The following is a 72,089-nucleotide window of genomic DNA, read 5'->3' on the forward strand; positions in this document are numbered from 1 at the left end:
TTGCAACCTTCTACCACACATGCATTATACATTTTGTTTATGTGCACAAAGCACATCATGCGGTACACATGCTTGCATGGAATAGAGAAAGCATCGAGGTCTTGTGCACCAAACAAAGACCCACATCCATACATCCCAACTCACATTGGAGTGTCAAACTCTTTAGGGGCACTTGGGGGGGAGGTAGAAATGGAATCTACATCAGTCTTGTACTCTTGTAAACTTGCACATAATTTTACATGCTCACAAGAGTCTTCATACCTCTCTAATTCTTTGCTAGGTGTCCTAAAAGATTCAAAATAAAGGGTTGTAAATTATCTGCTATATAGTAAAGATACACTCGAGGTACTTCAATACTTCACCAATTGCTCAAAGTTCATGCTATATAACATGCATTGTATATAGCAAAGCTATAACATTTATCCATAGTTCATATATCTTACACAGTTAAAGCCGTGATAGATCATCAATAGTGCATAGCATGCACAAGATGGAAACACTATTAATCGTGCTATATACTATGTACTGTATAGCATAGCTATCATAGTTTAGCAATAAGGATATATAGCATGCACCATGTAGTCCTTCTATAGTAGTGTTGTATGGATCGTTAATAATTCATGCACATAAGCACTATCATTTTTCTATGACTATAATGCATGCATAGAGCTATAATAGTTTATCAACATCTCAAACTACACTAATCACTAGGACATGCAAGCATATAGAATCTATGCACATAGCAGAGTAGCTCATCAATAACACATATTGTCTACTATATAGCACATCAATAGAATTTATTGGATGTTACATAGAACATACAACCTCCACATACTCCATGCAATGGGCTCATCAATAGTGCGTGCTGCATGTAATGAAAGCCATCATACAATACATCACATAATTGAATGTAGCATGACAAAAATATTGTCTTCTATATAGCAAATACTATCTTCTAAACAATGTGCATACTATCTACACACACTCATGCAATGGCACAGACAATGCGCTCATCAATGGAAAATATTCCATGCAATGCAATACATCACATAAATGAATGTAGCATGATGTACATAATTGAATAGCTCATCAATGACATCTATCACAGCCCTATAACCAAAAAAAACATTATCTACATCTACATGTACCATCAATTAGAACCATGCATCATACCTAGATTTTAGTAAGAGATTCCTCCAACAATTGTGGATTTCCTTGGGCATGTCTGCTTAGCTTTGGAATCTGTAGAATAAAATGGAATCATTTAGATTTGTTCTTGAGAGAATAAATCTCCCCTTGAAGGGAATTGAACATGGTGTTGTTACTCTATCTACCATTACAATAATGCAACTCCTACATGGCTCCCTCAATAGCTACCTTCGCATTCCCAAATTTAGTTTGACCAAGGCCATTTTATTAGTCAACTCTATTGTTCATAAGATGAACCTTCTCCTCATGCCTCTTCTCAAATTGCATTAGTCTATCAAGAACATGCATTGGAGGTTCCATGGGAATGTAGCATGATGCACTTGGGAGTTGACCTATTGCAACACTGTACATCTATTTGCCTAGTTGTGCCCTTCTTTGCTGCTCTTCATTACATGCTCTGCAAATACTACCCAAGAAATCACATATTTCTTTCTAAAACTTTCCTCGATAGCCCCGTAGGTTTCTAAAGCAAAGGCTTTGACAAATTGCTAGCCAATCTCATACACATGCCTTCTTGGTACACATCTCAATGATAATATATCAATCTCATTGCAAACTCCTCCTTCATGGTGTATTACTTGTGCTTCTTGTGGATAGGGATTTGGGCAAGTGAACATATGTGACCAATATTCATCCCTTAAAATGTCGGTTTGCCATGTATACTCGAAGGATCCAGACCCTTGAGGGACAAGCCCCTTTCCTTGTGGAATTCATTTGCATAGTGGAAAAAGGTCTTTTGCTTTGGAGGGAGAACCTGGACGAGGGCTCTATTCTCAGAATGGTGACATCCTTTTCCTTTCTTGTAGAGGTTCTACCCATCTTATTTCTAAAAAAACAAAACCCATGAAGATGAGAATGGCAATTGGAATAGTGATTCAGTCTCTCCAATCCTCCCCCAAGCATCATACCCTTGAGGAGTCCTAATTGAACAAGCCACATGGTTGAAGCATCTTACCTTAGAAAGGAAGAGCTCACTATGCATATAATATCTTTGTACAATAGTTGGAATGGGTGAGGGTGATTGGGACTCAGGAGGAAGTTAAGGTGCCAAAAGCAAGGGAATGCAGACATCAATGGCTAAGGTTCCATCAGCATGCAAAGCACAATATACCTTATGGGTCCTTTTCAACTGTCAAATAAGTTTCAAAAAATGATGACTTGAAAAGGTCCCATCACTCGCTAAAATTCCCACTTCCCTCACCTTTATGTATCTATAAGGTAGGTATACAACAATGGTAGTATGTATCCATTGGTGAGAGGGTTGGCTGATGAATAATCATGTGCTCCTTAGGTTCAAGTTCGAGCACTTTCGTGTACACATAGTACATATGCTTGCATGCCAAAAAGAATTTTTTTGGTCTTCTCTCGCTTTTGAAAATCCGGACACGTGCATGTTGGACTCTCTTTTACATGAATCTCATAAATGTTTTCGGTGAGCACTCCAAAAACTACATGCTCTTGAGACTTTTTCACTTCATCCAAAAAGAAAGCTGTCATACTATTACATGCTTTCAATTTCTTCATGGCCATTCTCCTCAGGGCCCACTGAGTGCATGGCACATCACTCTCTAACACACTATTTCTTTGAGATGACAAAGGTGTGGTTGTTTCTTTTTGAGATCCAATATCATCATCACTGTCACTAATTTGCAGTGGAATGTCAGAAATGCCTGGTCCTTGGATATCAAACCTGATTTTTTTGGGCCGATCGCGATGGTTTTGTTGTCTAGATTCCATGACATATTCCTAGCGATGGGAGCTACTTGTTCTTGTTCTACCCCTCTTTTTGATTTGTACTGTTTCTTTGTCTCCATGAAAAATTGGTTGCACATACATTGGAGTCCCTGCAATAGCCTCGTGTAGTAAATGGGCCACGTTGGCCGGAGTTGGAGTGTGTTAAGATTCAACTCGAGAAAGCAAGGTCTCCATTATGGGACCCTTTCCTATATAACGCCCAGTAGTATATCCCAAACGCTTTGCACATTGTATATATGAATTTATAATATATGTTATGCAAGCATCATACAAAGAAATTTTTCTCTTTCCACCTTCACCCGCTCACCAACTCGCATGCAAACTTTTTGATAAATTAACATCGGGAATTTGTGCCCGCTCCCATGGACTTAAATCAGCCTATGAAACTTAAACAAACATGCGTTAATATTTATAAATTTCATGTATGCAAAATTTATAAATTTTACTAAAATATAAATTGTCATAAAGGTACTTACATTTGTACCAATTCCTCCCCAGTGAGAAATTTGCTGGTCCCACCATTTAAACCATCTGCTCACTCTAGTGATGCTCCGGTGTAGTTAGATACTGCCCCCACCATTTTTGAATTGATTGCGCCTTTTGAGATGCAAGCTCAATGGTCTTACAAGCTGTTCATTCCTCACACTTATCAATGTGTTGATTTGTTAGATTTTGAGGTATCCACTTTTTAGCATATTTGTGCAGACTCTGCTCCCAAAAATGAAATAGGCATGACCGTTCACGACCCTCCATAATATTTTTTGGCCCGCCATTGAAGACTATTCGAATAGCATTCCAATTTGCCCGAGCTTCATCAGACATAGAACCTACAAAATCAACTGCACCATGTTAGTAATTTTCCATTGTTGAATTAAGGTTCTCCCAAAAAATAACTTGAGTCTTTGCATCCTCCTCTTTAGTTTTACATATAGCAATTATCTGCAGTGATTGTATGCTGCAAGATATTCAACATAAATATTTTCACACATATCATCTCAAATTTAATGATGAAAAAAATATGAGATATTTTAAATACTTAAAGATTACCTTGGATCTTAAATTGAGCATGACATTGTTGCCCAACCTATGGGTAAAATCAAAATGCACCCACGCATTTCTTAAGTCACCCATTCGGGTTTGTTTCATCTGATTTACTAGATCAATCCCAGAACCTGGTCCTTTAGTGGACATTTTAATTAGGAAGCACTTGTCATCCTCTTCGCCCTGTCCAAGAAATCTACTCCCATGGAAAAAAAGAAACATGCTCTTTTTTTGAAGCAATAAAATATTATCATATCCATCCCCAATAACACCTTGACTCTTCCTCTCCTTTGAAACAATTGAAGAAAACCTACATGATGCATCCCAAGAAAGTTAAATCAATAATAAATATTGACAAATTCAAGGAACAAAATTTAGTTTCTCATATCCTTTGGTTTGAACAAGTGGCATCATTTCCTCCAAAAAATCATTGAATTGTCCATCGCATGTAACTTCAACTTCCTTACCAATCAAGGAGTTAAGCACAAGTTGTTGTGCCACCAACATTTGAATTTTTCTTGGACCACCCTTTTAAATTTTTAGTAGTGCAACTACCAGTTTCCGTACTCTTGAAATGGCAGCCCTAGAGGTCCATGCTTTAACATTATGACAATGTTTACCAACATGTATTGCCAATTACGACATTGTACTGTCTTGAGACAAAACATAACAGATTTTGCAGGGACAAGCAACAACACAAGTAATAACCTTCTGAACAAAATGACAAGTTATTGTTGTCTTCTCTTCCATTGCAAGGTAGTCCTTCTTGACCTGTCTATCCAAATATCCACAAAATCAATACCATTAAATTCTTGCTCATTAATATAATGAGGACATGTTGAATAATTGCATTGCATGCATCCATGACAATGGCTTAGACAAGTTGTGCATGCTATCGCCATGGTTGTAATAGATGGGTGAGTCGACAAGTGACCATCAAAGTGTTGCTCCATCCCTGACATTTGTTTTGTTTTATCTTGAGCTGCAGGCAACTCAAAGCACACATTTCCATCATAATGTTGTGGAAGTTTAGCAACTTGCAAAGGAGCTCCACATAATGCTAACAAATCCTTTAACTTTTTTGCCCCTGCATTCAAACTGGTAAATTATAATTTTTAAATATGTACAAACGATAATTTTGTGCTTGCAAGTGGAATTTGGCAAATTTGGTGGGCATTTTAATTTCTAGATGGTGATTCAAGGACTGCATTTAATGCATTCTAATAGTGCCTCCACCTGGTGTGTGTGTGTGTGTGTGTGTGTGTGTGTGTGTGTGTGTGAGTGTGTGCATGTGTGAACACAAGTGTATATGTTGATAGAAGTTTAATATATATATCTTATCCTATAAGTGTTAAGTTATTTGAAATATATAATTATCATGTGTTCAGTTTGTTTATTGTATATATTTTATAAATATAATACATGCGAAGCAAAATGAAAGTGGAATGAAGTGAAGTGAAAGTGAAGGAGCCCATTTTTCCGTAAAGAAGAAGCAGGAGTAGACAAGAGAAGGTACTCATGTGTGTGTGTGTGTGTGTGTGTGTGTGTTTTAGTTATTTACTTATATTACCCACAGACGAACATATACATGTTCAAAGACCAAGGTACCCAGATAAATACAAGGTTTATTATACAAAACAAACTTAGATATCCTGATTTTGGACAAATGAATAACATCAGGTTGGTACAAGCTGACCCCATCCAAAAGGAAGAAGCTCCTTCACAAACTTCAAACCAGTTGCCAATCTTCCAAACAGTAAAGCACCAAAAAAGTTGAACCAAAGAGAATAGCCCTCACTTGCACCCATAGAAATAAGACAACATTTTGTTAGCATTGGCTTTGTATGCAGGTGATGCATGGGCATCCTAGTTGTTATCCATGTCACAAAGGTACATCTTTTTTGTGGAAGTAACCTTATAATTGAAATATAAATTTCAAGAGACTTTGGTAGTCAATTACACCATTATAAACAAACTCTAACAGTTTGATATACTGGTACTGGTATTGGTACCAGTATCAAATTTTTAGTGCGAGTATTTGTACTGGTAGTACTGGTACTGCTATCCTGCTATCCTGGTAAATTGGCACGCTAGTTGTTATCCATTTTACATAAGGTACACCTTTTTGTGTAAGTAACCTTGTAATTGAAAGAAAAACTTCAAGAGACTTTGGTAGCCCAGTACACCATTTTAAACAAACTTTTTACAGTCTGATACACTGGTATTGATATTGGTACAATCTCAGATTTTCAGTGTCGGTACTGGTACTGCTATCTTGCAATCTCGGTCAACTGGTATACTAGTACTGGCAGTGGTCTCAGACTCTCAATGCTAGTACTGATACTGACAGTAATGGTATTGATACTGCTACACGTCTATATTGTTATAATGCTAGACTAGTTTATTGGCAAACTGATTTTTAGACATTGTTTATGTCGACAATACCAAAAAGGTGTATAAACTAGTAGTCTTATATACGAGATATGTAATTTTATAAGTCTTGCAAAGAGCCAGCATACTGGTACTCGTATCAGCCAATGCTATTACTAGTACTATTAGTACCAGTACTGTTAGTATTGAAATTGCAATACTTCTAAACTGGTATACCAAGTGGCATACTTAGTATTGGTACTAGTCTAAAATTGTCAATGCTAGTACTAGCACTGGTAGTACTGGTACTGATACTGCTTTATTACTTTTCTCGTATACATGTTTAATGGTTTACCGGTTCCCTGACATATTTTTATTTCATGAATATCTGAAAAATGTTAAAACCAAGAGTTCTACCCTCGGAGATAGGAAATAGGTAATTCTATAAGGATCGTGCTGAGAGCCAGTATACTAGTATAGATACAGGTTTGGTATATTGGTACTGGTACAAGTACTAGTCTTCTGACTTTTAGTGTTAGTAATGGTACTGAAAGTGCTATAATGGCATACTAATACTGGTACTAGTCAAAAGACTTCTAGTGCTAGTACTGGTAATGATATTTCTATTTTGCTATACCTCTATACCGGTTATATCCGCCGCCTGTTAACAAAACCAAAACTCCATGTCTTGAAAGGCATGGTGAGAAGGCAGCGTGCACGGTGCCTTCGCACCATGCCTTTCAAGGCATGGGGGAGCTCCAATGGAGCCCCAATGGAGCTCCATTGGAAGCTCCTATGGAGGAAATGCATACACACACACACAACAACAACACATTTCCCAAATGCAATCATGCATACACACACACACACACACACACACACAACAACAACACATTTCCCAAATGCAATTATGCATACACACACACACTTGCATTCACACACACAACCACACAGTAACATATGACGCAAATACAATAATGCATACTCACATGCAAACACAATTACAATCATGCATTTGTATACTACAAATAGAAAAATAAACTTGTTGGTCTTACATGGTCAAGTACTTTGAGAGCATCAATGAGCTCAAATGTCGAATCTTGGGATCGCTCCTAGTTGTACATCCCTTGCGTTGGTGCACGATAATGCTTCTTATCCCTTGCAATGATGTGAAATAATGCTTCTTATCCCGTCATAAGTAGTACAAGTCCATGACGGTGCATTGAGTAAAGCTGATGAGGAGAATTCATTTTGTGTAGAAATTTGTCAAATATAGTTTATGAACAAAGGCCATTAGGGGGACAAGTATGTGAGCATGGAAAGGAAAATTAATTGAGTGGGGATAATAAGAGTGACATAGAGAGAGAGTAAGAGTTCAGTCTCCAAAGAGAGTTGCATAGGCAAGTAACAAAGCCAAAAAGGAAGTTGCTCCACCTGGGTTCTGGGGCTGGTTGGGTAAAGGGCCAGCACGTGCATGGTAGTTGCTCCTGGGCCTGATTTGCAGACTTAGGGATGCTGGACAGAGTGCCAGGGACTTTCTTCTTCATGCAATTGTAGAAGGACTCAGTCATGGGGAGAGTTGGCATGTATTCTAGATTGGACAATGTATGTCTGAATGGAGAAGTGCATGTGCTGAGAGTCAAGCGGATTGTAGGATAGATTTGCATGTGCTGAGAGTGAGACCTCAAAGCGACCAAGTCAGGGAGGTTGTAATAGGCTACTTGGTCCCGCTCTTCATGAGCCCGCAGCATGCATGTCATCATTTTCTATGATACAATGAAAGAGCAACGTGCGCGCTGCTCCTCACCAAAACTAGGACCGTTATTCTCTATGCCCACCATGGTCTGCTCCACCAACCTGACCTAGAGATCCTTCTTTGCAAAAAAGTAGGCAGTGTAGGTGCCGATGGCTCCATTGCCCACCACTACAGCTGTGCATGCTTCCTTGTTCTCCATGCTCGCCCCCGTGTCTCCTCCTCCTGCCTCAACTGAAGATCCCTTCCACGCATACACGCATTCACAGGGAAATGATTTGCACTCCTCCACATCAACATTGCTGCTCACAAGCGGAATTTTTGGTGGTGTTAGCGTGATGAGGCTCCCAGCTCGAAAAGAAACATTCTGGTCACTACTACTGCATCAACGACTTTCTGCTCACAACGCTACTTTTGCAAAACACTTTAAGACCAGCAGGCACTGCTATTTGGTAATGTCTCCAAATGGAAGGCCTCGTGCTGTGGCATCTTTTGTGTTCCGCTATTTAGCTCAAAGGCCTGTGCTGAAATGGCAATTTCAAAATGCCATTGCTAAGATGTAGCTTATTTTAAAACCCATTATGCCCTTGTTTTCACATATGGACCATCGAACCTTATTCTCAAACCAAGTTCTATCAATGCAATTGTTGTCATGAAAGCCAAAATTTTCATGAAGATGACATTTATTGTTTGCGCATGAGAGCTGCAGCCATGGCTACCACTATTGTGTGTTTCTTCACCACTGCTACTTGAAAATCCATTGGGCTTGGAAGCCGAAGATGGGAAAATCTACCGGTAAAGGGGCATTGGCACCCTTGAGATCAAGGATGCTAGGGACAATCCCCATCACCTCCTTTCATTGTTATGCAACATCTAGTCACGAGCAATGCATGTGTTTGTCATTGGTTGCATTTTCTAATATGGATGTCAATTAGGCATGTGTTAGAGGGAATATGTAATTAATGCAGAGGGTGGTGATTGCATTGTTAGACAAGGTTGTTTGCCCATGTCCCCCACCCATGGTCTATTTGAGCAAGATGGTTGAGGGGAAGGTGCCTTTGCAAAACACATTTTCCTTCCTCTTTGCGTGAGAATCTATGCCTTCTTGCATGTGCATGCACTAGGTGGACATATGATCATGTGGTGGTGGTCATGTAGCACCAAGGAGCTCCAAAAGAGGGTCCAAGATGCTTGCAAAGAGCACCCTAAAGTAGCAGTGCGCACGTTGCTCCCTCGGTGTGCTCCCATATGATCATGTGGTGGTCATGTAGCACCAAGGAGCTCCAAAAGAGGGTCCAAGATGCTTGCAAAGAGCACCCTAAAGCAGCAGTGCGCACACGGCTCCCTCGGTGTGCTCCCCAGGAGGACCGAGGAGCTCCAAGGTGCTCGCAAGGAGCATCCTAAAGGAGAAGCGTGCACGTTGTTCCTTCGCGTGCTCCCTGGGAACACAAACGAGCACCAAAAGAGATCCAAGCTGCTTGCAAGGAGCACCCTGAATGAGCAATGTGCATGCTGCTTCCTTGTTGTGCTTAGCTCCAATCTCACACACACACACACACACACACACACACACACACACACACACACACACACACACACACACACACACACACACACACACACACACACACACACACACACACACACACACACACACACACACACACACACACACACACACACACACACACACACACACACACACACACACACACACACACACACACACACACACACACACACACAAACACATAATGAGATTATCTGTCGAGCCTATTTTTTTAATGAATGAAAATATATCCTTTCTCTTGTCCAAAAAAAGGGGGAGAAATGCCTTGTTGTTGTAGTCCCCAGCTATTGATTACTCCCTCTACTATTTAGATGTGCATTAAAATCAAAGCGTCCACTCTTCTAAGTAAACATTTTAAAAAAAATATGAATTATACAAAATAATTTTCCCACGAAAAGAGCAATGTGCACTGTCCTAAGTAGATGTGTTGAGAAAATCTTCAATTAGAATATATTTTCTACATGAAATTCAAAGCATGCACTCTTTTTAAGTAGATGTTTAAAAATAAAAGTGGAATTTACAAAATATTATGTTCCCTAAAAGAGTAGTATGCACTCTCATTACTAAATGCTTTTTTTAAAGTATAAATTAACAAAATGCTCAACCCATTAAAAGAGCAAAGTGCACTCTGCTAAGTAGGTATGCAAATAAGGGCTTTCCTTTTGTATATTTTTTTCCCCATAAGTAAAAAGTGTGTGCTTTGCCAAAACCAATAGTGAAGTAAACATGCTATAAAGAAATAAACACTCCTCTCAATGATGGCAATGTGTATCCAAATGTGTGAAAATATATCAACTTTGAAAAATATGTGGCATCTCAAAAGAACAACGTGCACTCTGCTTACTTGATGTACTTCAAATAATTTATACCAATGAAACTTAGAAATAGAATTCAATACATTGTACTCATTGCCTAGGGTTCAAATGTTTGAGAGTGGATATAGATGTTTATGAATGAGTGCATGAGTGTGCTTATGTATGTATATTTGTTTATTTGTAATGTATGTATCTGTTTGTGTGAATGTATATATGCATATGTGTGATGTACTTTTAGATTTTTGAAAGTATATATATGTGTAAATTAATGTATTAATATATCTATGCTCTAAATATTTGAATCTATATGCATTTCAATGTATGTATATAGGAATCTTTAAATGTATATGTGTATGTATGGATGTACATATTTTGTCATACGAAGCCATAAACTAAGATCAATCATCTCAAAAGCTATGCATAGTGAACAAGAGGTTCATTATCCACATGCATAAAATTGATTTCCTCCACTCAACAAGACAACTAGAGAGGCAAGAATGGCTTTAATTCTTAATAGAGCAAACATAGGACACGTCTTCAAGCTCAAGTGATCCCTTTACATCACATCTCCCCCCTTCTAGGCTTCAAGAAAGCCTCATTGACTTTCTAGCGTATTTGAACACTAGGACCTAAGATTTGGATCAAGTGGTGGTGTCAATCGAAGAAGGAAAATTGCAAGCTATATCAACCAAAGAAGAGTAAAAGAATATGAAAAAAGCCAAGCAGGTATCAAGGGAAGCAAAGATAAGGAAGAAAAAATATACAGGTAGGACCTTTGTGGTGGTCTATGATCCCATACACTCATCAAAAAGATCTTGTGCCGATGAAAAGAAGCTCTTTAAATGAGGATTCTAATCTCTCTAGTAAGAATCAAACTTCAACAAGTTGCAAAGGGCTCGATACCGAGTTCACCTAAGAGATGGGCAGCTAAGTAGGTGATAACATTAGGGGTCCTTGATGTGAGGACTGGTAGATTTGACTCTTGTATCAAGAGGAAGGAGTTGTAGAAGAGCTCCATCTACAAGTACTCCATTGATGTGTCATCCGTGAAAATTGTAAGAAATCCAAATGGTTCAATTCGGTCATGACATAATATCCTGCTTAAGCCAAAGAGAGTTGTAAGAGTAGCAACAAATGACGGTGGTTGATTCCTTCCCATCCGGCATCTCGCAGAGAAATTTTGTGGTGTTGGACTGACTACATATGGGATGCATGCCTAGAGTGGAAGGACACATTTGGAAAGCCTCCTAGATTTGGCCAGTTGTCAAAGCTATCAAAACAAGATCAAAGGAAAATCCTTTTTATTTACTTATAGATGACGACATAGTCGGAGTCATTATAGTCTCTCAAGCAGACAAGGAAAACAACAGCGCGTGTGTTGCTGTAGACTTAGCGTGTGATCCGTGTGCTCTGGTCGGGCTCACTCAAGCAAACCCTCCACAGCCCACAATGTCTCAATGGTGCAACCCTCTCAACCTCATGAGGACTATGTACTACCCCAACAACCCTCTCAACCCTCCAGGTGATGATACAGGACCCTCCATTGTGGCGGTTGTAGCAAACATGGATTGTCCTTCTGCCAGATAAGTAGCACGTTTTTAAGCGTGACAAACACATAAAGAGGAGATAATTGAATACCTCAGGGAGATGGTGCAGGGGCTCATACATGAACTTTGTGAGAAGACAAGGTGCTGGCCAGATCATGTAATTATGTTTGGAGATGGTGTAAGTGAAGGTCAGTTTGATGAATTTTTGCAGAATGAGGTTAAAGGTAGGGGATCCTAATTATAAGCCATTGATTACATGGGTAGTGGTCCAAAGACGGCATCACATGAGGCTATTTCCTACTGATGACATCTACAAGGACAAGAACAATAATACCAGATGGTTATGAAACACAGGTTTAGTGAATCTGGGATTTAGTAAATTGTCAAAACATTTCTCAGCTTATAGGGGAAGCCACACAATCGCTTAACTTGGTTCTGTTTCTTTGATTTATGTGTTTCATTGTTGCGATATTCTGTAGGTTGCGGAGCACGAGGGCCAGATGTCAGGCGGACAAAAATAGAGAAGCCATAGTGCCATGCGGGTTTGGGTATGGAAGCATACAGAAAAGGATTCCATACCAGCCAACGATATTTTTTTTTTGGGGAAAAACTATTTCGGGTTGCAAATTTATGAAATGTTTCTGCAGGGAGTGCTCCATGTGTGAGATTTAGGCACCTCCAGTATCTACTTATGTTTTTCACCTCCCACCTCTTGGCTCTATAGTCTAAATTCCAGCCTCTAGTCTCTAGAGTCTACTTATGTTTTGGATTCAGGTGCATGCTTAGAGTTTTAAACATGGTGGTGTACTATGTAGGCTTTGAAGTTTCATATGTAGGCTATCTGATGTGGAAAATTTTTGGGGAGTCTGGTTGACGTGTGGGAGAACATTGGCCTCTTTAAAAATTTACCTATCCTACTCTTGGATGAGTCTAGTAATGCTCTCCATGCAGAATTGGAGAGTGTGGTGCATACTTCCCTTGACCAAGCACTGACACATGATGCTCGTTGTTGCCCACTACCTGTCCACCATTCGTTATGCCCGCCCCATCACAATCTTCCACAATGGCCAAGTCACAAGGTCGGAAAGCATAAGGAACTTTTGTGGAGGATGGGGACTATGCTACACTCACTCAAGCTACTACCGCAAATAATGATGCCCGCATGGGACTGCAGCTATGGATATGTCCTACCCCCTCAACCATTGCCTGCACTAACTGGGGTGCTGGCTCACCCTCTCAACTGCCAAGTGAACATCGTGCATAATAAAACACAAACTCTTTGGTTTGTCGCTTTGTACATGTCAATAAAAAGAGGCGCTCACCCCTCATGATACCTATGTCTATTTGACACACCAAAATATTGAGAGGATTTCAAATTGGTCATTGCTCCCACCTAGCCATGACAATAGGAGTCGTTGCTTGCACTGTCAAAAGAAAACACAGTAGTCGGTGATATATTTGCCAAATCAGCACAAGTGGTTGACAAACTTCATGCCCGAGATGTTATCTCTTGAAGTTGGACTTAGTGCAGGGTATGTCTGAGGTGGTGAGGACTAAGGCCTAAGTTGTTTTCATCCGCTCCAAAGCAAGGGCCTCTCTCCAGACATGATCACATATTTTTGCATGTTGAGGGCATGTAACATTTTGCACATGGGCAAACAAAGTCATGATCAAATTGTTAGTCACACGCTCTTGGTATATACTATCATGCTTGTTGGACATGTATGCAAAGTGTGTTGTATTGATGAAAGCATGTATTGTGCTTGACAAGATTCTTGTCTATAATGTTGGCATGCAACAACATGCAAAACATTGAAATGGTCCAAAGAAAAGGGATGAGATTGTTAATTAGGGATGTGCATTGCAATGCTTTGGTCTGCATGCATCCCAAATGTGATGCATTTTTCAAAGGAGAATCTAAGATATGCTTAACACGGGCACATGTAAGTAGGTTTGAGCTGCTTTTAACGATTGTGGATCAAGGGCTTTTATCCAAATGTGTTCAACTTTTCTTTTTTTGTTTTGAAGAACATAGGGAATTTTGCATGCAAGACATTGACATATGCAAAAAAATATAATGATGAGATTTCTAGTCAAGCTCTATAATTTTGCAAAAGGTCTAAGTGTAAAGCTCCCTTTTTTAACACCCTCGTATTTTCACATGGCCTCTAATTAGGAAATTTTAGTATGATAGTAGTATGATACTCCTATGCCTTTCACTTGCTTCTACCCGCCTTTGGCTATTAATGCTCTTAAGATTATTAATGCCTTGGATTCTTCACGTGGATGGATACACTGCATTATTTAGGTAATTTGTTAGCTATAAAAGATGTCATGTTATTTGAATAGGGAATTTTTGAAGTTTGAATGCTCAAATGTTACCTTTGACTCATGGATTTCTTCTAGTAGTAGTATTTTTTGAAAGAATTACCTGCCTTGATGTTCACCATCATAAACCATGCACTGTGGTCATATTCAGACGCTAACTCCTATTTATTGGTCGATGTACATTAGGTTGTTATTGTATTTGTTATGCTCATTTGAGGAATGGACAAATTTTTTGAGGTCTTACTCACTGTGTGAAAAGCGAAACTATGGGTTGTTCACCAGTACGAAGATTATGAAAACAACTTCGTCCACTTTCACAAAATCCTATCTCCTTCATTGCAACAACAAAAGTCTTTCTAATAAAAGAAAGCTCTGAATTAAACCTCTCTCAAAAAAGGAATGAGGATAACTTGTAAATGCATGTGGTGTTGTCTTCTGGAATTTATATAGAGGGGAACAATTAGAGGAATAAAAAAAAAACTTGCTATAATGATTGGATGTAATCAAAACAAATTGATACATTTGTGGACCATCAAAGAGTGTTCCAAATATGAGTGCATAAAAATATGCTTGACCACTCATACATCCTCTCATTAACAACACCCTTTATGTCTTTGGCTGACCCCATGGACATGTACTTTTTTTTTATAAGACCACTTCAGTCTCCAATCACAAGCACTCGGATGAATATGAGAGTGCGGAGGTAAAGAGAGTTTGTAAGCTATATCTCCAACTCACTTGAGTATATTAAAAGGCCCACAATATTTCGAAAATAATTTAGATGTTGGTCCAATTTGCACTCACAGTATTGCTAGGCAATCGATAAAATCATATGCTAGTGCTATGAGTAGTCCCAAATCTCAAAAAGCATCTACTAGTGCCACGAGTGACCACCACTAATTGCTTTAGTGGAGTGTGCAAGAATATATGCTTGATTTATGTGCTATGAATATTATGTCCCTATCATTGCACAAATGACAATTCAACTATTGTGCAAATGATTTTCTCTCTCGGCTGCCGCTTCCACTTTGGCATTTTCTCTCTCTCTCTATCCCTCACACACCCTGTGTGTGTGTGTGTGTGTGTGTGTGTGTGTGTTTCTCTCATTGTCGGTACTCTCACACCCCTATCATATCTCTATTCCACAAGTATGTTTTTCTCTCTCCGTCTAATCCTTCTTCTCTCTCCTTCTCTCGGTACTTATTTCACCTACCTCATTGCCACCATATAGAGCATACATATGAGAGAGCTCCATGCTTATATAAACTCAAGAAAGCATCACCTTTAGCCAAAAAACACGAATTGATTAACTCGCGAATAAAATTAACCCTTTTATTATCTAGTGAAAGTGACAAATGGAAAAGGCTAAGGGTTATGCAAAATGATATCATCTTTATGGAAATTTCATTATTTAAATGCTCTTTATGAGCTAAGGCCATTTAAGTCTGGCCGGCCAATGTGTATGCATTTTGAGCATTGAAGAATCTATAACTGAAATACGTGCAAGAGGGAAATGCTGACTCTTGCACGGGGGGAGATCGCACCCAGTGCTCGTGTCTATTCTTCTCTTCCCTACTCCCTTCTCTCTGATTGTGCTGGTGTAGCACTCTAGTCTAGGAGGTGCATCCGTACGTGCTCTCTTGCTCTCTCTCTCGGTCTCTGTCTCTCTTGGTTTTGTGCATGCGATTCGTCAAGTATGCAAATTCATGATTTTATTGCTTGTAGCCTGTCGTTCTCGATACTTTGCAGGGCTCACGATGTTTCCATTTATAGCAGTGGTATTAGAGCCATGGCTATGCTCTTGGCTTTGAAATAATCATAGCTACAAAGAACTTCATAAACAAGCTATCACAGCTAAGTAATCTCATTATTATGCTGGTAACTTTTTATTTTTATTCTTTTTTTTTAATTTTGTATATTCATTTGGATACAAACTGTATTGATTAATTCATAGCTAAGCACAATAATTTAAACAACATAGCAAACAAATTTTAATTAGCTCTTCTGATGGGTGAAAGCTAGATATCACTAATCAAGGTGTGAATATAAGAATAGACTTCATTATTAACCACATGATTGGTTGCATGGATGTGATTACTATGTACATGAAAAATGATAGTAAAGATTTATACTTTGAGAATTTGTACGGAAAGAAATAAATAATTAAGGTTAACGAAGTGGACATTAATTAGGTTTGGACTGTGAAGAAAACACAATTATAGTCCTCAAGATCTTATCAGCGAGTCTTAAACCCAATGTGGATGTTTGGATGAATGATCTTAAGCAGTAATGAAGTCAAAGGGAAATTTTAAATGCTATGGGAAGAGTGTGAGAAGCAACCCCACTCAAAGCTTGAACCCTAAAGAGGTGGAACGCCAACCAACTAGAAGCATCACAGGCTGGACGCACCTGCAGACAATGACAACATGCTTGCCGTCAATATGCAACTTTGAAATAAATAAATAAATAATAATAATAACTCCTACAACCGCAACCCAAGCATGAGCATGACTTGGCAATTGGTGTCTGGCCTACACCACTCATGTGCGCATACAAACTGGAGATTAACTCCCAACCATGCAGTACTTCCACCCTAGATTTTCAATCGCCAACCTTAGACACACTACGATCCACATTGCCAAACGGTGGGGCTAAACACTGTCTGGCTCGGCCTGTTTCTCTCTCTTTCTCTCTCGGTTCTCACCCACCATGCAACCCCACAGCCTACCCTCCCTCTCATTCTGCAACTACCTCCTTAGTACCTACCAGCAAACAGCACCCACGCATGCAGATCAACTACAGCCGTTGATTGTGTGCCAACCATCTCTCTTTCTGTTGTAGAACAGGTGGCCACCGTATTGTTCCTACTCTCTCTCTCTTTCCCCCTCACGTCTACTGCATCTACCACCCACACACCAGTGGCACCCCTCCCGGTTGGTTACTTGCCGAGAAGGACATTAACGCAGCGCTTCACGCACTAGAGCCGCTCTTTGTCTCTCTCACCCAATACCACCGAGTATAACGATGGACATTGACGAAGCTCTGTAGTGACAACTGAATACTTTCTCAGATGATGCGCTGCAGCAACGCTGATGATGATTTCTTTAGTCCTTCACTTTACTTCATTTTTTTTTGTATCCAAACATTGTATTAGCTCCATAAGGATTGTATTCATCTGGTCCCATAGCCCTTTGGAAGACGAGTAATATAACATTTCATTTCAATTCTCTCTCTCTCTCTCTCTCTCTCTCTGTGCCCTCCCATTACGACTCCTTACAGTGGTGGATATTGAGGAAGCTCTTCAGTGACCACTACAATAATCTCTTTGATAGACTCTATAGCATTTATGGCAGGCTCTTATTCATCCTTTCCCATTCTCATTTTCATTATGATTTTTATCCCATGCTTTTCATGATGTTTTTTCCACTGAGCATGCAATTGTGTGTAACCTCCCGGCGTGTACACAAGATACATTTTGTACAGCTCAGTAGTAAAGTGTAGTTTTACTTGACTTTAGACAAGTTAAGTTTTAATTTTTAAACTTCTCATGTACATCGTGTCTTTGCAAACTCATTTCATATCTTAGTCCCATGCATAAGAGATTCCATGAGGATGTGCTACCATAGACAAAAGTTATTTCTCGTTTTCTCGAACCCTACTCTAAGTCAAGTATAAGAATATGTACCACTCTAGTCACATTAATGAGAATCACTTTTTAAGTAGTTTTTCAACTAACATACTCAGCTTACATTTATGTTGATCCTCTTCGATGTAACTAACATACTTAGCTTACATTTATGTTAGTTTTTCAACTAACATACTCAGCTTACATTTATGTTAGTTTTTCAACTAACATACTCAGCTTACATTTATGTTAGTTTTTCAACTAACATACTCAGCTTACATTTATGTTGATCCTCTTCGATGTAACTACCTTTGAAAGCATACTTTAAATGACCTTGGCATTGTTGTTCCGCACGTATTTGCATTTTATTTCCATGTTCATATTCATCATTGTTGGCATTTTAAATAATCAACAAGGTACATAAGAGTCATGCTCTGTATTAATCGTTAGCAACCTATTGTCATTTAACCTCTAGAATCTTTGTACGACTCCTTTATAAATTAATGTTTGTTCATCAATTGATGTTATTAATTGTTATGCACACATATACATAGTCGAAAACTGTATAAATTACAATTTTTTGGGGATTATTTTATTCAAGTTGTCCTCTTTAAATGGCTCATTGTTATATTTTGCACCTACTACTACTTGCACTACTCAACCCTGTTAACCTTATGTTTTTTTTTTCACAATTTTACGGCTGCATACCATCACCTGGAGTACTCCAGTTTTTACTTTATTGTAGTTAGCATATCATTATGGACACAAGTGTTTTCAGTATACCATTTACATGCATCCTCTCTTTGTTTTTATTTTGCAAAATTATTTTAACCCTTTTGCTTGGTACTTGTTGGGTTCAGTATACTTATCCTCTTGTACAATATGCCATTCATGGAAAACAATGCAGGTACGCATACTTCACTAAACTCGTTTCTCTATTGCATTGAACAATCACTATTTCTTCACCAAACTTTAACGTATTTAATTTATCAATGTAGTTTACATTCCAGGCACTCATTTCATTTTTCTATGCATCACTCTTCCTATGTCTAAGCGTGACAAGCCCTCAATGTATAATCAAACTCACTATTTAGTCTTAAATCTCTTGTACAATCATATTACTGTATAGGTTAAATGACACTGCTGCTCTTTTCAAGTATTTTTACACGTACACCAATTTTCATTCCGCAGCATGGCCTATTAAAGTGACACATTCAACCCCCATTAAGTATGTTTTGGTCTCGTAACTCTCTCTACTTTATACAAAAATTCTATTTGCAACACCCCCCTCATCCAAATTATGATTCTTTCAATTATAGCTCACTCCACATGTAGACACATAGGTATATACATTTTCAGATGCAGAATATCCTCTAGCTATGGAGCTACTCATATGACGCAAGGTACTCTGTGACAGTGCACAACAGTTTGTAAGTGTCTTGCTACTCCAACATACTTCAATTTGGTATAAAATGGTAGTAAAAATTTTCTTTTTACGCCTCACCTCATCCATTGTTGACAAGCACACAGATTCACCAATTTAGGTAGTGTGTAAACATTCATCCTATGCAGATCCACCAATTTAGGTAGCACACAACACACAACAGATTCAGATTTTTACATAATATCAGTGCAGATCGGCCGGTTTAAGCAGCACAAGTGAAGATCCGCCAATTTAGGCATGCCGATTTAGGAAGCATGACAAATTGGAGTCGATTCACCAATTTAGGCAACATCGATTACAAAATCATGCTGCAATAGCTGGCCACCACTACACCTAGTGTGATTTTGTACCCGGGTATGGAACTAAAAGTGATTTGGATGTGAGGTTTGATGTCAATAGTATTTGTGGGATTGGACTAACTTTATGAGGATTGATTATTCAACGGTGACTGTGACCAGTGATATCCGGATAGACCATGGTATGACACATATTGCCTATTCTTCTGGTATAAGACACTCGAATAGGTAGTAGGTGGATGACGGCATGCATAAGCAACGTTCTTTAGTTTCATAGATTTTTCATTTTACTATGTGCTATTTCTGACACAGAATACTAATCACTATTTTTGACAAGTATCATTTGTAGATTCATACTTTGCAACTGAGGACAATTTCTTTCTAACGGAGAGGTATGTAATGGAATTGATACTTTATTATCTAGTGTAGGTGACAAGTGGAAAAAGCTAAGGGTTATGCAAAAGGATAACATCTTTATGGACATCTTATTATTTAAATTCTCTTTATGAGCTAAGGCCATTTAAGTCTGGCCAGCCAATGTGTATTCATTTTGAGCATTGAAGAATCTACAAAAGAAATACGTGCAAGAGGGAAATGCTGACTCTTGCACAGGGGGAGATTGCACCGAGTGCTTGTGTCTATTCTTCTCTCCCTTGTTCTCTTTTCTCTCACCATGCCTGTGTAGCACTCCACTCTAAGAGGTGCATCCGCACGTGGTCTCTCGCTCTCTCGCTCTCTCTCCTCTCTCTCCTCTCTCTCTCTCTCTCTTTGTATCTCTTTGTTGTGTGTAATCTTGATTATGGCTATGCGATTTGTCAAGTATGCAAATTCATGGTTTTATTGCTTGTAGCTTGTCGTTGTTGATATTTTGCAGGGCTTGCAACATTTCCATTTGTAGCAGTTTCAAGATGAACTTCATAACTTGTCGTGCTATGTTAATTATTTTGGCAAACCATGTGGTTTCCTCACTAGTATACCAATCCTTCAGCACCAAGTTTAAAAAAATATGCGTATTACAACCATTGGAAAAAATGTGTGGAAAGTACTTTTTTATTAATTTGCTAGCATTTTTACAGTTGTTTGCATTGTCCATGACTGCTTGAATGACATGTTCAACACCCATTTTTTTATTTACATTAATCAAGACCTCAAAAATGTATTTTCCACTTTTGATTGCACCAGAACTATCATCCGTCTTTACGAACGTTTCTCCCCTTAGACAAACCAGCATTACATTGATCAGTGGCCTTCTTTGAACATTAGACCAACCATCACTCACAATTGTGCATCCTGAAAGCGAAATATTCCTAAGTATTATTTTGGGGACACACTCTTTGACTTCAATGTAACATTTGTCCAAGAGATCATTTCGTATTGTGTGATGCAAAGGGATTGAAAATCAAGGTCAAACTCACCGACTTTGTTCCCTGGCCTTCCAATGATTGTTTTCTACCATGATTAGAGCAGTGAGCACTTCCAATGAAAAAATCATTTTAGCGAGTGTGGTTTGTGTTTCTTCTAGAGACTGCAATTGATGGAATGATTTTTGATGCATTTGCCCTAGTCCACATTCATTGTGATGCTTAAAAGGAACACGGCTTGGCATTAACTCTTCCTATGCAGGCTATTCTGAAGGGTTAGTTGGTGTCACCAGAAGATCAAGAGAGTTAATATTTAGCTCTGTCTGCTCTTGACATGCATCCATAACAAAGCTATGTATCCACTATCTCTTGCCACCCTTTTTGGCGAGCTCTTCTCTCAAATGCTTTGCAATCGCAGGCGCCTAAGGATGTTCATATTTTTTACAATTATTTTTAATGCTACCCAAAAAATGGTCCCTAATACGTAATGCACCTCCTACTTTTGTAGTGAAGCAAAATTTACATTGCCACTCCATATATGGACGGCATATGTTTTGTGCATAATACCACACTTTGCGAGGGGATTTCTAATTCTTTTCCTTCTTCGTACCACTTGTGCCAACATTTTGCTCTATTGCTTTCAATTTAATACTAAAGGAATAAGAACTATAAGTTCAGTTAAAAAAAAATAATTCTTTTCAATATATATTAGAAAAAAAATCATTAAGAAAGTAATCAAATTTAACCAGTATGAGATTTGCAATGCACTCTAGTCAATCCACATATCGACCACATAGGTTGTGACAAAATATACACATTGCAATGCACTCTCTACATGGCATTATGAATACAACAATATTACAAATTTGTCAATGCAATAATAAATATGATGATTAGTTATACATCCTCTTCGATTTGCAAACAATAAGACACATCTATTTTCAAATGCTACAAAGAATAATCAATTTCTACACAAAAACAATGATAATTGTTTTCAAAACACACATGAAAGAAATAATACCTATGATTGGTCATGTAATGCACCAACGATCTTTCCTAATACATAAGGAACTCCCTATATAAACTAATGCACAAAACAAGGTAATGAAATCTTCAACACAATTACGCAATTGAGGACTAATTGTACCAATCAAAGATTGTAGCCCCGTTATGCATCCAATTCAATATATAAAAGCTATTTTCACCCAATTAAGAATTATATTTCTCATATTGTGCAACAACACTGTATATCAACTCAAATCTATGATGGGGTGAAAAATGCAAGACTTCAAGGATCTTTATATACCGAGTACACTAGTATACGGCATCCGACCCTTGATTATCGACTCGTCATTTACATATGCTCACCTTCTAAAACCAAATTTGGCCCTTTTATGGACCAATGGCTTTGTCACAATGAGCACAAATCTCCAAATTCTCAATTTTTTTGGCTTCATACCTTTATGTTCGGTGAAGGATTTAAATATTTTTAGAAGTGGTTATCGTACTAATAATCACGCTCGACCAAAAAAAAGGACCTATGACTATGTAACCTTAGGTCAATTCACAAGGAAATGATTGTACTCGACGCTTGGATACACTCCCAGGGATTTTCCTAGTCAAAATTCCAAAGTAAGAAGAGGTTTTACTTTATATAATTACGCCCATCGGGCTTTTTTATTTTCTCGGCGAGCCCGCCGGGCAAAAGACATTCTTGGGCGGGCTCGGAAGGGAAATAATGAAACCCGACGGACTGATCGGCTCTATTGGTTTTTGCAGGTCATCATCAAGATCACGTTAAAAATTAACGTGAACATGTCTTTTTCATGTGTAATTACTTGTGTTATTAACGTAGTCACACGATCGTGATCATGTCAATAAAATCCTTGAGTATATTACATAGTTTAGATCCTCCTTTTTTAGTTCTTTGTCAATGGAAGACATATGTTTTTGCTAGGAGAACAAGATGTACCTCAATCTCGACTAATATGGTCCATGGAGCTTTCAAATTTGTATGAGAACAATGCATTTTTATTGCCCAAGAAGAAGGATGGGCCTATGCGCATGTACGTAGACTATAATGCCTTGAATGTAGTGACTGTTAAGAACAAATATCCTCTCCCAAGGGTGGATGAGTTTTTTGATTAGCAAAGGGAGCTTGATATTCCCTAAGATAGATTTATGCTACAACTATCATTAAGTATGCACACATTTAGCAAATATCCCCAAGACTTCTTTTTGTACAAGATTTGGACATTGCAAGCTCTTGTATTCCTTTTGGTTTAACTAAATCTTCTTCCACTTTATTAACCATGATGTATGATACATTACAAACATATTTAGGAAAATTAATCATTGTTTTCTTGGATGACATTTTGGCCTATAGTGCTAGTGAAGAAGAGCACTTAAAAGCACCCAAAGGTGATGTTTGATGTTCTAAAAGAGCACTAGTTTTATGAAAATCTTAGCAAATGTGGTTTACTAAAACTCAAATCAACTACTTGGGGCATGTTATCTCTTATGTTGGTCTTCAAATGTATCCAACTAAGGTCGATAATATTTTACAATGTCCTTGGTAACCTAACCTAAAAGCACTAGCAAGCTAGTATCGTAAATTCATCAAGGATTATGTTAAGATAGGGGTTCCTATGATGGAACCGTTAAATAATAATTAAGGCAAGGCCTTCACTTGGGACAAAGAAAAACAAGGTATTTTTGATGAGTTCAAGGTAGCTTTGACTATGACACCCATTCTAACAATTGTTGATCCTTTGAAGGATGACTTATTGCTTTTGAAAGAAATCTACTAAATTTTGTTCAAATTTTTTTCCTCTTATGAGTGAGTTTTATGTCATTATTCATGCTTTGAAGAAATGGCAACATTATTTGTATGGTGCACAATTTGAGATTGTTTTTTTATTATGAAAGCATCAAATGGTTTGCATAGCAGAAAGATAGAAGGGGCACAAGGTCTGATGGCCTGAAATTCTTCAAGAGTATGATGATGGCAAGTGGGAAAGTATCTTTATGCATTTTATAGTAGGACTTCCGGCTACTGCACATGGACATGATTACTTTAGGTAGTGGGTGACCATCTTATCAAGATGTGTAGGTTTATTCCTACAAAGATTACAATAAAATTTGAAGAACTAGCAAGGTTATTTGTGGAAAACCTCAACAAGTTGCCTGTTTGGTTTACCCACCAATATTGTAAGTGATCGTGGCCATAATATCAACATCCATTTCTAGTATAATATATCCCAAAAGTTGGTTAGTAAGTTAAGTCTAAGTATGGTTGACATCCTAAAATTAATAGTCAAACCAAAAGGGTAAATCAAGTCATCAAGGATATGTTGCGTGCTTCTCTAAGAAGTAAGAAACAATTAAATTGGGAAGATTATCTACCAATCTTGGAGTTTGCTTACAATAGTTCCATGCATGTAGAGAAGTAAGAAACAATTAAATTGGGAAGATTATCTACCAATCTTGGAGTTTGCTTACAATAGTTCCATGCATGTTTCTACAGGGTTCAATCCCTTTATGTTAATGTATGTCTTTCAACACCGTTCACTAATTTTGTTGGGGTTAGCCAATGAAAAGATCCAACAATTCAAGAACATTTTATAGGAGCATATGTTTATTTCACATATTTGTCATTTAAATGTTAAAGGAGTCACATGTACGTTAATGAAAAACAAAGGTTGATTACTTGTATTGGAACATTTCAAAAATCTGAATACTGGGCCAATTTTGGATTTATCTCCTCATTAGTGTGGTCCAATTTAGGTCATAACATGCACTAGTGAAGTTGCATTTAAGTTTAACTTACCATTCACTTCAAGGGCGCATCCATTGTTCGTGGCTAGTTGTTTGAGGAAATGGCTTGGGGGTTGCACCTCAAAAAATGTTAGTGTCCACATGGGCTTATTAATAAGAAAAAGTGGTCATTTTATTGCCTCACAATATGTAAGTCCATGGATTTTTTAAATACCATTTGAATGCACATGATATAGATGGTTTCATATATGTGAACCCCTTGAGGGAAACGGCTAGGCAATGTCAACAATATTGTGGAAGCAGATGTTTTGGTGGATTTTATTAAACCGCCAAGTTTGCCGCATGAACTGGAACGCTTCTAGATACTCATGTCTTATGTACAAAGTATCATGAATGCCATCAAGTTTTGGCTAAGTGGAAGGAGAAACATGAGGAGGGTTCCAGTTGGGTAAACATACATATGTTTTAAACAAATGATTCCCCACTTTTGTTTTTGAGGACAAAAGTTATTCTCCAAGGGGGGAGTAGTGTGATGACAAATTGGCATGGGATATATAAGCCTACATAGGCTTGGGAAAGGGGTCTTGTACAACACATGGCTATATAAGAGTAGGTTGAGAGGATATTTTCGAGGCAATTCCACTTGTTCTGTTGTGAAGGATATTCACAAATCTGTATTTAGCAACAATATTATTCTATATGAATATCTAGTGATTCCTTTTGGACTCACTAATACACCTTCTACATTTAATTGAATATTAATCCTTAAGCATATGATTTACACATGAGTCTTCTTACATGGTATCAATATCTATTCCAAAATATTGATGAGCATGGGGATTATTGAAGGACAACTTTTCAATAACTGCATGATCATAAGCTCTACATAAGTGGAAAGAAAAGTGAATTGTTCTTGTCAGAGATACAATATTTGGGTCATGTCATTTCTAAAGATGGTATAATAACGGGTCCACAAAAACATAATGTGATAGAGGAGTTTCCTTCACCAAGGAATCCCCCCAATCTTTTAAGTTTCATTGGTACATGCTCTCATCATTGGAGATTCATAAAAAAATTATATGCACTAGTCATGGCCATTACATGATCTAAACAAGAAGAAGGTCAAATATCAATGGGCACAAAGAGAAAAATAGAATTTTGATACTTTTAATAAGAAAAATCTTATCTCCCAACCTGTGCAAGTACTTCTTAATCTTACCAAGCATTATGAAATCCAATGCGATGCATACGAAAATTTTTCATGTGCTATCCTTTTATAAGAGGTTCATGCTTCTAGTCTATGAGAGTTGCCGCCTTCATCAAGACAAGCATATCCTTGGGATATATGAGAAAGGACTTCTTGAAGTGTTGCATGCTCTTTCTTCATGGAAGCATTATTTTTTGAGTAACCCATTTATTATTTGCACAAACCATCAAAGTATCAAGTACTTTTTTGACTCAAACAAAGCTATGCAACAAATAACTGAGGCAAGAAAATTTTCTTTCACAATTTCATTATCATATTTCTCACATTTTTGGAAAGCACAATCAAGTAGCGGATGCACTTTTTTATAGACATAAGGTTAACATTGTATCTACAACATATCACAATGATTGTATCACTATGATATATCGATATACTATAGATCCAAATTATATTGATGTTATATCACTATTAACCAATGGTAAAACACAAGTTTTATTTATATTAAAAGATGGATTTCCTACTATGGCAATAGACAATGTGGCACGAAAGATCTACTTTTGAAAGTAACGCAAAAATCACATGCTCCTCCTTATGCAAGGTATCATGGAATTGTAGCCACCACTCATACTACAAGACATATTTTATTTCCAATCAATGGAAATAAAAATTTGCAAATATTTTGCACAATACATGATACACCAAAAAAGTGAAGTATGATAGAGGCAAGCAACTAGGTTTATTGCTACCACTACCAATACTTGAGGCCCAGTGGGAGACTATGGCCATGGACTTTATACTTGGTGTGCCCAAGTCTCTCCATGGAAACAATGGTAATTGAAAATAGTAGATAAGTCTAGCAGGCAATCATAATTTATACCTATTAACAAGGTTATCAAAGCTTATCTTATAGCTAATCTTTTTATCTTACATATCTTTAAGTATCATGGCTTTGCCAAAGCCAATTGTCTCTAACAGAAACCCATATATGACACATGAGGTTTATTTGAAAAATCAGACAACTTTAAACTTTTCCTTTGCTTATCACCCAAATAGATGGGAAAATTGAAATTTGACTTCCACTATTTTGGATTTTCTTAAGAATTACATCAATGAAGTAGACTAGGAGAAGTACCTACTACTTGTAGAATATGCATACAATTAGATAGTGCATACTTTTGCCAAAAAGTCTCCATTTGAGATTGTTGAAGAAAGATCTCGAGCTCCTCCCATCTTAAGAACACATAACAAGCTCTTTGTTTGTTGATGCGTACCTGCATTATTTGCAAAGTGCATTTCAAAAGGTTAAAGGTGCCATAAGTTGTTCTCAATATAAACGACATCTAGATACATATAATCATTGTTGTGCTCTCACCTTCAATAGTGAAAATTAGGTTTTTCCAAGTTTAACAATGGTAAATGTTGTGTTACAATGCAAATAGTGCAAAAGGCTACTAGTGACACTTCCATATCACGTTGGTGCCACATTTTTATGTCCCACCACAATGCAATGTGGAGGTGTGCCTGCGATCAATATGCCTCTATATCATGTTATGGCATGACACTTTTATATCGAGCCACAACGCGATGTGGAGGTGTGCCTACATTTTACATGCCTCTATATTGCATTGTGGCATGCCATTTCTATGTCGCACCACACATTTCTATGTCGCACCATAATGTGATATGGAGTGGTGCTAAAATCGATGTGCCTTTATCACACGTAGTTGCGCAACAATTTTTTTTTGCATCACAACCCGACATAGATGCATGTTGATTGTAGGCACACCCCTATATCACATTGTGGTGCGACAAAAAAAAAGTCGTGCCACAATGCGATGTAGAGGTATGGCTTCTAGTAACACCTCCATATCGTGTTTTGCTATGTCGGATCACACAGAGATATGGAGTTGTGACCTCTCGCACTATACCCATTCTGGCACGACGTTTACATTTGTTGCACCACAAACGCAAGATGGTACGTGCGGTTTGTCAAGGTCCCCCATATCACACTACATCATGACAAACACACAATTGACCTACCCCCTCTACCCAATGTCGCTGTGCATGACACTGGTATGTGTTGTTCATTCAGTGGTGCACGCTTCCCAATGACAATGAACAAGATAATCAATTGTGGGTGCCACCACAATTAATATAGCAGGACTAGTAATGATGATGATGTCTACCCCAATATATAACATGTTAAGTATGGAGCCTGATTTACCCTTGTAATTTTCTGTGGTAAAAGCGCACATTTGTAAGGCCCCTATTATGAGGAGAAGCCATCGTGCGTGAAGGAAAATCACTCACCGGAAACCAAAATTTTCACGGACAAGAATCAGAGGCAACTTTAAAGGCCTCGGGGGCGGAGGCCCCCAAGACTTTTTTTTTCGTTGGAATATTCTTTTTCTCCGGAATATGATGTCCGGACGGCAGCCGAAAAGTGGTCGGAAAAAAACTGGTCGGTTGGCCGGTGGCCAGTAGTCAATGGCCGATGGCCGGTGGTCGGAAGTCAATGGCCGGTGGCCGGTGGCCGAATTCAAAGCGGACTTGTCTTCTCAAGGGCGGCCACACATGGGCGGATTGGAGGGTCCGATTTGGACTTATTCGCACAAGGGCGGCTACACATGGCTGTCTCTCATAAGAGAGGGTAGCCCTTTTGGCCTATAAAAGGAGGCCATTTCTACACACATTTCATAGTGTGAAGTTGATGCAACAAGGTGCGTGTGAGGTGGTGAGAGTGAAGCAAAGCGGGAGCTCCATTAAGGGTATAATCCCTTTGTAAACTACTTCTTGTTTTGAAGTACTAAAGCCATTGAGTGGCTGCTTTCCCGTGGACGTAGCCCACATTGGGTGAACCACGTATATCGTGTGTACTCTCTCTCTCTCTCTCTACTCTATAATCTCGTGTATATAAATCTGTCTCTCTCCATTAAGTAATCTACTCAATTATCTATTTAGCTACGTCTTATTTCCTAACAACTGGTATCAGAGCAAGGTTTGCTCGTAGCTAAATTATCTCAAGGAAAGGATTCCTTGAATTGAGTGGGAGTTATGGCGGAGGAAGGGAAGCTCAAGATTGAGAAGTTCAACGACAAAAACTACCAACATTGGAAGATGCAGATTGAAGACTATCTCTACCAGAAGGACCTCTATTTGCCACTAGGCAGTCTTGCGAAGAAGCCCGCAACAATGGCAGATGAAGCATGGATTGTCCTTGATCGAAAGGCACTGGGAACAATCCGGTTAAGCTTGGCGTCAACGGTGGCCTTCAATGTTTCGAAGATGAAGACCACGGAGGACTTGATGAAGTCACTTGACGACTTCTACGAGAAACCATCGGCATCCAATAAGGTATTTCTTATGAAGCGCTTGTTCAATCTAAAGATGGCAGAGAATGGTTCAGTTGCAGAACACCTAAATGACTTTAACACAAACATAAGGCAACTTCGATAAGTGAAAAGCAATTTTGATGACGAAGTGCGAGCTCTCCTTATACTATCATCTCTACCGGATAGTTGGGATAGCCTTGTGATGGCTGTAAGTAATTCTATCTCTGGCACAAATACTCTAAAGTTTGATGATGTTGTGGGTGTTCTCCTAAGCGAGGAAATGCGAAGGAGAAGCACAGGAGAATCATCAAGTGTTGCACTATCAGTGGAAACAAGAGGAAGGCTTAAGGAGAGGTTCAAAAACCAAAAGGGTCGTGATCGCTCAAGGCGGAGCAAGTCACGCACAAAGTCAGTTCTTGAATGTTGGAACTGCGGCAAGAAGGGCCACGTCAAGAAGGATTGCTGGTCCAAGAAGAAGAAGGAGACAGAGTCTCAAGACAACAAGCCAACATCGGAGGCCAATGTGGCAGGTAAAGTAGAGCAAGATGCTCTAATTCTCTCATTAGACAATGTGTCTAATTCCTGGATAGTAGATTCCAGGGCTTCATTCCATGCGACACCACACAAGCAACATTTCCAAGACTACACCAAAGGTAATTTTGGGTATGTATACTTGGGAGATGATGAAGCTTGTGAAATTGTCGGCAAAGGTACAGTTTCTGTCAAAACTGCTAACGGAAATGAATGGAAGATTAAAGATGTTAGGCATGTTCCTTCTCTTCGCAAAAATTTGATCTCTACAGGACAATTGGACGATGAAGGTCACAACATTGCATTCGGAAACAAACGGTGGAAGATCTCAAAGGGATCTTTGGTGGTTGCCAAGGGTGAAAAAGTCGGTACACTTTACTTGTGTACTGTTAGCACGCAACCTTCAGCTTGTGTAGCAACTACACAAGTTGACAGTGCGGTGTGGCACTACCGACTTGGGCATATGAGTGCCAAAGGAATGCAAATCCTTCAAACAAAGAAGCTTCTACCAAGTTTGAAAGAAGTGGACTTAGAGTTCTGTGAAGATTGTGTTTATGGTAAACAAAAGAAGGTAAAATTTCAAAAATCAGGAAATGAAAGAAAAAATAAAAAACTTGAGTTGGTTCATTCTGATGTTTGGGGTCCTGCAAGTACACCATCACTTGGTGGAGCATTGTACTATGTAACATTCATAGACGATGCGACTAGAAAAACATGGGTTTATGTCATGAAGAATAAATCCGATGTATTTTCCATATTTCAAAGGTGGAAAGCCTTTGTGGAGAATGAAACAGGTACCAAGGATAAATGCCTCAGATCAGACAATGGAGGCGAATATTGCAGCCAAGATTTTGAAAGCTTTTGTGCTAGCAATGGCATTCGGAGGCAAAGGACAACCCCAAGGACACCTCAACAAAATGGGATTTCCAAAAGGATGAATAGGACAATCATGGAACGAGCACGAAGCATGCGGCTACATGCAGGCCTACCGCTTGAGCTTTGGGCGGAAGTTGTAAGTACGTCTGTGTACTTAATCAATCGGTCACCCTCAACGACATTGGATGGGGGAGTTCCAAAAGAGGCATGGACAGGTAAACCGGTGAATTATGCATTTCTCAAAGTGTTTGGGTGTGAGGCTTTCATGCACATAGATAGAAGCCTAAGATCAAAGTTAGATGCAAAGTCCAAAAAGTGTTTCTTCATTGGCTATGGAGAAGGAGACTTTGGGTATCGCCTATGGAATCCTGAAGATGGTAAAATCTTAAGGAGTAGGGATGTAATTTTTAATGAACAAAATATGTACAAAGATTACTTGGAAAGAAAACAAACAAAAGAAACAGGTGATGAATACATGGAGCTTGAGGACGGTGAAGACTCAAGGACTGCAAACGGTGACAATGTGCAACAACGTCAACCAAATGAGGAGCCTCAACCTATTCCCCGAAGATCTACAAGAGCAAGTCGACCTCCAAAAAGGTTTGTTCCTTCCTTCAACCATCTCTTGATCTCAGATTCTGGAGAGCCGGAATCATATGAAGAAGCTATGCAACATGAATCCAAAGAAGAATGGACGAAGAGCATGCAAGTGGAGATGGACTCACTACATCGCAACCAAACATGGGAGTTGGTTGAGTTGCCTAAAGGTAAGCGGGCACTTCAAAACAAATGGGTGTACAAGCTAAAGGAAGAAGAAGGTGGGAAGAAAAGGTACAACTCTAGGATTGTGGTAAAAGGTTTTTCTCAAAAGAAAGGTATTGACTTCAATGAAATATTTTCTCCTGTTGTAAAAATGAACTCAATTAGGCTTGTCTTAAGCCTTGTGGCTGCTCATGATCTAAATCTCGAGCAAATGGATGTAAATACAGCATTCCCTCACGGTGACTTAGAGGAGGAAATCTACATGCTTCAACCAAAGGGGTATGAAGTAAAAGGTAAGGAGAAAATGGTTTGCAGATTAAAGAAGAGCTTGTATGGTTTAAAGCAAGCATCAAGACAATGGTACTTGAAGTTTGATCGATGGATGTTGGATCATGGATTCACAAGATGCAACTCGGATCACTGCGTCTACACGAAGAATTTGGGAGATGGGAAATTCATCATCCTAATGTTGTATGTTGATGACATGTTGATTGCAAGTGCTAACATGCAGGACATCAAAGACCTAAAAGAGGAGATGTCCAAATCTTTTTCAATGAAAGATTTAGGTGCTGCAAAGAGGATACTTGGTATGAAAATATCAAGGGACAGAACGAAGAAGACAATAAAGCTATCTCAAGAAGATTACATCAAGAAGGTACTAGAAAGGTTTGCAATGCAAAATGCAAAACCAGTTTGTACACCTTTGGTTGGTCATTTTAAACTAACGAAGGATATGTGTCCAAAGACACAAGAGGAGATGGCCTATATGTCTAAAGTTCCATATGCTACAGCGGTAGGTTCTCTAATGTATGCTATGGTCTGGACAAGGCCAGACATTGCACATGCAGTGGGAGTTGTGAGTAGGTTCATGGACAACCTAGGTAAAGAGCATTGGCAAGCTGTGAAGTGGATACTTAAGTATCTAAAAGGGACAACAACAAATGCTTTGTATTTTGGAGGAACTGATATTTTTCTAGAAGGGTATGCTGATGCAAATATGGCAGGTGACAAAGATACTCGAAGGAGCACTACTGGCTATGTGTTCACGGTTGGAGGCACAACAGTAAGCTGGGCTTCAAAGCTGCAGAAAGTGGTTTCACTTTCTACCACGGAAGCAGAGTATGTAGCAATGACGGAGGCAAGCAAATAAATTCTGTGGCTTCACAAATTCTTAGAAGAGCTTGGATTCAAACAAGACAATTGTGTCTTGTACAGTGATAGCCAACGCGCTATCCATCTTGCGAAGAACTCAGCCTTTCATTCAAGGACAAAGCACATTGAGGTGAGATATCACTTTATACGCACTCTTTTGGAAGAGGGACAACTAAAGCTAGGAAAGGTGCATACAAGTGAAAATCCTGCAGACATGTTTACAAAGGTGGTCAACAAGGAGAAGTTGAGCTTTTGCTCATCTTCAATCGGCATTCAAGGATAAGAAGCCAGAATGAAAAGCAGTCACAGGTTTGGTTTGGAGATCAGTCTCCAAGTGGGAGATTGTTAAGTATGAAGCCTGATTTACCCTTGTAATTTTCTGTGGTAAAAGCGCACATTTGTAAGGCCCCCATTATGAGGAGAAGCCATCGTGCGTGAAGGAAAATCACTCACTAGAAACCAAAATTTTCAAGGACAAGAATCAGGGGCAACTTTAAAGGCCTCGGGGGCGGAGGCCCCCGAGACTTTTTTTTTCGCCGGAATATTCTTTTTCGTCGGAATATGATGTCCGGACGGTGGCCGAAAAGTGGTCGGAAAACAACCGGTCGGTTGGCCGGTGGCCGGTAGTCAATGGCCGATGGCCGGTGGTCGAAAGTCAATGGCCGGTGGCCGGTGGCCGAATTCAAAAGCGGACTTGTCTTCTCAAGGGCGGCCACACATGGGCGGATTGGAGGGTCCGATTTGGACTTATTCGCACAAGGGCGGCTACACATGGCTGTCTCTCATAAGAGAGGGCAGCCCTTTTGGCCTATAAAAGGAGGCCATTTCTACACACATTTCATAGTGTGAAGTTGATGCAACAAGGTGCGTGTGAGGTGGTGAGAGTGAAGCAAAGCGGGAGCTCCATTAAGGGTATAATCCCTTTGTAAACTACTTCTTGTTTTGAAGTACTAAAGCCATTGAGTGGCTGCTTTCCCGTGGACGTAGCCCACATTGGGTGAACCATGTATATCGTGTGTACTCTCTCTCTCTACTCTATAATCTCGTGTATATAAATCTGTCTCTCTCCATTAAGTAATCTACTCAATTATCTATTTAGCTACGTCTTATTTCCTAACATAACATTGCTATCTCTGTGGAGCCCAATATACTTTTACCTCTCTCCTCACCTCAAGAGCCTACATTTGTAATTTTGTTGTTTGATTACTCGTCTTCTCCTTTTTTTGCAACCTTTCATTCTCCAGGATAAATAGAGTTTTCATGGATCGCATGAAGCAAACAACTCGGAAGGTATACCTGCAAGGCAGCTAGCCTTCAACCTCATGAGTTGCAGGGAAAACCATGCCCAATTTGCGAGCAACTATGGGGAGTCATTGATACGAGAAGAATCGAAGCGTACTACTTGAGCTTCACAAACTCCAAAGGAATATATCCCTAGTTATCCCCAAGATACCTTTTTGGAAAGTTGTGAATGAGATTCGTGAGAGAGTGGATGTGAATTTATGATGGGACAAAAGCGCGATGGGTAGCCTTCACGAGGAAACCAAAGACTTTCAGAGTGACTCCGACGCCTCGGGATATCAATACCCTTAGGCTGTTACGCTTCAAGTATGAGAAGACACTTTCACCAATCTCTCTTTCTAATAAGAGAATGGATAGCATTTTGATAATCCTACCGATCAACAAAGTCAAGGTGAAGGGTGTGAGAAACACCCAACACACATATAACACACGTTTGAATGTGAAACGGGTCCAAGAGCATGTGGAGGAAGATGAAGAGGTCTTGGCCAAGTCAAATGACTTTGCAATGTTAGTGGCTATTGACAAGACAACAACAAAACCTTGCATTTTTTGCATCTCAGGTTCGATAGAGGAATCCCAATCCTCGAGCGAGTATTTCTGAGCGGACAAGAAACCGAGCGAGCATAAGCAATGAAAAAGATTAGATCAAGATCTCAATAGTTACTCTATTGAGTATAGTGTAGCAAAGTAGCCATGTTGCATCTCAAATAGTGTCAAACAAAAGAGCCATACTCTTCCTTTAATGTGTTCACACACATTAAAATAGTCTCAAACAAAAGAGCCATACTCTTCCTTTAATGTGTTCACACACACATTGATACACAGTCATATCTTGCTTCTGTACCATCTTGCTGAGCACATTCCAAAACTCTATTTGTGCAAACTTATTCTCCATGGTAAATTCACATGTTGCAATTGTCATAAGTTCGTGCACAAAAAGATCAAAAGATGGTAACTCAAATGCCACATGTCCATCATAATGTGTAGGTAGCTCTTGAACTTGAATGATATCCTTTGCTTTCTTGAGTGCCATGTGTACATTGTGAAGGCATTGCATGTAGTATACCAACTACTCTGGAGGGACCATCGGACTATTACTAGTGTGTCCTTCATTCCAATGCCTTGTGTGCGTTCAATAGCAATGCGAACCTTCTAGAATTGACATTGGCCATGATTGAAAAGGAAGATTTTTTCACCACTAGCAAGTTCAGTAGCCTTTATCTTCACCTGCTCTCCCATTAGAGTTAATGGATGCAAATTGAATGCATTAGTTATTTCATAATGTTGTATCACAAAAGAGATAGAAAGTGCATAGATGCTATCGTCAAACATAAGAACAATCTTGTGGCCACATTGTCGTCCATAAATGGTAGCAGAGAGGGAGTCACAAAACCTTTTGCTGATTTGAGACAAGTAAGAGAAAAGGAATCAAACGGGTGTGTGTGCATGTGTGTGTGTGTGTGTGTGTGTGTGTGTGAGAGAGAGAGAGAGAGAGAGAGAGAGAGAGAGAGAGAGAGAGAGAGAGAGAGAGAGAGAGAGAGAGAGAGAGAGAGAGAGAGAGAGAGAGAGAGAGAGAAACAATTGATACTGCAACATGAGCCCCTCTCCTGGATTGCTTGCTTCCTCTTTGTCATGGATCTCTCTCTCTCTCTCTCTCTCTCTCTCTCTCTCTCTCTCTCTCTCTCTCTCTCTCTCTCTCTCTCTCTCTCTCTCGCATTCAAGCCAGACTTCATTATCTTTATTAACTGGGAGAGATGAAGGGATCGAATGAGAGGCATTTGGTCAGAGAACAATGGAAAACTTTTGATGTAAATAACAACCAGAACAGGCATGTTTTGTAATCAAAACTGACTCATATCCTCAAGGTAATGCAATGAAACATGATACATGTAAATTGACAAAACAGTAAGCAAGCACAGCTTACACGACAAAATAGGACCTTCCAACCAAATAAAAGGTTTTTACGAACTTCTCAATTGGCATACAAAGGAAGTGAGTGTCAATATCTGCTCCAAGTGATGGAGGTACAACGATCATTGCTCACTTGGTCAAGAAAGCCGAGAAAACAATGTTTTGACCAGGGTCGGAGAGATGGGCGGTAAGGTTGTCAATGGGGCTAATGCCCGTGTAGATTTCTTGGAACCAAGCACCCATAACAGCCAACATAGCGAGTATTTCATTCTTTATCTCCTTAGTCCTAAGCTCCTTGATCTTCTCAAGAGAACCAGAGCCCTTGCCGAGAGGGTCGAACCAGAAGCCACCGGGATATCCAACATCTCTGCCTATTAGCTTGTTATTGGTGAAGATGGGGTCAGTATTCACTGATCCTGGAGTAATGATGTTTGCCCATCTTTGGCCCTTAGCTTAGCCTAAGAATATAAGCTCCACTATGAACAGGATAGTCGTAATTGTGAAATACTCGGCCTTTCCAGCTAAGTACCATGATGGGGTGTTCAAAATTCCTGCTTTGGAATGAATATTTCAGCAGCACCCAACATAGCCACAAGAAGATTTAGAAATATTCTCATGTAGAAAAACGGAGACTTTTTTCAGTGTTTTTCATATCATGCATAACATCATGAGCTTCTGCTCGAGAGGCACCACATACCTAGCTAGGTACGATTGGGGGCAGCAGACCGCCGGCCCCCCCATCGGGCCGGCGGTCCGCTGCCCCCAATCGTATGTAGCTAGGTATGTGGTGTCTCTCTCACAGACTCATAATGTTGAGGTAAGTCACAATGTGGGAATTATTGTGAGAATTTGTCTAAAACTTCTTGTGAGCCCACCTATAGTCCACTATCTCTGATTACACAAACCACTTGAGAAGCTTGGGCTCGGATCCAAGACCGGATCCAAGACCAAGGGGGTCAAATCCAAAGTCCCCACATAGGCTTCCATCAAGCCATAACGAAGGAATGCTGCCAGGGAACCGCAAGGCCTGTCTGTTGTCGTCGCCAAAATAGTGAGGGCCCTCTTTGATGGAACAAATGTAGCTTCTGTGGGTGCAGCACGCAATGCCCATCCAAACACAAAGGAGCTCCTGCTCATGCTGGATGCTGCCATAGCTATGAGACTGCTAGAGGAGCACACCGCGAACGCCATAGCCACAAGCTCGTGGTGTAAATTTCAGCTGCTGCTCTCTATTCTGTTTGGCGCCCACAAGCACAATGACTCTCTCTCTCAGTTAAAAAAAAAACTCTCTGAAAGAGCGCGCGCCGGCGCGCGCTCTTTCAAAGAGTTTTTTTATAAAACTGAGAGAGAGAGAGAGAGAGAGAGAGAGAGAGAGAGAGAGAGAGAGAGAGAGAGAGAGAGAGAGAGAGAGAGAGAGAGAGAGAGAGAGAGAGAGAGAGAGAGAGAGAGAGAGAGAGAGAGAGAGAGAGAGAGAGAGAGAGAGAGAGTGCATATTGTTTTTCTGCTTGACATTGGTGTGATGTGAGGGATTGTGAACGCGTTTTGAAGGTGCCCCCGCCCTTCGATCCCACATGAACTTGGAACCGCTCTCCCTTTGCATGTCATTGTAGGGTGATATATGATGGCACAAAATGATTCATGGATCCAAGAGTTTGAAGATGCAGTCTGGCTTGCAGAGGATATAGCAGCCTGCATTGCAGAGCGCAACTCCGTAGCCCCCGTTGGCAGTGGGTCCCGTGTTGCTAACAATTCTCGCCTCGTTTTTGCCACAAGATAGTAATACATTGCTCTCGCTTTGACCTCCTATGCACTCAGTCATCTCTTAGTGATATTGCATGTTTGTTCTTTTGAAACTTTGTGTTGTGGTTGTCTGTGAATCCAAAATTGCCTCACTTACTAATGGATCCCTTAAAGTTGTCCATGTGCTCAATGGCACTCTGATCGTATATGATTGCTTGTTGTGTCTTGACTGCAGATGGAATATCACCATGCTTGGTACCCACCTTGACAGTCTTCAGTCCCTCTTGAGCAATCCTTAACTCACCAAATCTTTGAATGAAAAGGACTTAAGCAAACAACAAGAGTGATTTCTGAGTCTTCATTCTAGGATGAATCAGATGTCAAACAGCCTAAATTCCTCCCAAGCTTCTAACAGGATTAATCTATTGGGTCAGGATGGGAGAGGGGAACCTAAAGAGAACAATAGAACAACAGGCTTAGATAACTATGGAATTTCTCGGCTTCAATGACAGTCTGACAGATCATGCGGGAGCAAGATGATGACCTTTTGAATCATGAAGAGATAGTGACAAGCATAAAAAACATTGCCTTGGCTATAAATGAAACGCTGGATTTGCACACAAAGCTTTTGGATAATTTAGATGACGACACAGACAGAACAAATACACAACTGAACGCTATCCAGAGGAGGCTAGGCGTACTGGGGTAGAAGACAAGCAGTGGGTGTTTAGTGATGTCCCTCATCTTGATGGTTCTTCTGATTGTGATACTAGCCCTTGTCATAATTGCGTTGATCCGATATTTATGAGTATGCTAGCCCTCGTCATAATTGTGCTGATCGGGTACTGTGTGAGGTGTCTTTGTGCGAGCAAAGGATTGATGGTGAGGTTTCAGTATGTGGCACTTCTAAAGTGACTGCTGGCAAAAAAAAAAAATGGTTTGACAAATAATTAATGCATGTAATCATCATGTCTCATGATTCTATCAAAGCCGCCTCAACATTGACCATGGTCGGTGATTCAAAAGGAAGCTGTAACATAGCGTGTGTGTATGCTATGGGTAATTTCTTGTTTGGAGGACCACCTTTTATCAAGGTTGAACTACTTTTTGCCTTCTGTGTAAGCAAAGATTGGTATCTGGTTTGTTAATACTGAAAACCCAGCAAGACATGAGACGTCTTATTTTGTGATGTTTGTCTTGAATTAGAGTAACGGATTAGTTTTTTCTTTATCTAGAGAGAGAGAGAGAGAGAGAGAGAGAGAGAGAGAGAGAGAGAGAGAGAGAGAGAGAGAGAGAGAGAGAGAGTTATTTCATGCACCATGTGGGGTGCCTGGCATTTTCTAAAAATAAGAGGGAGAGGGAGAGTCAACGGGCATTTTTGAAATCAAAAAGGACATGATATTAAGCTGAGACACATTTTTCCCAAACACCTAGGACGATGCCTTTCTAGAAAATTCTAGGCATATAACTCTATAAATTTTTGTTGTTGTTTTTGTAAATTGATTAAAAAATTCTTATATTGGTCAATTGAGGAAAAACATGATTTTATTGTAACAAAAGAAGCCTTTCATAATTAGTTATGGTGTTTGTCAGTGATGTGTCGTGTAAGAAGGGTGTTTTTGTATGAAGATCATAGCCTTATAGAGTATAGATAGGACAAGAAGACATCGAAAAGATGATTGGTGTATAAATGAACTAATGAGGTGCAATAAATTGCTATCAAATTGATGCGTCTAAGATGAGGAAGGATGCACATGCTCTCAAGTATAAAAAATGACAATCAAGAACCAAAGTACTAGACATAGGAGCACTACAAATGACCTTACAAAAAGAAACTTACGATGACTTGAACATTAAGTACAAGGCTAGAGATCTTATTATTCTATCAATCTTACTTTATGCTCAAACATGTGAAGCCCAAGCGAGCCTAAGAGAGAAGATAATATTTTCAAATATTGTGTTTGTTTTCTTAAAAGTAAACTTTGATGTTTTGGAATTTAGGAGGTAGTCTATTCATCGATAACCCTTTTTGTTGTGGTGCATGAATATATAACAAATGATAAATAATCTATTGACGATAAAATTTACTATATCGTGTCCAAACACTTGCTCGGGTTTGTCCTTGCTCGGAAAAAATCGCTCGGTGCATGGTAACACTCGGTTCGATAATGCACTTTTTGTATGGGGACAGATGTTCTATTTTGCCTTTGGCCCTCAGGAGATAACATAATGTGAGATGGTATGAGGGATTTGACATATCAAATTATCAATATTGGTCTCTTATATGTGAAATCCATTTTGCAGAGCTCCTTTTGTGATTCTAACATGTTTGGGATACTTATCAATTTTTACCAACTTGTAGCATGCTTGTCTCTAATGAAAGGGCGGTGGTAATGCGTGTGCTAGTCTCCACCCAACCGTGCTATCTTATAGCCTCCCCCTAGTGTACACATTGTCCGGCCGTGCCGGTGGCCTTTCCCATAGGACCCATGTCCTTACATTACTCCCCCCTTGGAGAATCGTTTTCATCCTCGAAAATGAACGTAGGAAAACTTTTCTTAAGTGCGGAGACATTCTCCCATGTAGAACCTTCAGGTCTATCTAGCCATTTTACCAACACCTGTCGTCTGACATGATGTCTGGTACGAAGCTCATGAGAATCCAAAATCTTTTCGGGCTCATGAGGAATGCTTGGTGGTTCGATAAGGTCAACTAACACACCTATGTCAATGATGTTATCATTCTATCCTAGCTGTTTTCGTAAACGGCTAACATGAAAAACAGGATGAACTCGTGAGTACTCTGGGAGAGCTAACTTATAGGCCACTTGACCTATACATTTGAGAATGGTAAACGGTCCACAATAGCGCGGTGAAAATTTAGCAACTTTTCTCGTCTTCAGACTTTTTGAAAGCTCCGAAACTTTGAGGAAAACCTTGTCTCCTTCTTTGAAAGTAGCAAGACGATGATGCTCATATGCGTACTTCTTATATCGATCTTGAGCTTGCTTATCATTCTGTCGAATGAGCAACTCGAAGCATGTCAAAATGGTCTTGGAGAAAATCCTTCACTTGTTGTATCTTCTCCTTAGCCAACCCCACCGTAATGGGTGATCTAGGTTGAAATTCATACAAAAGCATAAATGGACTAAACCCTGTAGTCACATGCTTTGAACTATTTTAAGCAAATTCCAATATAGGTAAGTAGTCTTCCCAATTGGTTTGCTTCTTGCTAACGTACGCTCATAGCATATCCTCTAGCACTTGATTAACTCTTTCTGTTTGACCATCCGTTTTTGGATGATCAGCCGTGCTTAGGTTAAGTTTAGTATCCAACTTTTGGAACATAGCTCTCCAGAAGTGATTATTGAACTTTCGATGTCTATCACTAATGATACTAGCTGGAAGACCGTAGAGTTTATATATATGCTCTACAAATAGCCATGATAATTTTGGAGTCTTAACCATAGTCTTAGTGGGAATGAATTGACCCATCTTTGTGAGACGGTCTACAATTACCCAAATGGCATCATGGCCACGATTTGTAGTAGATAGTCCTACTATAAAATCCATAGAGATACTCTCCCACTTACCTTGTGGAATCTCTAAAGGATGTAAAAGGCCACCTACCTTGAGGCACTCCACCTCATTAACTTGGCACTGTTGGTAGTTTAGTACGTACTCTTGAACATCATGATGTAAGACCGACCAATAAAATTTCCGTTGAACTAAGCCATACGTCTTACGAATACCTGGATGACCAGCACTTGGACTATTGTGACACTCAAATAAGATTTGGTGTCTAGTGTTTGAGTCCTTTGGCATACATACTCTATCTTTGTGGAGTAAGTAGCCATCATCAATGGAAAAATTCTTCCATCGCTTAAGCTCTTCCCGACTAGGGGTGGAGCTCTGTGTGTTGGAGTTTTTATCTGCACGCGCAAAGACATGTTGATCTGGCTGTTCAGAGACATGTGAGTGTGAGGGATCCCTTTTTAAAACTGCACTCCACACTTTAGCATATGATTGATCGTGTGCACACTTGCCACGTAATGACTCCAAAAATCTACTCTTTAGTTTTGTGGAATCAAGTGAATTAATCTGGGGCATCCGACTTAGTGCATCCGCTACTACATTATATCGCCCCTTGCGATATCGTAGCTTACAATCATAATCTTGAAGGATTTTTGCCCATCTAGTTTTACGGCCCTTCAAGTTTGTTTGAGTAGTAAACCATTCGATACACTCATGGTCAAAAACTAGTTCAAACTCGCACCATATAAATAGTGTCACCACTTTTGTAAAGCGTGAATTATGGCATAGAGCTTTGGCTCATAAATAGAATAATTCTGTTGAGCTGTATCTAACTTTTTACTTTCAAAGGCTATAGGTCTTCCCTCCTGGAGAAGTACCGCACCAATGGCTTTATCACTAGCATCAGTCTCTACCACAAACGACTTAAGTGGGTCGACGATTGCTAGGATGGGAGCAGTGGCTATAGCTACCTTGAGCTGTTCGAAATTGCGTTTTTGGGCTTCTTCCCAAGAAAAATTGTTACCTTTTGCTTTAAGTTGATCCGTCATAGGAATAGTGATTTTGGCATAGTCACGGATATACTGTCGATAAAATCCAGCCATGCCTAAAAATATTTGAAGCTCCTCAACCGTGTTGGGATGTGGCCATCAAAGAATGGCAGCGACCTTGTTGTCAGTGTCCATCTTGTTGTCAGTGTCCACCTTGTTGTCAGTGTCCATCTTGATGCCAAAATAAGAGATCACATGACCGAGGTAATGTATCTTTTTTTTAAAGAAATCGCACTTGCTTTGCTTAGAATACAACACGTGAGCTTGTAGCTATTCAAATACTAATCGTAAGTGTTCTATGTGTTCATCTTCAGTCTTACTGTAAATGAGAATGTCATCAAGGAAAACCACAACAAATTTTCCAAGATAGGGACGTAAGACACTATCCATGAGTGTCATAAATGTAGCTGGAGCATTGGTTAGACCAAAAGGCATAACCAAAAATTCGAAATGCTCGAACCGTGTTCTAAAGGTAGTTTTGGAGATATCTTGCAGTAGGATACACACCTGGTGGCATCCTGAACAAAGATCTATCTTTGTATAGTATCTTGCCCCGTGGAGTTGATCAAACAACTCATCCACTCGAGGTAGAGAATACTTGTTCTTGATGGTTATCGCATTTAATCCGCGATAATCTACGCACATGCGCATAGTACCATCTTTATTTTTTACCAATAGAATTGGTGATGCCCAAGGCGAAGTGCTAGGTCAAATGAAACCACGAGCGAGGTAGTCAGTCAACTGACTCCCAACCTCCTTGGCTTCTTTATCACTCATACGATAAGGTGGTTTACTTACCAGTTTAGTGCCTGGCAAGACATCTATGCCATGCTGTACATCACATGTAGGGGGTAAACCTGTTAGGAAATAAGACGTAGCTAAATAGATATTTGAGTAGATTACTTAATGGAGAGAGATAGATTTCACACACAAGAGATTAGAGAGAGAGAGAGAGAGTACACACGATAAACGTGGTTCACCCAATGTGGGCTACGTCCACAGGAAAGCAGCCACTCAATGGCTTTAGTACTTCAAAACAAGAAGTAGTTTACAAAGGGATTATACCCTTAATGGAGCTCCCGCCTTGCTTCACTCTCACCACCTCACACTCACCTTGTTGCATCAACTTCACACTATGAAATGTGTGTAGAAATGGCCTCCTTTTATAGGCCAAAAGGGCTGCCCTCTCTTATAAGAGACAACCATGTGTAGCCGCCCTTGTGCGAATAAGTACAAATCGGACCCTCCAATCCGCCCATGTGTGGCCGCCCTTGAGAAGACAAGTCCGCTTTTGAATTCGGCCACCGGCCATTGACTTCGGCCACCGGCCACCAGCCATTGACTTCCGACCACCGGCCATGGGCCATTGACTACCGGCCACCGGCCAACCGACCGGTTGTTTTTCGACCACTTTCCCGCCATAATATTCCGGCGAAAAGGAATATTCTAAAGTTGCCCCTGATTCTTGTCCGTGAAAATTTTGGTTTCCGGTGAGTGATTTTCCTTCATGCACGATGGCTTCTCCTCATAATGGGGGCTATACAAATGTGCGCTTTTACCACAGAAAATTACAAGGGTAAATCAGGCTCCATACTTAACAAAACCCGATAGTAAATCACTTGAGAACACATCACTATACTCCATGAGTAAATGAGTCAACTTTTGCCATGCAAAACGAGAAAGTAAACTAGAGTTATGCTGGGATGGAGAATCTTGTAATTCCTGTAATGTTTGTTGTACAACAGTTGCACATTGCACTATAGAATTAAAATTGAGAGCACTTTGCTCGTTAGATTTGTTAACACTTTTTTATTAGTAGAATTCATTTCACTTTGCATACCATTAGAATTCATTGCACTTTGCATACCATTACTAGAGTTCACCGCACTTTGCTCTTGAGAATTTACAAGACTTGGAGACAAACAGTAACACAAAAAGACTTCATCTATTAAATCTTCTTTCTACAAAATAGAAAGCTCGGCTATACATATAAGAGGTGCAGATGGTATATTTTTCTTACCAAGCAAAAGCACATGTTTACCATTGGCCATAAAGGATAAGGACTTGTGTTCATAACTCGTGTGCAATGTGTTTCCTAAACCATGCAGCCACTCCCGCCCTAAAACTAGATCAACACGGTCCATGTTCATAACTTGGAAGTCAAGGGTCATCGTATGATCTTGAACAATAAGCTTAACCCCTTGAACTACCGTGTCCCATAATTCTTTATCATTCCCAGAAATCTGCTCCACCACATACTTGTGAGAGTAGGGAGTCTGTGTAAGCTTCATTTTCTTGATTAGCTTATAGTTCAAGAAGTTATGAGTTGCACCATCATCCACTAAAAGACGAACAAGTTGTCCACTAATAGTGCCATGCATATGAATCGAATCATGGGGGCCAAAGGTTGACTGCCACATTGAAGCAGGCACACAACACTTGTGCTTTTCTTCCATATAAAGAACCTCTACAACACAATATTTAGAAGATGAATCTAATGTGAGGCGTTGCACCATGTGCATGGCCTTTTCTTTGCTTTGCAAAAGAGGACAATCTTTCTTGTTATGTTGGTCCAAAAGAGATCTAAAACACAAATTGTGTTTCTTCGCATGTTCAAAATTGGTAGTGTTGAGAGACCCACGTGGAGTATCTTGTGAGTGCTTAGGCTTCTTAGTCTCTTGTGGGCGTGGAGAGGTAGATTGTCTCTTACTCGTCTTCGAATGTGTGGGAGATCTACCTCGCCATTGGCTCTTAGCCACATTGCTCTTAGCAAAATTAGTCTTAGTGTAGGGAACATTTCCTTTCCTTTTGGTCATCATCATATCTTTGGGCATGACTGATGGCTTCTTCCAAAGTTTTTGGATGTTGGGTCTTGACATGAAGACGATAGTCTTTGTCAAGACCCCTATTAAAACCCCGTATCTTTTGGAATTCATCTAAACCTTCTAGTTTTAATATGATTTCCCGATACTTTGAAAGGTACTGTGTGAGAGAGAGGCCAGACATGCGGCATGCATACCATGCTAACCAATTCTTATCTTCTTCATTGGAGTCCAAAAAATCTTTGGAGAAAGAAGCTTAAAACGCAGCCCAAGATGGAGGGCAAGCATCTATTGGAAATGTCATCCACCACTTATAGGACTTGCCTTTAAGAGATAAACTTGTTTCTACATCCATATTTATATCCGGGGTGTGTCTCAATCTATGAATATCACTCCATTTGTGTAAGAACGTATTGACTGCATCCTTGTTGCAATCACGCTCTTCCTCGTGAAACTCAGGAATGGTGATATTCTTAAGTAATGCATTGCTACCTTCTGCATCTTCTGCAGCACTTGTCTCTTGGACTCCTTGAGTCGTGCGAGCTTGGTGCCCTTGAACCATGCCACTTGTGGCTCCTTGAGTCGTCTGTGAATTCATAAATTTCACAAGTAACTCTATAAGATTGGTAACATTTCCATTGAATGGTGCAGAGAGGTTGCTTTCAAGTACGCTTTGGCGATGTTCCAAAGTCTTGAAAGTAGCCATATCTACAAGACCATGATCTCCTAGATCATCGTCATCATGCATATTAGTGTCAGCCGCACCCGCGGTGCCCTGATTTTGATCTACGTACTCAAAATCAAATGTGTGTGTAGGTGGGATATCCTCACTGGCCATGGTAAACACACACTAATGCAAAGAGAGAAAAAAAAAACGACAACTTGTACCTTGTGAAATTGAAGTCTTTGTGTTTTGTATGCTTTGTGATATGGTTGCATGCGAACCTCGCCTTGCGGAAATTTGAGCACTTCACTTGTCGTTTGAACACCTTTGATGATTCTTCACAAAAACCCGTCTTTTTTGTGAAGGCTTTTGTTCACTTTGAAGCTACCTCCTTAGGAAAGAAGAATTTTTGGAGGAAAACTTGCATTCCTCCAAGAAGTGAAAAGGAAGGGTGAAACTACTTCCTTGAAGTTTGAAGCTTTCACTTTCCTTCTAATTTTCCTTTCAACACAAGTATGCTATCTTTCATTGTTATACACAACAAAGGTCAATAGCTTGATGGTAAAGTGTTGGCCTCTTACCCTCATGGGGTGGGTTCAACCCTCTTTCATGCAAGGGTTAAGCGGGCCTTTTTACGTGCGTAGCCAATGGCACCAACGAAAGCCTTTGGAGCCTCGGTGCCATAGAGTTGTCGATAGAGCTTGCCTTGGTCGTGCACTGTGGAGGGCGGTCGGGGTCGACTGTTGCTACTTGTCCGTACGTTGTTCGCACAAGAAGCTGGGCTTGCCTTCTTTTTGTTGCTGCACAGCAAAGACGTCACAATTTGCGGAATGTGGGAGAGAAGCATAGCGTTGCACGCACATGCAACCCGCTTTTTACCTCCTCCCAAAAATAGCTCGGATACCAGTGAAAGGGCGGTGGTAATGCGTGTGCTAGTCTTCACCCAACCGTGCTATCTTATAGCCTCCCCCTAGCATACACACTGTCCGGCCGTGCCGATGACCTTGCCCAGTGCTTACATCTAATCTCGCATGGAACCACGTGGAGGTAGATATGTTAGACGCACAACTTTCAATGGTGCTGACCTCGGAGTCCACTACTTTGATCGATGTTGTTGATTGGTTTCCATTAATCAACATGGACACAATGAAGGTTTTACTTCTAACTTACAATGAAGATTAAGTCTTGTGTGTTTTATCATTGTCTCAATATTTTGTCTTCTATGAATAGCAACATAACTCCTAATCATGTGCAAATAGTCACATTGGACTTAACATCGAGCGCAAGCATTTCTACCTTGCAAACTTTGTGCACGGGTTTCATGCCGAAGGTAGTTCTACGTTATTCAATTTTGTAAATTATATGCAACATGTCATCACCTTCGGCTATGTCGTGCAAGTCTGCTCAAAAGCTTGTGGCTACTTGGGAAGCGTTGACCCATAACAATATGTGGAAAGACATGTTGATTCCGAGTTACAAGGTGCCCAAACAAGACGACAACCATTCTTGTGGATAGAGAGTTGTTGAAAATGCAGAGCTCCTTTTAGAGTACATTTATGTTGAGGAGCGTAGAAGTGTAAGTGCACCCTTTTGCTTTTGCAATCCTTTCATGATTTCTACATGTATTTACTTAGGGTAGGAATTTTGTTTGCAAGCAAGGAATTTGGCACATTATTTCGACGTCCAAGTCAAGGTATTCATGACGCTGATGATCCAAAATATGATCAATTTTGTCACAGATACATCTTGAAATATCCCCAAAGGCATTCTCTTGCCACAACCACGGCCTCTACCTTGGAGGTATGAAGCGGCGCCTCAAGCATCATAGCAAGCTCATGCAGTTGCCTCTCCTTGTCTCTCTAATTAGTTCACCTTTGGCCTTTTTGTTATACACAATTTTACAAAGGATGACCGAGCCAACTGAAAAATCCTTTCCTCAATCCCCAAGCCATCATCCAACACCCAGACTGTCTCCTAAGCATGACCTGACACCCTCACACCCTCTTGCTATCAAGGTTTCTCATTCACATGCTTACTCATCATCTATCCCTGATAACTCTCAATCTATTCCTTCCCAGAGTGATCCTTTACATTCTAGTCATGATGATCAAGCTTGAGAGGGATCTCCCCCACTATTGTAAATTAGAGTTAACAATTAATGTATTGAATCGGAATATACAATGTACATAATTGTATCCAATGTAAAGACAAGTTGAGTTGGCCTTGGAAAATTTTTGTGGTTAAATTTTTTTTGCAAGAAAATTTGTATTTCATTTTTTTATGTATAACAACTAAAACCATTCTCTACAGCTTTGTTACAGAATTGGTGTTCAGAAGATCATGATGGTTTTGTGTGAGCCGCCTTCTTCAGTTAGGAATTGCACTGCACAAGAAATAGTAGGTCATCATTTATCTCTGTACTGACTATGGCCTTATCCTTTCTATGAGGGATCCATATGACGTTAATCCAACATTTAGATTAAACCAAATTTTTTTGACAATGAAAAAAAGGAAGTAGTATATGCAAAACATACTACCTTTTGCATGTTGCATTGGAAAAGAAATTTTAGAAGCATGTTAAGGTCAACCTCATTCTCCAAGTCCTCGTGCACCTGTTGTAGTGTCACATTGCCTCAAATGCTAGGAACAATCAGTAGTTCACGTCCACACCACACCTCAAGCATCCTCAAAGGATTATTCATGTCATCATGCAAATCCTGATCAACAACCTACCAGATGATCATTCACTTGATTTCACCTTATGTAGAAGGAAGCTATGAATTTTTTGAGAAGCTATCATGCATTTACACACAACAAAATTCTTATCTACCTTGCCCGCAATGCCATCAGAATCATGGACATCCCAAGACTCGTCCAAAAAATTGAGGTATTTCTCCAACTTGTAGATTAGCATAGTTGCAAACTTCCTAAGTTCCTCATCAAGGAAGAAGATGATGAACACATGCATGGGTATGAAGATTGAAACATGTATCACCCTACTTGCAATATTTAGGCTCAAGCACTTTTGTATTTTTTGATGAAGCTTTAATCTGAAACACTCGGAGGTTTAAGAGGCAAGAACTGGTCACTGTGGACTTTCCTTTGGAGGAAGCGGGAGATATCGTAGAGTACCGAAGCCAAGCACAGAATATGGTGCATTGTAAAAGTGATTAAAGAAAAATATCTCACTTTCAGCCAACTCTCTTCTAGTGCTAGTATTATAGAGTATCTCGTCCACGGATGGATGGAATGCATAAAAAATTCCTATCATGGAATCCACCTATTACCAATCTTCTTTGTTCAAGGGATAGGTATCTTCAGCAGACAAGTTAAACAAAAATTAAATAGTGAGCTAAAAAATATTTAGTGGAGGTTAGAAAACGTATAATCTGGTCGGTGAGCTGGAAACCCTGTTGGTGTTGCTCTCAAATGTAGCTCTGAGTGCATACATGCGTGTTCAATGAGCACCTCTTTAACTGTTTTGCCCATTTGTAACAAGTGAAAGTCTTTCATCCTACCTTTGTAATTGTTCACAAAGTCATTTTTTGTGCCCTTTCTCTTTCTTGTCAGCAAGAGAACCCGACTTCCAATGGTAATGGTGGTGGAAAGCAAACGACCATTGTCCAAATCCAAGCTGATGCGCAGACTTAATATTTGCAAATGGTTGTTGAGGTCTTCTGTTCTCCATTAATGCTTCTTCAATGATGTTACGATGCAGAGCAGAGAAGAGAGAGGGAGAGTGTTTAGTAGTGTCACTGAGCACAAAGAGCATGCAGTCAAATATAAGCAGAATAGTAAGTTGAGCGCAAATGGATGGGAAAAAACGAGAATACAATGAAATCTCTTAGGTTGAAAAAGTATGCACAAGTGTATTGAGTGTGAGTTATGCCATATTTGTCCTGTATTTGGTGCTGACAGAGGAGAGATTCAAGCAATCACAATGTATATTATTATTACTTTTTTGAAACAACTACAACCTGTTTTTTAAAAATGCAAAATTTGACATAAAAATAAGGAAAAATCGAGCTACCGTTACGATAGCCCACCATTGTGTCGGACGGGTGTCTAACCTCACTCCTATCTTATTGTTGCAGATTTAGCGAGAACCACGATTAAATTGTCAATCCATGGGATGAAGCTGAGTCGACTAGTGCATAGAGGCTACAAGAGGTTGTCAATCTCTCGAAAAAAAACAAACAACTTGTATCTAACTCAGGCTACACTCAAGTGACTGAAATCACCAAAAGCCAATCGCTCATTGGCAAACAAATCACATCTGTTACAACATCAAACGACATCTAAACGTGATGAAACTTCTAGGACAAGTTTATAAGAACGCACACATGCTTATGGTCTCAAATCCCACTTTAGGTCAAGTGCATAACTCACGATTATTAACAACAATGGATTTTTGACCTAGTCGTTTTCGACCCAGAATGCATCTAAATGCTTAGCAATGATGCCCCAATACCCCGCCTATGATTAGCTTTTGATTTTGAAGTGTAAATTCCTACTTATGATGAAATTAGGCTACGGATTGTGGTGACGCCAAAAGCTACAAAATACTGTGAAATGATTACGTCAATGCGTAGAGCTCTTACCTGTGGTTGCAACACAATAGATGCGACTGCAATGTGACAATTGGAGACGGAGTAGGTAGCACGAGAAGGAGAGACGTGAGCACTGTTTAGCTCACACTGTGTATTTTATTATCCAAAACTTGAAATTAACTTACAAAAATTGGCTTTTATACCTTAGCAAAGGTTTTTGGTGGTCAAAACTAATAATTTGGGAGCCCTAACTAAAGATGGGTAAAGACAGGTTGATACAATCTAGAAGCTTGTAGCCCCGACTCATCAATTACATGGTTTATCCGTAAAATAGGAGTTACACTATTCTCGATTTATCAAAATAATAAGTGTTTTTACAATGAGAGCTCCAAAAAATGGTATCCAAGTTAGCTTGCTGCTAACATTCCCTCCCTCCTCGTCTGTGTTGTCTCTTGACACAGCTTTATGGGCTGAAATAGTCTTTGGGTTGATGGCTGGCGAGGCGATCTTTAAGTCATGCAAAGCCTTTTCATATCTGATCTTTCTCTCTTTGTCTAGCACCTGCAAAAACTGCATAGTGACTTTGTTTTTAAGCTCGACTCCGGAGTAGCCTACAAATCTTGAAGTCAGGTTGCTGATCACTGGCCCAAAAATCTTTGTTCGCCAAGTGAAGAACCCTGTGTAGAACGCTTTCTCAAACGCCAACATATTATGAGAAGGTAAGAACATGTAGCGAGCGTAGAAGCCATAGAGGACTTCTTCGAAAGGTTGGCCACTGAGATCTTAGCATAAACCCTTATTGCCCTCGAGGAAAGACATCCACAGGGCTCCTGTTTGCTCTGCCTCATGAAAGACTTCAATGCAGGTGAGCAACATTCGGTAAATTTTGTAAAGCATCACACATGAGAGATCAAGGAGACTTTTGAAGAATGACATGGTGCCCGTTAGGGTTTTCACCATGTATTCTTCTGTCGGTGATCCCTTTTCTGGAGTTGGCAATCTCAGATAATTTAGCCATGTAGGCCGCCTCTTTGTGCTTAGCTCATGTGCTTGCCATGTCCTTACTCTTGGTACATGACAAAAAGTTGGATCCTTTTGAAGTGATGGAGGTGGTCTTGTGAGTAGAATCGGGTATCAAGGATTCTTTTTCAACTAGCTCTTCCTCCACTTGGTGTGGACTTCATCTGCACCTTTTATTTGCATGTATTTATGAAGTCTTTCCTTATCCTGGAGCAACTCTACCTTTATTAAGGGATATGGCAGTGATTGTTGATGCCATTGTGCATTGATTTGATTGGGACTGAGTTGAGTAACATTGACAGAGTGAAGAACTCTCAACTCCCAATCCATCACTGCTTTCCACTGCTCACCTGTTTCTTGTGTAACCTTTTCCTTAAGTGCCTCTTCCTCAGCTTTTGACAGCTGGACCATTGGCTCTTGATTGGCATCTATTATTGTTACTTGAATTTCTTCTTTGCCACCTAGCCCTTCTATTGGCTGTGTTTCCATCTCAGCAAAAGGGACTGATGGAATATCAATATGTGGCTATGCTAATGTGCCTGCTTCTTCCTTCATCTCTTGCCGTCCATCTCTCAGCAACTGGTTGAATCTCTTTAGCTCGGCTATTTCCTTGAGTAGCTCTTCTTCTTGTTGTACCCGCATTAATGCCAGGTCGCGGCGTTGTGATTGCTCTAGCTTTAGCTCTAGCTCGAGATCTTTATTCTTTTTCTCTAGTGCTTTGTACACTTCGTCTGTACCTTTGATCGAGGCAAATGCGGGATTTTCTCTAATCTGTCGCAAAAAGCTTGCCTGATTGTTGATCCTCTACTCTGAATATTGCAAGAGATGTTTGCGACGTCTGGATGTACTTGAATCTTCTGAACTGACAGAGTTGTAGTCAAGAGTTCGTTAGTAACCTCTATCAGCAGTTCGTCTTTGGTTTTGCAAGCATCTGTCAACTTCATGAGAAGTTCACCTAATTTTTCCATTTCCTTTTGCTGTTTATCTCTTGCTAGCTGGTGTTGTTTAGCTTCAGCTTTCAATTCTCGAACTTGTTTTTGTAGATCGGTGATAACATTCAATCTATCTTCTAACTCCCCTTGGAAAGCGTCGATCACCATCTCTAGTTCTTTAGCCTCTGTGCTGCGGCTAAGTGTTGCTGATCGCAGTTTTTCTGTCATATCCTGCATTTGCTTTGCATATTCAATAACTTATAGAATCACCTCATAATTGGTTTGCCAGTCTTGACTTCTTGATAGCTAGCTGCCTAGACGTTTCGGCGGTCTCTTGTGATTCTCTTGGTGGGGTTGTGGCAACTGTTTGTTCCTCCCCTTGAGGCTATGCATTTCCCTCTTCTGCTTTGTCATCTTGAGGCTTCGTGGATGCCTCATCCGTTTCTTGCTCAATGGTGGTAGAAGGGGTTTCCTTTGTTTTCTGTTATTTTGTTTGCTCAAGCTTTGTTGTCTCCTCTGGTGCAGGACTTTCTGCCCTTTTTAGCTCTGGGTCTTTTGCTTTAACTTGGTCAGAAGGAGTTGCTTCTTGTTGTGCAGATTCTGATGCCTCTTTCTGTTCAGGTTCTTTTTCTTTAATGGGCTCTCCCTGTGTGGTTCTATCTACTAGTGAAGCTAGAGGGCTTGGCATGGGGTGGTCGTGCTATTCCGTAGCAGGTGAAGATGGTCAGGGAGGCATATCATCTTGTTCATGTTGGGTCTCTCCTTGTGTGGTTGTTTCTTCTGCTTCTTTTTCCTACTCCACCGCATCTTCTGCTTTCCTTTCTACTTCTTGAGCTTCTTTTAGCTTCAATGTCTCTATCTCCTGATACATTTTTTCCAATAGATCCTTTGGATCTTCTGCTTCTCTTCGTGCAGGGTGCTTTGTTCTTGGGCCTTTTACTTCTATAGGTACCTACTTTGCAGGGTCCTTGCCTTGAGCTTGGCGGCTTCATTCATAAGTGTTTCTCTCTCTCAAACCTTGCCTGCTTTTGTTGAGGCTCTTCTTGATGTGCGGCCATTGCTTTTCTTTTCATTCTTCGATGGGGCTCTTCTTTCTTCATTTTCAGAGCTTTCGCTGCTATGCCTTTCTGGAGAGCTCTCGGCAGATTCTTCATCAGATTTTTAAGTTCTTTTGGTGGACCTTGTGGCTCGAGGGGATGGTTGTGCAGACATGATCCATGTGTTTTGATCCGGGGCAGGTGGAAAATTGTCTGCCATGTCGATAGCATGGTAGGCAATTCTTGCGAGTACCTCAGGTGCTCCCAGATATGTTATCTTACCCTCTTTCTTTGTTCCCTTTAGTGTGGACAACATGTACTGTGCGTGGTCGATGGGTTGCCTGGTTGTCAACTTTAACACTTGTATAAATGTAGTTGCAACTGCATGATTGGGTGTTGTCTACTTTGGCAGTCTCTTTGCGAAGAAGTGGAAGTGTTGATGATATAATATTGCAGGTTCTTACACTTGTTTCTGGATGAGATCAGCAAATGTTGTAGCAACACTCTCTTTGGTGAAAGTGCCTGCTATTTTTCTGTCTCTTTCCCTCATGATCATTCCTTCTGTCGGCAATTTGAGAGCTTCGGCCACTATCTCTTTTCTAATGACCACTTCTACCTTGTTCCCTTGCTGGTCAGAGATCTGGGCTGTTCCATCTTCCTTGATTGTGGAAGGAGCTCATAAGATTTCTAAAAATATACTCCACATGGCTCTTCTTCATAGAACTCTCTGAGCCCAAGCCCTCTGTTAGCTTCTTTTGTCTCGGCTTTTGCTGCAACATCATGAACCTCTTTTGGTAGAAGTTGAAATTCTACCTGATGTCCTTCTTCGCTTTTGAATCTACCTGTGAAAATCGTTGTGTTATTCTCTTCAAGCTGTTCTTTCGACAGGTAGGTCGCTTTGGCCGTCTTTATTGAACTGGGGTCCAGTTGGTATGGTGGTAGCTCTTACAGCTTCTCCTTTTGAGAAACCCTCTTCTTGGCCTCCTCTGCAGCTTGCATGGCTCATGTTAAGTGAATAGAGTGTCAAAGTTAGAAAATTTGGCAGATTCCGCCCTGAAATGTCCTTCAGTCTGAAGTGCTGACAAATTGAGTCCAATTTGCTTTAAATCAATTTTTGAACATGCATAAATGCATAAAAACATGTAAAGATCAAATAATGAATTCAAAGCAAAAAAATGCAACAAAAGTAAATAATCGTGATTATTTACAATTGAGTAATTTTTTCAACTTTTTGCAAATTTGACATTATACGCTTGAAGTATATACCAAATAGATACTTTGAGTGAAGTGTGGGCTCATTTGAGTGCACAGGATGAAAATGGGACCAGAATTAGGCTTTAGGTCTCTGACCAATAGATGTAAAGGAATTTTGACATTTTGAACTCCAAATTTATTCAAACTTGGTTAGTGGCTTAGGACATCATGTACTTTGGTCCTATGATGGCAAAGTTTGCAAATTTTCCCCATCTTGGCCAAAAAGTAAATAATCTCGATTATTAACTTTTTCATCAAAATGAATATTTTTTGGTACAACTTGGTTCTAGTTATGGTGTAGACCCTGTATATGTGATATGAGGTGATTTGGATCAAAAAATGTGACTCATAACCCAAAAATTGGTTTGCAAGGACTTCTTTGCGTTTTTCGGCAATTTTCCAAGTTATAATTGATCATTTTGGCTCATACTTGAAATTTGGCATGTAATAGGTGTGTACAAGTGATAGGTAAGGTGATGATATCATTTTCAAGCAAAAATATTGCAAAAGTAAGTAATCACGATTTTTTTATAACAGTCAATGTTTTCTTGCAAAAATTGAAAATTTTGACCTAAACATATTCTATACACCTAAAACAAGTCCTAAACATATTCTATACACGTAAAACAAGTCCTAAATTAAATTTGGTAAAGTTTGGTCTTGCCGGCATCACTTCGTGCTTTGTCGACTCTGAAATCACTGATTTTTGTAACTACATGGCCTATAGAGTTGGTTAGTCACTTTTGAGGCTATGGACTTGTCCGTTACATAGTCCTGAAGCATCTCATCCGATTTTGGCCCATTTGGAGTCAATTTGACTTCGCATGTCGAATTTGACGCTTTGTAGCCTTCGAGCCATTTTTTGCTTTTTGAGGGCTTGGCTTGATTGGTTTTATGAAACCAATCATATACATTGTATATAGACCTCGTATTTAAGCTGTTTGTGGAGTCAGAATCCAATTATGACATCTATCAAAAACCTAGCTTTTGTACTTGGGACCCCCTCGACCCTTGCCAAATGGTCAACTGTTGATATAGAAGTGTTCTATTATGTTGGGGCATGCTACAGTTCAAGTCCATATGATTTGGTTGAGCTGATAGGCCGCTATGGTCGATTTTTGTTTGTAGGTCTTCATGCACTGCTCGGATTCTAGGGTTTCTTCCAGGGGTTTAGACTAGCTACGGCCGTACAAAATGGATCATTGATAAGTATAGAACTTACCCCTCATGTCTCGTGTGAGACGGCACTGAAAATAGACGACTGTGGACTCCAGAAAATGCGCGCGAAGAAGGCCAAAACGCTCTCTTCAAAGGCAACAAGTGGAAATGAAGTAATTTTAACCTACCTTGGCTATCAATACTTGGACTTGCTGAACCATTTTTCCCCAAACTCCCTTGTTAGTCCTACTAGGCAGTGAAATCTATGTTAGACTTAAAAATGTTTCCAATTGGATTCCTGTAGCTCATTCTGCAAGCATTTTGCAAAAGTAGGTTTGGTCGCCTAATTAAGGCTTCCCGTTTCCATCTGCCAATTTGATTACATTTTTTTGTGCCTATCCACCTTATCTTTTTGATCATCTGCATGTTTATAGTTTTTCCATCTGAGCTCATTTGCTATTTATTATTAATTTTGGACTTGGTTATCAAAAAAATCAAAGAAAATAACAAAATGTGCTAAAAAAGCAAAATGAAACTCCAATAATTAAGAAAATCTATTGAAAAACACAGCTTTATTGTTTTTTGTTGGATTTCTCCATTTTTAAGTCTCAACATCAAGAACAATGATGAAAAATAACCAAAAACGACTATTTTTTGATGATTTTGTGATAGTATATACACTATTTACACTCATCGAGGAGATATCATCAGTTAAATTCCCTTGTTGATGATTTATAAGGGCATTATTAGGTAATTTTGTAAAAAATCACACTGTAATATCAAATTTTTTCCTCCCTCTTCAAACATTGCCCTTAATTAGTGCCTTTCCACCCCTCCTAGATGGCATACTCCGGGAAGATTTTGTGCATGGGTTGAACAATCGTGTCTACGCATAGCTTTGGTTGGCTCTACCATGCTCTGAAGATCAATGCAGTTCAAACCAGTATGCTATGCAAGATTTTGATCTTGAGTAATTAAATCAAGGGTTTCTGATGTCGAGGCTTGCTGATGATGTCTTCCAAAGAGAAAATCTTGTAGCTTGTGTGCTCTTTGCTTGATTGTACCATCAGGATGTTTTAGCATGCTGATTGCCTGAGCTGTTGGTATCAATAATGGTTGTTGTCGAGCTTTTTCCCTCCATTGATATCTTGGTTTGTTTTGGTCAAAATGGTGTGCTTGAGTTTTCTGAGACTTAACTCTCCATTGCTTGATCGGTTTTCCAGTTTGAGAGAAGATAAGCGCTCCTTTTTCTTCCAAATCCATTGTGTTAGGTTCCTTGCGAGAAGATGATCGTCTCTGTGTTGTGATCTTTGGAACCGTGTTTGGTATTATCGATGATGTTTTGGGCACCCAGATTTGTATCGGCTTGTTCTTAAGGTGTGCTTTTGGTACCCAAATTTTTTTGACTCCTTGCATGCTACTTGTAGCTTTTGTTTGTCGATAGGATGGAGAAGATTGATTGCTCCGTGATTTACTCTGCTGGTAACCTACTTTCCAATCCTCTTTGCTTGGTGCAATTGGAACAATGAGTTGTCCGCCTTTAGGTGATAGCTTGAGCTGATTTGTATCCCAATGTGGTACTGCCTTGTGTGTCCGCATCCAGGGGATTCCAAGAATCATTGTCTCACTCATATGTTCACCTGGTAAGAATACAAACTAATGAGGACATGAACATCCATATACTATCACATTTAAGTTGACTACTCCCAATGTTGGTGTTGGGTTCTTGTTGCATCCTTTGATAGTCGCTATCCCAGCTGTCAAAGACTGACTTGTTGCTTTCTTATACGTGGAATAACTGCATGCATTTACTTGAGCTCCTGTGTCAATCAATGCATTCGTTCTATGATTGTTGAGATATACTTTGATGCGAAGGTCCATTCCATCTAACCATTCATCATCTGTCAACACGGCATCTTTGTGCGATTCCCATTGTCGGTTATCTATTTCTAGGGTGTTGATGGGAATAGGTATTTGTTGATTCTTGAGAGCAGATTTTCTTTTGAGTACTCAAAGCCGACCTTCTTCTTGGGCTTCATCAATAACATGCTGTTGTTTTATCTTCCTTTGCTTAGCTGTGTGGAAAATTGTACTTCTTTAAGCGACATCCACTAATCCAATTAGCCATTGGTTCACTATCTAGGGTGGACAACTTAACTACTCCACTTGGAGATACGTCTTCAGTGATAAACGATCCGTTTCCCTTTTTCTTAAACTTGGGAATGTGTTGCTTAAGGGAGTAGACTAAAACTAAGTCCCCGTTTTCGAAGATTTTTGTAATTAGATGGGAATCAAAAAATTGTTTTTGTTTTCGCTTTTGCGCATAGATGTGAGCTACAACAATTAGCCTTTGCTCATCTATCTTCTCTAAATCTTCAAGTATCTCTCACAATTCATGCCCAGTCCACTCAAGATCCTTAGCTACCCTCAATGTCGGCAATAGAAACTCTATTGACAGTATGGCATTAAGACCATAAACAAGGTTAAAGGGTGTAACATTTAAAGTTGTTTTGAATGAAACTCGATAAGTCCATAGAGCTGCATGGAGATTCATTTCCAAGTTTGTCCTTCTTGAACTAACCACTTTAGTTAATACCGAGCTAAGAATTTTATTCGTATGCTCAGCTTGTCCGTTTGCTTGTGGGTGATAGGGAGCTGATTTATTATGGATGACCATAAATTCATTAAGCAAACACTCAATTACCTCATTGAAAAAATGAGTTTCCCTATCACCGACAATTTTGATTGGCAATTCATATCTTGTGATTACGTACTCATTAAGAATGCAACGGTGGTTCTGGCATCATTCTTTTGAGTTGCTTTAGCCTCGGCCCACTTGGTAAAATAAATTATATCTACAATGATATATTGAGCTTGGGTTCTATAAGCAAGTGGCTGTATTGGCCCAACAAAATCTGTACCCCATTTTGCGAAAGCTCTGGTCCCCATCATTGGACTTAAGGGCATGCTATCTACACGTGTTGGCATTTTTTCTCGTTGACAAGCATCACATCTATGAACATATTCTTTGGCATCTGCAAAAAGTGTTGGCCACCATATGCCTGCCATTAAGATTGCTCTTGCGGTGGTCTCACTAGAGAAGTGACCTCCAGCTAATCCAGCATGAGCTTGTTCTATAATTGGAATATATTTGTCTTCATTTGCACAAAGACGTAGATGTTGGTCCTTACCTCTCCGATACAACTAGTTTCCAATAAGAGCATAATCTCTTGCTTCAGTTTCAATTGCTCTTTGATGGCGTTTACTCATATCCTCAGGAAATGTTCGCTTTGATAAGTAGGTAACTAGATAGTTACTCCACTTAGGAACATGAGACATTTGGAACAATGTTACATGAGGTATGGGTGTTTTTTTTTTACATTGAGGACAATCCTTAGAGTGAATATCACTCCTCATAGTTGGCAAAAATACTCCAAGTCTTAAGATTTTTCGCATAGTTTGATCTTCCGCAAAGTGAAGTCCTACTATGGTAAGATGTGATTGACTTAGGTATCAAGTTTCCTCCTGAAGATTGATGCATAAGAGCAATATTCCATCTTGATTTCTTTTGTATAGTTTCCCAGCTAGTAATTGATACATAGCCGATTGCTCAATTAATCTGATTGTAATAGAAAGTGGCATTTGCAAATCCATGAGCTATGGTCATCAATGATACCATAATATTCCGACCATCGAGGTATCATTTCCATGGAGAACAGATAGGCATTTGGTAGATCATTTTCTACTCCTTTAGGTGGTTTCCCCAAAATAATCCTAGATAAATAACTGCTCTTTGATGTGTAGTTCCCTTTTTACAACCACAGTGAAATCAAATTCCACAAGAATGATGAACCATCTCACTATTCTTCCTGTGTTGCATGGCTTGTTGACTAAGTACAATAAGGCTTGGTGGTCCACAAAGAACACAAATTTGTTTGCTAATAGGTAATATCTATACTTTTTTAAGGCATAGATCATTCCTAATCCTTCCCTTTTGGTGGTGGTATAATTATTTTCGCCATATTCAACTGTCGGCTAGCATAAGAAATAGGAAAATCAATTTTCTCGTCTCTTGGTTGAGCTAGTATACACCCAATGGAAAAATTGGAAGCATCTACATGTATGTGGAATATCTTATTCCAATCTGGTGCTTTCAATATTGGAGCTGAAGTGAGAGCTTGCTTAAGCTTCATGAAGGATTCTTCACATGCCTCAGTCCATTCAAAGTGTGTAATCAAGCTATTCATGGGTTTTGCAATTATCGCGTACATGTAAATGAACCGTATGTAATATCCACAATGTCCCATGAAGGCTTGAACCCCCTTGACTGTTGTTGCTCCAGGCAAATCAACAATAACATGAATTTTTTCCATATCAGTAGCTATGCCATTTTAGACACTATATGTCCAAGAATTTTTCCTTGTCTACCCATGACTGTGCACTTTTTAGGATTTAAGCACATGCTATAAAGTCTACATTTTTCAAATACCTTTCTGAGGTGTTCAAAATGATCAGCCTGGATTGATGAATGCACACATAGATCATCCATAAATACTTCCAGGAATTTCCTAAGATATTCTTTAAAAGCATGGCTCATCAATCTTTGAAAGGTGGCAGGAATATTAGTTAACCCAAAAGGCATAACCCGATAGGCAAAAATACCCCATTGCATTGCAAAAGTTGTTTTATGCTGATCTTTTGGGTCAACCAAAAGTTGATTGTATCCCGGAAAGCCATCTAAAAATCTGTAAGCTTTTTTAACTGCAACTCGTTCTAAAACATGCTCAGTGATTGGAAGAGGAAAGTTGTCTCTAATGGTAGCTGCATTCACTTTCTTGAGGTTGACACACACTCGTAGTTTCTCATTTTTCTTGGGTACTACCACAATTTGAGACACCCAATCTGTGTGTTCAATTTCATAAATGAATTCAGCCTCCCTTAGATTTTCAATCTCTTCTTTGATCTTCCTGGCAAATGTTTCATTGTATGTGTATGGACTTTGTCTACTTGGTTTTGCATATCATGGGTATGGAATGTTGACAGATTTCTGGATCAACATCCTTGAGATCCTTGTAAGACCAAGCAAAGATATCTCGGTATTCTTTCAGTAAGCTTTAAAAAAGCCCTTCTTCTTCTTCTGTTAGGTCATTTGCAATGTAGGCTGGTCTAGGCTCTTCTCTTGGTTCAACCAGATCTATCTTGTTTGCATTTTTAGGTCCTTCGTAGGACTCACCCAGTTTTTGTAGTTCTCGAACAGGTTATTCGACTATGAATTTTTTATCTTGGAGAGTATATTTCTTGCAATGGGATGGAACACTCATTACATATTTACCATCCTCTTCAGTGGTTTCCATTTCAGTTGTATATATCTCATTTAGAGCTTTTTTCAACTCTTGGTATTTCTTTTTTTGTTCGACTCGTGTCATGGTTGAATTCTTGTCCTGGTTTTTAGGTTTTGCTTGAGTTTCCTTTCTCATTCACGTGTTCATCTCTTGAAATATTTATGGTCCTTGGCCCAATATCCAATCCCTTATGGAGTACCCTTGCTATTTGGTTTGTTCCATCTTCTCAACAGTCATCATAACAAAGCTGTTGTTATAACAATCCCTAAACAGGTAGGTTGGTAGATCTGCTGAACCCTTATCTTTGTTGAATTTGAAAAAGTCTCTGAGACTTATTCAAGGATAGTATGCAAGGGATTGCCTTGATTCACACTCTCTTTGGTGGATACTCTACTGGAGGTTTCTCCAAATATGCCTTGTTTTCCTAGTATACGACAAGATCTAAGGTTCATATAAACTTGTGAAGCCCTGGATAGAGTACTTACCTTTGGATTGACTTGTTGTCGATTTCTTCCGCTTGACTTGATTGTGACTTCCGTCAAGCTGCCGATGTCGATTGCAACCTGATTTCTGTATCAATTTTGATCAAGTTAGCTATTCTTTCACAAAGACTGTGTAGTTTTTGCTAACTATTGTGATTGGTCTATGTGTATCACTTCAAATCGAGCTCTTGGAGTCAGCAATCGAGATTTTCAGATTCGACTTTGCAAAAAATCAAAGTACTAATCTGCAACTTGAAAACTGAGTAAACATTGAACCCAAAATTTCTCGGTGGCCTTGTATTATGTTTGTTTAACACTGTACAAGTTTAAAAGTCAAAATTGTGTCTCTGTGTAGCAGTAGTAAATAATCGTGATTATTTACTTTTCTCAGTTTTTTGCACTTTTTGGCTTGATTTTCAAAGTATACAACCTGTTAAGGTCTCTAGACAAGTTTCACTAAGTTTGGATAAAATCTGTTCAAGTTTATCAACTGTTTCGTGTCCACGGGCTCGATTTTCAAGAATCTGGCCTAAGTCTCATTTTTGTGATCCAAATTTCACCAAAATTGATTTGTGTGGTCTACTTGATATGCTTGACCTTGTTGTATACTCAAATGTGCAAGATTATCAATTTTTGAAGCAGATGTAAATAATCGCGATTATTTACTCCAGCTAATTTTTTACAAGTTTTTGTCCCAATCTTGACACAGATCTGTTAAGCACCTCAACTTAAGCACACTAGCCAAGTTTCATCAAGTTTGGATGATTTTTGTTCAAATGGTCATCGGTTTTCTGTCCGCAGACTGACTTTACAGATTTGGTCATAATTTTCAATCCAATGATCCAAATCTTAACAAATTTGGTTTGTGGGCTTATTATAACATGGTAAAGCTAGTGGTATGCTAACTTGGTCAAAAAATTTTAAAAATGGGGTAGAAGTAAATAATCGTGTAGAAGTAAATAATCGTGTAGAAGTAAATAATCACGATTATTTACTTCTGACAAATTTTTGCATCTTTTTGGTCAGTTGAGCATGTACACATGTCTATCACATCAATATAAGTCTATAAATCAAGTTTCATTGAGTTTGATCAAAAATTTTCCCAATTTACACTCAAGTTCCCGAAAGTCAGTACATACTTTTTTTTAAACCCAGTTTTTGATCAATTTGGTTATCCAAATTCTATGTGCCTTTACAAAAGTTGTTTGTACACATGCTATGAGTCAATGGTATCAACATTGGTCAAATTTGAGCTAAAATTAAATAATCATGATTATTTACTTCAAGCCTAAAATAAACATTTTTTTTTTGCACTTTTTCAATGGACAGTCTTTTTAGGAGCTATTTTAAACCTATGAATCAAGTCAAAACTTAATTTGGCCTAAAATGTCAAAAAAAAGTAAATAATCTGAGTTTTTGCAAGCTCTTGAAATTTTTTACCTCAATGTGTCCTTGAGCTTACCCACTGGTTCATACAACTTTTAAGCATACTCTCCAGTCGGATTGAGTGGTTGGCAGTCTTTTCGTGCTATTTCTAGCCATAGACTTGAAATGCTACAACTTCAAATAAAAACTCACAATGATTCTTTCGGAGAGAGCAATGTTCTGAAATCCACCTCGGATACTACTTACCCTACTCCTAGGTTCTCATGCAATGGGGTTGTGGAAAGTGTCCACAAACACTTGTTTTCTTGTTTTTTATGGTTTCCTAAGAATTGATCTTAAGACTTGTCTCGTCTATCAATCATTCTCAAAATCCTAATCTAGTTCTACAATCCTACAATCCTAAAGGCACTCAGCAAGTACAATTACTTCCAAGCTACCTCTACACAGCAAAAGACGACAATCTTAAGCTATGCGGTTTCTAAAAAGAAATCTTCTACTCTAGGAGATCCTAGAGGAAGTTAAAGGATAGCTTTACAAGACCCTCATGTTTTTTCTTAGTTTAGGTCTCTTCGATCCCCATCATGGCACCAAATGTGGGACGGGTGTCTAACCTCACTCCTATCTTATTGCAGATTTAGCGAGAACCATGATTAAATTGTCAATCCATGGGACGAAGCTGACTCGACTAGTGCATAGAGGCTACAAGAGGTTGTCAATCTCTCAGAAAACAACAAACAACTCGCATCTAACTCAGGTTACACTCAAGTGACTGAAATCACCGAAAGCCAATCGCTCATCGGCAAACAAATCACATCCGTTACAGCATCAAATGACATCCAAACGTAATGAAACTTCTAGGATATTTTTATAAGACCTAAGCACACATTATTACAGTCTCAAATCCCACTTCAGGTCAAGTGCAAAAATCACGATTATTAATAGCACTGGATTTTTGACCTAGTTGTTTTCGACCCTGAATGCATCTAAATGCTTAGCAATGATGTCCCAATATCCCGCCTATGCTTAGTTTTTTATTTTGAAGTGTAAATTTCTACTTATGATAAAATTAGACCGCAGGTCGGCGATGCCAAAAGCTACAAAATACCGTGAAATGCTTACATCAATGTGTAGAGCTCTTACCTACAGTTGCAACACAACAGACACAACTACAATGTGACAACCGGAGAGGGAGTAGGAAGCGCGAGAAGGAGAGAAGTGAGCGCTGTTAGCTCACGCTGTGTATTTCATTATCCAAAACTTGAAATTAACTTACAAAAATTGGCTTTTACACCTTAGTGAAGGTTTTTGGTGGTCAAAACTAATAATATAGGAGCTCTAATTAAAGATGAGTAAAGACAGGTTGATACAATCTGGAAGCTTGTAGCCCCGACTCATCAATTACAAGGTTAATCCGTAAAATAGGAGTTATAGTATTCTTGATCTATCAAAATAATAAGTTTTTTTTCAATGAGAGCTCCCAAAAATGGTATCCAAGTTAGATTGCTACTAACACATTGATTGTGCAACATTCTCTCTCTAGAGCTAAAAGAACCAAATTTGAGCTCAAAATTTCCTAATAAAAATGGTCTACAACTATCAATTTTAATTAAACCTTTCTATCAGATAGGTTCTTTTGAGCACCAAGTAGTTTATGCAACTACTTTGGAATGGTACTTCGTGCAATAATTGGATCCAATGCAATATGTCACCTTCTCTGTTCATACATTCATAATCAAGTACGACTATGATGTCACCGAATTTGAATTTTGGTAAGTATAAATTACTTTGAATTAATTTTTTCTCTCTATCCTAGAGAGAGAAAATATTTATATTTGACCTTAATAGGTTACACTATAAGCAAGAATGGTAAGATTAAGGTAAAGTATTCAAAGAGCCTTAGAACATTTACTATAAGTTGTTAAGCTTTGGTTTAAGGATTCGGATGGATTTTCCTAAAAACAACATGACCATGAGATGATACTTTTATTATCCAAGAAGCTCTAGTTAAATAGGAGAATGGTAAAAGATTAGGAGATATCCATTATGACGAGAGAATTATGCAAGGAAATGAAAACATTGCCTGTCATTTTATTCGTGAAGACCTACTTATTCTAAGTTTGGAGCAGAGTATAGTCATGGAGGACGTGCAAGGTGAAGTAGGGTAGGAATGCGTGTAGCTAATCAAAGTCTTGGAGAACAGTTCTGAGCATAGTCGCCTTTTGTTGTCCCGCTTGTCCCCTCAATGCTATGTCGTGCGCTGACTTTCCCTGCAGCAGGCGGCAAAGTCGTCGCCCTCAATTCCCCCCATTGCTACTTGTTTACTGTGGGTGCTACGGTTGTGTGGAGATTGCTACTCGCTCACCTCCCTGTTGATCCGCAGTCGTCGATGCTCCTACTCACCTTAGCTATCTTCGATGCATTTTAATTTGGCGGTGCCCTATAGATTTACCCTTTTTCACTGGTCCTTGATTGGTTATCTTTGGCATTATCTCTATCTTCGGTGCCTCTCCCTATCTTTTATCTTCAATGCTGTTTTCTTGTTAATTATCCTATACTACCCACCATGGCATGACCCAGTTTGCCTCCCCCCCCCACTCTTTACGTTGCTCCATGGTGGTCTCTGGCACGAACGCCAAGATGCTACCTATTGAGGAGGACATCTGAAAATTCTCCAAGATGCTTGCAATGAGAAAGCTATCGATGCTGGAAGGCATCAAGCCGATGGACAAAGGGGTTGAGCATACACCGAGTGTATCAAATGCTATCAGCATGAGAGAGGAAACAATGATTTAGGGTCCATCACTGGGGATATTGAAGAATGCTTGGTTTAGATGTCTCTCTCAAAATAGGATGATGCAATCAACATCAACACTAAAGGGTGCAATTTTGAGGTAAAGATGCTCAAGAATGGGGAGCCCCAAGGAACCATTTGTACAGACCCCAATAAGGTGGCTTCCATCTTTGGTTCTCTTAGACAAGGAATTTATCTTGCGAGCATCTTGAAGGGTCCTAACCCATTGGTCTGCAACAAAGACACAATGGTTGAGGGAACTAGAGTTGAAGATCGAGAGAAAGTGAAGAATGTAAAGTCTCGGCTCGAACAAGAACTTAAAGAAGTCAATAAATATATGGAGACTGGACGTGGGGGGGGGGGGGGGGGGGGGGTGGGATCGAGATTATAGTGCTATGAAGAAGTCCCTGCCGCAACAGGTGGAGGTGGCGGAGGCCATTACGATGGAGATTCCACCAATGCTTATTGAAAAGCATCTTGTCATGCAAACTAAGCATACACTGGTGTTTGAATTCAGTGGGAGAGTCCTAAATAGATTCAAGTTGATACAATGGATTCTGGGACCTCAAATCCTTGGGCATGGAGGAGCAATTGAAAGCACGTCATACCTTGCTAAGGGATTTTGCTCAATCAGATTCAAGGACAACTTAGACTTTGTGAATATCCTAGATAAAGGCTCCCTCTTGTTTAATAGGACAACGATCTATGTGGTACCATGGGAGCCTGTTTTGATTTGGCAGAATCCCTTCAGGGGTTACAACTAGTATGGGTCGAGTTTGCGGGGCTACCAAGTTGGCTGTGGGATAATATTAGGATGTTGGCAAGTCAACTAGGCACCCCCTTGTTTGTTCCCAACAAAAGAGGACTTGGTAGGGCCTCTAATTGGATATGCATAGTGTTAAGGCGGTTATGCCGCTAGCGGAAGCTAAATAGTGAGAACTCAACCAACAACAGAATTTGTCAGACGAGGATGGAGCTTGACCCGCAGGCGCATGGAAACAACTAGGTGGGTGTCAAATCACCTACTCAACCTTCTAATGACAATCACTACTAAGGAAATCAAATCTAAGTTCTAAAATACGCAAGTGACTGAAATCCGTACTACGAACGAATGCTATACGAAACAGGATCTAGAATCATTGAATCGATCTCAAACTGAAGGGGAAGTCTATACACTAGGTAAGAACAACACCCTAAAGATTTGAACTGCAAACTCAACCTATAACCACTCCGTGCGGTAAACGCGTATGAAGACATGCCGAAATATACAGGTGACCGAAACTTGACCCCGAAGGTACTAATGTGTAGCTCTACTCGTTGTGGTTCTATAGATATGCTGCACACTCAATTCCGACACACGAGTTGGAAGAAAACTCACACCGAAGCTCTTAGGAACTTACCACACATAGAAGCCGATAGCGCGCACCCTTGGTATCTGTGCGTAGCTCTCGCCGTTGCTAACACAATGGCGGTGTCGCTTCTCCAATGGCGGCTCCGTAGCTCGCATAGCAAGTAGATAAGACTCTCTCTCTCTCTCTCTCTCTCAGATACAGTCATGGCGCTCCAAAAACTCACTTTGATTAATCATCTCCTTAGGTTACAAAAACTTTGGCTTATATCCCTCAGCCTTGGAGGTGAGAACATCTCTAACTAATTACATGAGCAAGTGAAATTACTTCGGGATTACAAGCTGGAAACTCAATTGAGTCCCGTTACTTAATGAATGGCTCAAATCAAAATTAATGTCGAAAAGACATTTATTACAATCAATAGTTACAAAATGATGAGTGTGAGAAAAAATGTGGGTGTGATCCTCTGCTGGCTCAACACTCCCCCCCCCCCCCGCGTTCATGTCGTCCCTGACATGAATTTTATGCTTGGTCAATAAAGTCCTGTCGTCTTGAGCATCTGCAAATGTGATTCATATCGTAGGTTGCCGATGGTCAAGGTTGGGCCGAATATTTTGCTTTCGTGGGTCAAAAAGCCGGTGTAGAAAGATTCTTCGAATGTTTGCATGTGGAAGCTAGGCAAAAACATAATCCTTTGGTATAAGAGGTGTAACACTTTTGGAGAAGGCTGCAATGAAAGATCATACATCATATCAGACACCGTGTCGGACGTCAATAGTAGACTCGAGGTCGTGGCTTTATCTGGCGCGAACACTTCAATGCAAGCTAAGAGAGTCCTGCAGATTTTCTTGAGCATTTGACATGAAAGGTTAGGAGAGCCAGTAAAGAGCTTGATGGTGCCTGTTAGGGTTTTCACCATGTAGGCTTTACCTATTCTCTCTCCTGCCTTTGGTCCTGGAATCCTGGGATAATTAAGCCAATTTGGCTTCTTTTCTACAATCCTGCCATGCTCTTTCCAGTTTCTGACTCTTGGCACCGGGCAGAAGGTTGCATCCTCCCGGATCTCCTTTGGTGCCTCCACCAAGTAGATGAGGTAGGCTGGGTATTTGTTCAGCCAACCTTTCCTCCATCTAGGTTGTGAATCTACTATCTTCTTTGATTGTTCCTCCTTTGTGATGTCGCCTTCGTAAAGAGTGATATACTGCTCTCCTTCTAGTCTCTTTTTCGTCTTTAGCACTTCAAATTTCATCAAAGGGAAAGGCAGGCTGGGTTGCATCCACTGTTCATGGAGCACTTTTGTGTCTAGTCCCTGAAGTCGAATGGAGATTAGGAGTCTCCTCTCCCATTCCATTTCTGCCTTGGCACTCTCCTCTGCTGACTTTTCTATTTGGTCATGGAGCCTTTGTTCTTCTTCTTCAGAGATTCTTGAAGTCGAGGCCACCTCTTGAGCTGGGGCTAGATCTTCAATTGTGGTTGCCTCTTCAGTTTCTGGTAGCTCTATGGCTGCTCCACCTGATTCTTCGTGTGGTATCTCTGTCTCTCTTCTTTGTTGCTCTTGTAGATCTTGGAGCTGTTTGCGGAGGGCCTCATTCTCTGTCCGTAGTGTTTGATTTTCTAATGTGAGCCTCTCCTCTGCGGCCAATGATCCCTCCGCAATGTGCAACCTTTGCACTTGCTCTAATCTTAGCTCTCTTTGTAAGCTTCGGACCTGGTCTTCCAAAACTGGTATGATAGCTCCCTCTTGTTCGGTTCCTGCTCTGCTAGCTCTAGGGGTAGACCTGAGTCTAGTGATTGTTCTTTCTTTGAGCTCGACTCTTTCCCTTATCTCAATGAGCTCATCCTTAGTCGCCTCCAACTCATCCTCTATCCGCTCCCTTGCTTTCTGTGCACTTGTTACTTCTCTTGAAGCCTCGGCTAGTTGGAGTATCAAACCGTCTCTCTCATTTTCCGCGTATAGAGTGATGCTTTATGACTTTCAGATTCAGTCATAGCATTCTCTAAATTTCTCTGCAACTCCGCTTCCCTTTGTTTGGCTGTCTCAATCTCTACTTCCTTTGCCTTGGACCTTTCTTTTATCTTGCTGAGCAGTTCATGCACCATGTGCATGTCTTTTTCATCATCATCTGTCAACTCTAAAGCTCTTTCCGCCACCACCTCCACTGGCTTTGGCTCTTCTAGTATTTTCGGTTCGTCCAATTTCTCTTCACTTTCTTTTTTACTCTTTGTCTTTTTCTCCGTCCCTCTCCGTTCATCTTGTTTTTGTAGGGTGATCCCATAATCTGCCTCAAGGGCATCTTCTTCAGTGTATCCTATCTCTACCAGATCCTCATAATCATTTCTCTTTTGCTGAACTGGATCTATCTTCTTTTCTTTGGTCTCGGCTTCTGGCTTTTCCAAAACATCTGTGTCCACCTCTACTGTGGTCTCTTCCACAATTTTTTCCGTCTTCTTCGGGCTTGGTACATCAGTCGTAGAGGGATGTTTGTCCTCAGCTTCCTTGGCTTTCCCTTTGTCGGCTTGCCCATCTTTCTCTTGAGGCTTAGTAGACCCATCTACTTTCCTTTTCCCCTTGTCGTCTTTTTTCAGCTCAGCTTTTAATTGATGTACCTCCTCTTCAGTGTATGGCTCGACAGGTTGCTGCTCCAAAATAGCCTTTGACTCCTCATAAGCTTTAATATATTGATCGTATTGATCAATATGTGGCCTTTCCGAGCTAGTTCCATGGACTCCCCATGTACTAGAGAAGGACTGTTCCTACTCAAATCTTGGTTTGGACTTGAGTATGTTGGATTTGGGCCAAAAATAGGCTTTAGGCGAAGGATTTTCCCTCAATTGGGCTAATGGGGTGATCCTCTTGACCAAATGGTTCTGTGGACTCCCCATGTACTAGAGAAGGACTGTTCCTACTCAAATCTTGGTTTGGACTTGAGTATGTTGGATTTGGGCCAAAAATAGGCTTTAGGCGAAGGATTTTCCCTCAATTGGGCTAATGGGGTGATCCTCTTGACCAAATGGTTCCAAATTTCATATGTAGCATGTATTAGATATATATAATGAATGTATGATGACAAATGAGCAGTTTAAGTGCAAATAGACATCATACGCGTATGATGTCTTTTGTGTCAAAATGGTGCTTTTTGGTTCCAGATAGCTTGTAGATGTGTTTAACAACAATCCTACAAAGTTTCAATGAGTTTGGAGTTATTTTGACAAAATTAGGACCAAAAATCAATTTTATGGCCTACTTTGCGTCTTTTTGGTTTTCCTTGGGTTTTCTAACTCCAATTCTCATGATACTTGGTTCATAGGATGTGATTAACATGTGGAATGAGGCTATGCACTCAAATGTTGAAATGGATGTGAAATTCATGGTGTGAGACATCATACACGTATGATGTCTTTTCTTGAAATGTTGGTCTTTTTGTGCAAAGAATGCTTTGTGCTAGTGCCCTAAGCCTTGCTAACTAGTTTTCAACTTAAAAAGTCATCAGTTTAGCTAAAAAGCCCCCTTATAGGCATTTCAGTCTCCGAAGTCGTCTTTTTGCCTTGGAGTTGAATTTCTTTAACTTTTCTTCTTGAGAGTTGCATTTCCAGCTCATGGGATATGTTGTGAAGCCATCTATTTGGTTGAACTTGACTTTGGCTCCCCGTTCTCCATCTTTCCTCCTTTGGTTGCCCGAAAGCGTCTTTTTCACCATCGGTAAGTGAATCATCTTTCTTTTGGGTTTTGCTTGCAAACATAAGTCATCGATAGTTACTTGAAGCTGCTTGTGAAGTTTCATTTCATTCGGTCGTCAATTTCAGCCGTTATACCAAAATGACGCTTTGTGTGTCCGCAGCCAAATCGGTTGTTCCGACCTACTTTTTGTGATTCAAACTTGGAGATATTCTATGGTTGCATTGCCCTTGAAGTGGTTGAACTTCCTGTGAAGTTTCGTGTTGTTTCGATAACTTTTTCCTGTTTGCCTCTTGCAGGCTCTGTTGACCTAGGATTTTTCCAGTCGTTCTTTCTCGAGCTTTGAGTGTTAGAAACCCATCTTCTATACTAGGGTAACCCACCTATAAGTTCTTGCAAGGTTTGGTTAGGCGGTTGTGCCACTACCTAGCATTCTACCTCATTCCCCGTCTGCTCTTGTTTCTTGGTTTTGGTCAGTTTTCGTGACAAAAGTTAATGATAAGCATCAAAAGCTTATGGCAACGAGTCTACCTCTCATGTCTGGTGTCCTCTGAGCTCTCGTGGAAGTCGTAGAAGGTCGAGTAGGTGATTTGACACCCACCTAGTTGTTTCCATGCGCCTGCGGGTCAAGCTCCGTCCTCGTCTGACAAATTCTGATGTATGATGACAAATGAGCAGTTTTGGCTCTGTAAGTGCAAATAGACATCATACGCGTATGATGTCTTTTGTGTCAAAATGGTGCTTTTTGGTTCCAGATAGCTTGTAGATGTGTTTAACAACAATCCTACAAAGTTTCAATGAGTTTGGAGTTATTTTGACAAAATTAGGACCAAAAATCAATTTTATGGCCTACTTTGCGTCTTTTTGGTTTTCCTTGGGTTTTCTAACTCCAATTCTCATGATACTTGGTTCATAGGATGTGATTAACATGTGGAATGAGGCTATGCACTCAAATGTTGAAATGGATGTGAAATTCATGGTGTGAGACATCATACACGTATGATGTCTTTTCTTGAAATGTTGGTCTTTTTGTGCAAAGAATGCTTTGTGCTAGTGCCCTAAGCCTTGCTAACTAGTTTTCAACTTAAAAAGTCATCAGTTTAGCTAAAAAGCCCCCTTATAGGCATTTCAGTCTCCGAAGTCGTCTTTTTGCCTTGGAGTTGAATTTCTTCAACTTTTCTTCTTGAGAGTTGCATTTCCAGCTCATGGGATATGTTGTGAAGCCATCTATTTGGTTGAACTTGACTTTGGCTCCCCGTTCTCCATCTTTCCTCCTTTGGTTGCCCGAAAGCGTCTTTTTCACCATCGGTAAGTGAATCAGCTTTCTTTTGGGTTTTGCT

General features: G+C 39.8%; 2 pseudogenes; one reads left to right on the forward strand and one right to left on the reverse strand.

The window, feature by feature from the left end:
- Positions 1–36,093: 36,093 nt before the first annotated feature.
- On the reverse strand, positions 36,094–37,155 carry LOC147437227 (chlorophyll a-b binding protein, chloroplastic-like; annotated as a pseudogene).
- Positions 37,156–37,585: 430 nt separating this feature from the next.
- On the forward strand, positions 37,586–38,512 carry LOC147437228 (syntaxin-52-like; annotated as a pseudogene).
- The last annotated feature ends 33,577 nt before the right edge of the window (positions 38,513–72,089 follow it).

This window comes from Adiantum capillus-veneris, chromosome 17 (assembly GCF_014529385.1).
Source record: "Adiantum capillus-veneris isolate H3 chromosome 17, ASM1452938v2, whole genome shotgun sequence".
NCBI classification, from domain to species: Eukaryota; Viridiplantae; Streptophyta; class Polypodiopsida; order Polypodiales; family Pteridaceae; genus Adiantum; species Adiantum capillus-veneris.